At 42.8% G+C, this 72089-nt stretch overlaps 1 pseudogene across 1 annotated transcript; it reads right to left on the bottom strand.

Moving 5' to 3' along the window:
• Nucleotides 1-13891: 13891 nt before the first annotated feature.
• On the bottom strand, nucleotides 13892-69750 carry LOC310648220 (charged multivesicular body protein 2a-like; annotated as a pseudogene). The gene is made up of 8 exons: nucleotides 69719-69750; nucleotides 68839-69136; nucleotides 65182-65391; nucleotides 59900-60047; nucleotides 59629-59808; nucleotides 56790-56920; nucleotides 56475-56572; nucleotides 13892-14012 (listed from the first exon to the last, which is right to left on the bottom strand). The product of its transcript is annotated as a charged multivesicular body protein 2a-like (transcript).
• Nucleotides 69751-72089: the final 2339 nt, after the last annotated feature.

Raw genomic sequence — 72089 nt, 5'->3', positions numbered from 1 at the left:
TACTTTGTAGTCCCATATTTGTTCTCAATAAAATCAATCCATCTTTTCCATTCCACTATATATCTCTGTTGCGAATGATCTTTCACATATGTCGAGATTTTAGCCATTTCTGCCAAGTTCGAAACTTTCAAAGTCCATTCTTCAATAGTAGGCAGGTCCTCCTTCTTCCAGTATTGCGCTACCAAAAGTCTTGCAGCTGTTATTAAATTCAGCATCAATTTGGTTTCTATAGCAGTACAATCAGTGATAATACCCAACAAAAACAATTGTGGTAAAAATCTTATCTTTTTCTTAAAAATCTTCTGCATATTCCACCAAATTTTAATCCAAAAAGCTTTAACATTTTTACAAGTCCACCATACGTGATAATACGTTGCATCATCACAACCACATCTCCAACATTTTGGCTGACAATTTGGATACATACATGCTAATTTTTTGGGATCTAAATGCCATCTATAAAACATTTTGTAAAAATTCTCCCTTAAATTTTGTGCCTGTGTGAATTTGACATTCCTTACCCATATTTTCTCCCAAGTGTCCATTATAATTGGTTCTTGAAAGTTCTGGGCCCATTTTATCATACAATCCTTAACCAATTCCGCTTCTGAATCAATTTCTATCAATGCATTACAGTATATATCCTTCTTATATGCGCTCGACTTTAATCTCTAATTTGCTTTACCAAATTCCCATCTGATATTGAAATACCAATTTTCTGATCTTCTTTCCATCTAGCCTGTAACTGCCCATACTGAAACCAAGTTTGTACTATTTTTTCTTCTTTTAAAATATTAAAAGACTTCAGTTGCCATTCATTCTTTTCCAATCTAAGAATTTCTTTATATGTTATCACATCATGTTTAAATCCCACATTTATATTTTCTATTGCATGTTTAGGTATTGCCCAAATAGGAATTTTATAATTCAACTTGTATTGATATTTTTTCCAAACTCTCAACAAGGCAGACCTTAATATATGTGTTTTAAAAACTTTATCCACTTTTGTATCATACAATAAATAAGCATGCCACCCATATAACAAATCACACCCTTCAATATTCAATAAACTCCTTTGTGTTAAATTAAACCAATCACTAATTGAGGATAATGCTGCCGCCTCATAATATAATTTAAGATTGGGCACTATGAGACCACCTCTTTCACGTACATCTTCCATTATCTTAAATTTAACTCTCGGTCTCTTCCCTGCCCAGATAAATGTATTAATACCTTTCTGCCATTCCTCCAAATTTGAATCTTTTTTAAGTATAGGTATCATTTGAAATAAAAATAAAAATTTTGGTAAAACATTCATTTTCACAGCTGCAATTCTTCCCAATAAAGACAGTTGTAATTTTCTCCAACTATCAAGCTCTTTTTGTATTTTTGACCATAAAAATTCATAATTATTCTTGTATAATTTAGTATTTGAAGCTGAAAGATATACCCCCAAATATTTAACCTTTTTAACTATTTCAAATCCCGTTAGTTTTTCTAAAGCTACCTTTTGTTCTATAGTCATATTTTAGACAATATCTTAGTTTTTTTGTCTACACCTTGACTTTTATCCCTTGCATACAACTTCAAATAAAATTCAACAAAGGCCTTTTTAATAAGATTTTGCTGAAATACTTCTTTACCCCTATATTCTATCTTATCTATATGATGAGATCTTTTTTTCCTTAATAAATAAGCTAACCACCTGCCAGGTTTATTTGCATTGTTAAAAATATGATGTTTAGCATATCTTAAATTAGTTGCCACCTGGTCCGCCATTAGCATATCAAACTGACTTCTTAACAAATTAATTGATTCTTTTAGCCTCTTATCAGATGGATCCATAGTAAAGGCTTTCTCTTTCCTCTTTATTTTCTCCTCTATTTCTTTACGCTTAAGTTCCATTCTACGTCTATATTTATTATTCAGATATATCAAGACACCTCTCATGTAAGCTTTACTTGCATCCCATACCATTTCAATAGAGGTGCCTTTGTGCATATTCATAATAAAAAATTCTTTCATCTGTTTTTTACATTCTTCCACATTTTCTACATATCTAAATAAATTTTCATTTAATCTCCATGATCTTCTCTCACCGTTACCCTTATCCAATTCCATCCAAACTGGACTATGGTCCGATAAAGTTCTTGGACATATCTTGATCTTCTTAATCCTAGAAAAAAATCATTAGTAATCAATATAAAATCAATCCTCAAAAAAGGTTGATGTCTGTCAGAAAAAAAAGTAAAATCCTTTTCATCCGCGTTTCTCTCCAAATGTCTCTCAATTCCAAATCATCTTTCAAATCAAAAAAAGATCTAGGCAATCTAGCATGATTAGGAGTATTTTAAAAAAAAACCTTTCTTATCCTTCTGCGTGTCCATCACACCATTCCAGTCTCCCATTAAAATACAAGACTTGTAGTCCCATTGAATTATTTTGTTATGTAGCAATTTATAAAATTCTTCTTGTTGTTGATTAGGAGCATATATTCCAATTAAAAGTATTTAATTCCCTTCAATCAAAAGTTCAATAATAATATATCTTCCTTGTATATCTGCTTCTATTGATTTGGCTATCAAACCCTTCTTCACATATATTACTACACCATTTTTCTTCTCTGGAGCGGATGCAATAAATTGTGTACCCAGTCTCAGATTTATCAAATATTTCTGATCAGATACGCGAATATGCGTCTCTTGCAAACATACAACATCATTTTTAAAATGTTTCAAATACTGAAATATTTTCTTCCTCTTTTGTGGTGAATTCAAGCCATTAACATTCCAGGACAGGAATTTTGTCGCCATCCTTTGCGACTTGAAGCTTCCGGAGCGCCGCCTGAAGATCTTCAGAAATCTGCCTCTTCAGCCTCGCTCCTCCCACTGCTTCACTTGATTCTTGAGTTGTAATCATCAAACATTGATCCTGTTGCCATTGTTGTTGTTGTGCCTTACGTCTAGATGCAGCCCGTGTTATTCTTTGAGTCGAAGTTTCTTCTGCTAAAGCCAAGGGTTGCACAATTTCTGAAGATTGCTGTTTTTCTTGTAACTGTTGTACTCCTTCATCCTTTCCTTCTTTATCTTCTGTAGAGGGCGGTGAACCTGCTTTCAATACATTAGTATAAAAATCTCATGCCTTCAAAACTGTATTAAGACGATATCTTATTCCAGCAAAATTCACCACAATCTCCATTGGAATCTCCCATCTGAACTGAAGCTGTTGTTTTTTCAATTCTTCTGCCAAAAAAGCAAATTCTTTCCTTTTTCTCAAAACTTTTGGGGGAATCTCTTTCAGAATCAACACCTCTTGACCAGCAATTGTAAATCTCTTATTATAAAAAATTTGGATAATCTCATTTCTTATCCTCCTCTTCGTAAAATACTCCACCACATCTCTTGGCAATTTCCTCTGCCTGGCAATCCAAGAGTTAACTCTGAAGACTTTATCTATCTCCCCAAAGAATTCTTTGGGTTTAAACCCCAAAATAGGTGCCAAAGCATCCACCAACATCTCTTGCAAGTTCTCCTGAGAATTCTCTTTCAAACCTCTGATCCTTAGGGCAAACTCCATATCTCTATACTGTATCAACAGAACCTCTTCCTCCGTTTTATCCATTTTAAATTCAGCTTCACCCATTTTAGCCTCCAACAACAAATTATTTTGTTTCACTTCTTCCACCCGTTCATTCAAAGTCTCAATACATCCTGCCAGCCCCTGAAGTGCTAAGAGAATGTCCTCCCGCATTTCCTTGTTCTTCTCCTCAATAAGCTCAGCCACCTGTTCAGTTATTTTTTCAGTTATTTTTTCAGACTGAGTGGCTAAAGCCACTTTTAAGGCATCTTGCAGGTCCTTTAACATTACAGGTGGAGAAGCTGCAGGGGATGATGTCAAAGACTGCAGTCCAGATTGCTGAACAGGCGATGTCCCTGCACTTTTAGTAACAGGGATTCTAGGAGGCTTAGAAGCCATTTTAAAGGCACTTAACTCTTCGTTCACACTTTCACTTCTCTTCTCCTTTAAGAACTAAAACCACATCTTGTAATTTCAGGCAGAGCAAATTTAAAGTCCAATTCCTCCTCAATCTCCCAGCAAACACTTTCACTATAAAAAAAAAGTGAGAGAGGGAAAAAAAAGGGAAAAACCCCTTCACCTCTTATAAAAAAGGAAAAAAAGTTCTTCCCCTCTCTCCTCCCTATTCACTCAGATGCCATTTTCCCTTTCTTTTCCAAATAGTAAGCAGGACGAAAAAAGAATTGTTTTTCGAGGGTTAAAGCCTTGTACTTGCTGTTTATATGACTCCTGTCTCTGTTCTGCTGCAACAATGTTTCTAGATGTCAATCAAATCCGGCAGGAGTGGATTCAGCGTCTTGTTCTGCTAACAGCAGAAGAGTCCTCCGCTCCGGAGACTCCCAGGCTTTGGGGGGGCCCTCACCCTTCAAGCCCCAGAACAAACACTCTGGGGCTCTAAGGGGGCTCTACCCCTACCTGGGAACTCCCCCTCCCCTCTTCACCCGAGGAGTGGGGTTTTCACACCGTGGAGCAGCTGATTGTCGGCTGCTCAGCAGTTTAAACAGAAACGAAGGGCCAGCGGTCGATTCCAACCGTCCGCGACGCTGGAGAGCCACCTGGAAGTCCCGTTGTATCTTCTTTTTTATTTTCTTTAAAAAAAGAACTCCATTTCTTTTGATGCTAGTTCTATACATTCTTTTTCTTTTAATATGGATTGGTTAAAGGTCCATCTTGGGTTTTTTTGTATTCCTTTCCATATCATTTTTAAGGGTTATGGTCTGCCCATGTGCCTAATTCTATCTCAATCTCCTGCATATTGGTCCTTAATTCAGGCGTCATCCAAATCATATCAATTCTGGACCAAGATTTATGACTATTCGAATAGAATGTGTATTGTAGTTTTTCTGAATTAGTTTCTCTCCAAATATATTGTACTCCAATTTCCTCTATCATTTAAAAAAAAGTCTTAGGTAATATTTTTCTTCCACTTTTTCCTGTTTTGCTACTTTTACTATAGTCTAATGTCCCATCTACTATTGTGCTAAAATCTCCTACTAGGCAAATAAATATTTTGATACTCCATTTCTACTATTTTTCTATGAAGATTTTGATAAAATTCTTCTTGCTTATTATTTGGTGCATATATTACTACCAAAAGGGTTTGTTTTTGATGTAAAAATATTTATACCATCACAATTCTTCCTTCTTCATCTGAATAAATCATTTTAGAATCTATTGTCTCTTTGACGTATACAGCTACTCCTTTTTTTTCGGTTGTGCTGATGCATAATACAGTTTCCCAATTTTTGGGTATTCCAAAAGTTTGTAGTATTGTTTTTTATATGTGTCTCTTGCAAACAAATTATATCAATATTTAATTTCTGTAATTTTTAAAAGATTTTGTTTCTTTTTGATGGGAAGTTCAGTCCATTTATGTTCACTGAAAAACATTCGGGTTTTTTTCTCCATTTTGTTTACTTATATTTAGGTCTTGTCGATCTCATGGTCCTATGTTCTCTTGCCATTCCCTCACCCTCTTAGTCTGTCTTCTCTTTCTCTCCTTCTATTTGTATAGTTGTTTCCTCTGTTTTTTGTTCTGTCTGCTTCCGGTCTTTTCTATCCTCTTGTTAATGTTGTACTCTTTCATCCAGGAATGCTCTGTTTCTTTCATCAAAGTCTTCTGCTTTCCAAACTGAATCCAATCAATATCTTGTATTGTTCCAATTGATTAAGATCCCTTCTGGCATTAACCATCTAAAGTTTACTCCTTTGTCGATTAACTTTGTAGTCAAGAAGTGATAACAAGCCAGAGATATACAGATGTTGTGTTTGTTATTTTCCATAAATGGCATCATCTTCCCAGATTTTTGGGATCTCCACCTTTGCCATATTTGCTTTGTGCAGTAGCACTTAAGGAAAAATAAATATACAAAAGAGCTTTACATCAAACAGGCTACCGAACCCATCCCATGACCAGGCATCCTTCAGTACCACCATTTCCACCATCCCTGGGACACCCTAGATACTGTGCTGATACAACTCAGAGCTCAGATGAGATTCCACCTTGGATCCTGGGGACCAGAAGCATCCCTCCTCCAAAAATAGTAATTAAAAATAAAGACAAGGAAAAAGAAAATCAACCTCCTTGGATCATTTGCACAGAGTCAGTAGACACCAGATGGACAAAAACAGAGGAGAACCCAGAAAAATAATTCCTCCAACTAATTTACTTTCTACAATGAAGCTAGGTTGCGGCTGTCTTTATACCCCAAGGAACATTTGATTTATTCAGCAGGCCTCACAAATTTCCTTCATCTTCTGGAGCTCTTCAACTCAGCTCCAACTCCATCTGAACAATTCCCTGGCACAATTGTACATACCCTCTTTTGGATTCTAGTATCACAAAAGCATTCCTGCTGGATCAGCCAAATAGCCTCTCATCCAGCATCCTGGTTCCACAGGAGGCACTCAGTTTCCCATGGGACACCCACAGGCTGCACTCAAGGGAAACATTCCTCTCTTTCAGTCCTTTTCTGCCCCTAATATCTCCACACAGCTATCAGGATTGCTGGATTTAAAAGCCAGTTTTATAAAGGACAGGTGAATTCCCTTGCAACTAAGATCAAAGCTATCACTTTAGCCTACTGAATCTCACAGCTTATAGTGGACCATATAGTGGTCATAGTGGCCATATAGTGTATGTATAGTCTAGGGCAGGGGTCGGCAACCTTAAACACTCAAAGAGCCACTTGGACCCATTTCTCACAGAAAATAAAACATTGGGAGCCACAAATCCCTTTTGACATCTAAAATGAAGATAACACTGTATATATACTTTTTTACCTTTATGTTATGTATAAAAAATATAGCGTGTTGCATTTATGAAATCAATGAACTGCTACAAAGAAAACAAATTTTTATTCCACAGAAAGAGGGGGAAAAAACTTTCTCCTTCATTCCAACAGGTGAAAACAATTTTAGTAGCTTATCTACCATCTTTAAATACAGCATAATTATCCCCATACCTCATCTCTTCATTTAAAAAAAATCAAAATATTTCATTAAACGTTCTTTACTAAAAGTCCAGTAAGGACAACATATATTCTCTCTCTCTCTCTCTCTCTCTCTCTCTCTCTCTCTCTCTCTCTCTCTCTCTCTCTCTCTCTCTCTCTCTCTCTCTCTCTCTCTCTCTCTCTCTCTCTCTCTCTGTTTCCTCTGTCTCTCTGTCTCTCTGTCTCTCTCTCTCTCTCTCTCTCTCTCTTTCTTTCCTCTCCCTCTCTGTCTCTCTTTCTCTCTGTCTCTCTTTCTCTCTCTTTCTCTTTCTCTATCTCTCTCTCTTTCTTCTTCCCCTCTCTCTTTCTCTCTCTTTCCTCTCCCTCCCTCTCTCTCTCTTTCTTTCTCTCTCTCTCTTTCCTCTCCCTCTCTCTCTTTCTCTCTCTCATGCTGTTCTCTGACAAGCTGACACACATTCTTATTGGGCTGGCTCTCTCCTGCCCTTGGTCTGTCAGTCCTCTTCCCCCACTAAGTAAGTAAAAGTGTATGTGTGTGTGTGACACAGAGAGAGAGAGAGAGAGAGAGAGAGAGAGAGAGAGAGCTGCTGCTTTCTGCTGCTTCCTGATGAGATGCAGCAAGGGTAGGGAGCCCGCCCAATAAGCTTGTCAGCTTGTCAGAGAACAGTGTGAGGCCAACTGGCCAGGTGAGCAGAAGATCAGAGAGAGAGAGAGAGAAGGGAAGCACAAGTGCCTCTCTCTGTCTCTGTCTCTGCAAATGGTGGAGGAGGACTGGGAGCCACAGTAGAAGGCTGAAAGAGCCACATGCGGCTCCAGAGCCGCGGGTTGCCGACCCATGGTCTAGGGTATGTATAATCCTTGTGACAATATAATGCTCATCGTGGTCATAGTGGACAAGCAAAATGCAGTGTACATAGTATACTTGGATTTCAGTAAGGCATTTGACAAAGTAGACCACAACCTACTTCTTCGTAAGCTAAAAAAAATGTAGGATAGACAGAATCACCACCAGATGGATTTGTAACTGGCTGACAGACCACATTCAACATGTAGTCCTTAATAGAACTACATCTACATAGAGGGAAGTAAGCAGTGGGGAGCCCAAAGGTACTGTTTTAGGCCACGTACTCTTCAACAACTTCATAAACAATTTAGACGAGGGAATAGAAGGGGAACTCATCAAATTTGTGGATGACACTAAACTGGCAGGAATAGCTAACACCCGAGAAAGTAGGCACGAAATCCATATGGATCTTGATAGACTTGGACACTGGGCCCTATCAAACAAAATGAAATTCAAGGTAGAAAAAAGTAAGGTTTTACACTTAGGCAAGAAAAACCAAATGTACAGGTACAGGCTAAGTGAAACTTAGCTCAACAGCAGTAACTGTGAGTGGGATCTTGGAGTCCTAGTGGACAATCACTTAAATATGAGCCAGCACTGTCCAGCAACAGCTAAAAAAGCCAACACAATCCTAGGTTGCATTAACAGAGGGATAGAATCAAGATCACATGAAGTATTAGTACCTCTTTATAAAGCCTTAGTAAGACCACACTTAGAATACTGCATCCAGTTTTGGTCACCATATTATAGACTCTGGAAAGAGTGCAGAAAAAAGCAACAAAGATGATTAGGGGGCTGGAGGATAAAACATATGAAGAACGGTTGGTGGAATTGGATATGTCTAGTCTAGTGAAAAGAAGGACTGGGGTGACATGATAACACTGTTCCGATATTTGAGGGGCTGTCACAAAGAGGTGGTCAACCTATTTTCCAAAGCACCAGAAGGCAAGGCAAGAAACAATGGATAGAAAATAATCAAGGAGACAAGCAACCTGGAATTAAGGAGAAATTTCCTAACAGTGAGGACAATTAACCAGTGGAACAGCTTGTCACCAGAAGTTGTGAGTGCTCCATCACTGGAGGATTTTATGAAGAGACTTGACAGCCACTTGTCTGGAATGGTATATGTTGTGTAGTGGGTTCTGGAGAGTAGGAAGGACGCTAGGCTGATGAATACAGCATAACAGCTCTTAATTAGGTGGAAGTGACCGTACTGGGGAATAGGGGCTACCTGCACTCTTTATATACCTGGCCAGTACCTTTATATACCTGGCCAGTAAATTGAGCCCCATTATCTGATACCACAATGTCAGGCAGACCATGTGTGGCAAAAAGTCTCCTGAGCACTTGGATTGTTCTGGCCGTGGTCATATTTGGGACTGGCACTACCTCCAGCCATTTTGAGTGGCTATCTACTACTATTAGGAAAAGCTGTCCTTGGAATGGACCAGAGTAGTCTATATGGACCCTGGACCAAGGTGTATGTGTTGCCTCCCATTTGTGGACAGGCGCTTGGGGCATCTCAGGTCTGGACCTTTGACAAGTGTAGCATCCATGTACCTGCTCTTCCACTGTCTTATCTAACCCTGGCCACCAAAGGTAGCTCCTTGCTAAAGCCTTCATGCGAACTATGCCAGGGTGCCCTTCATGTAGAGACTGCAGAACTCTCTCTCTCAGTGTTGATGGTATAATAACCCTATAATAACAGGCATCCTTTATGTGCAGACAATTCATGCCTCCTTACAAAATACGCTTGGAATTCCGAGTCTGGACTTTTATCCTGCCACCCTGTGAATACCCAAGACTGAACTCTGCTCAGGATTGTGTCTGAGGCTGTCTCAGCTGCAACGTCCCTTGCATGGAGAGGGCATTCCGGTAGCTCTTGGATTGCCAGTATCTGTGCAGCGAGCGCCAGATCTGGTTCTATGTTAGGGGTAGCCTACTTTATCCATCTGCATGGCCCATTTCTTTCCCTGGCTTATGAATCAGTTTAAAATTGTAAGCCGATAAGAATATGGACCATCTGAGCATCCTAGGGGAGAGTATTTGTGGGGTTTGTTTGTCAGTGGTGAATAAGCCTAATAGAGGCTTATGCTCCGTAAACACTGTGAATTCCCTACCATACAGATAGTCGTGGAATTTTTTTGACCCCAGCCACTATTGCCAGGGCTTCCTTGTCTATCTGTGCATAGTTCCTCTCTGCCCCTGACAAGGTTCTAGAGTAGTAGGCTATGGGAACCTGTGTACCATTTTCCTCCAGATGGCTTAGCACTGCTCCCACTCCATAAGGTGAAGCATCGTAAGCAATGCAGATAGGCTTTGTTTCAATGAAATGGGTGACTGTGGACTTGTTGGACAGTAGAGCCTTTAGGTCCTGGAATCTTTTGTCATGGACATTGGTCCATTTCCATGCAGCTTTTTATCAAGGAGCCTATGCAGGGGTTCAGCTATGGCTGCTTTGTGGGGTAGGACTGAATGGTAAAAGTTTAATAATCCCAGAAAGGCTTGCAGTTCTGCCTTGTTTTTGGGAGTTGGGGCCATCTTAATTGCCTTCACTTTTGATTCTGTGGGGTGAATCCCCTTGGCATCAATTCTGAACCCCAAAAATTCTGTGGATGCAACCCCTATGCTGCATTTGTCTCTTTTTAGCTTGAGACCTGCAGAGCGAAGCCTCTTTAAAACTGCCCTAAGTCTGTCTCCTAACACTTCCTCTGTTTCTCCAGCAATTAGGACATCATCAAAATAAGGGCATACACCTTGGATGCCCTTAAGTGTTCGCTCCATTACCTCCTGAAAAATTCCTGGCGCTACACTTACTCCAAACTTCAGGCGGTTAACTCTGAAGGCTCCCTTATGAGTTACAATTGTTTGTGCTGCTGCTGTCTCCGTGGTGACTGGCAGCTGCTGGTACGCCTGCGCGAGGTCTAGTTTAGCAAAGATGGTGCCGCCTTGGAGGGAAGCGAGAACGTGGCTGGTTTAGGGCCCTATTTAGTGTGCATTTATAATCGGCACAGATAAGGATCTCCCCGTTAGCTTTGAGGGGGGTGACTATCGGGGTCTCCCACTCTCCCCCGTCTGCCAGCTGCAGGACCCCCTGTTCTACTAGTTTGTCTAGCTCTTTTTCAATTTTGTGCTTGAGTGCGAAGGGGACTCTCCTGGGTTTAATTCTAATGGGTAAGACACTGGGGTTTAATTTAAATGAAATGGGGGGCCCTGTGTATGTTCCCAGCTTACTATCGAATACGTCTGCAAACTCTTTGCAGACAGATTCAATGTTGTTTCCCTGCAACCTGTGTATGCCAGATATTACAATGCCCAATGCCTCAAACCAGTCCAACCTGACTAAACTGGTTCTATGGCCTTCGACTACGATAACATCCAAGTGCCCCTGAAACCTCTTAAACCACACGGAAAGGGTGGCCTCCCCCTTAACTTTTACTGGGGCATTTTGGAAATCGATTAACATGATACTGGAGGACCTCAATTTAACCCACCGCTTGCTCTGGCCGCAAACAAGTTTAAATGTCTGTTCGGAAATAATTGAGACTGCAGAGCCGGAGTCTAGCTCCATTTTACAAGGAATGCCTTGTAAATGGACTTCCAATTTTAGTTTGGGTTTAAGCGGCCGGTGGGCCCCGGTTCGGCAGATGGCCCTGCGGCTTTTGAAAAACCCCATGCTTGTCGAGCTCTGGGCCCCCGTACCTTTCCACGACGAGTTCTCCGACTGTCGCTTGGGTAGGCCCTCTCGGAAATGGCTACGGCAGACTGCTGTGATGTGGCCCAATTTTCCACAGGCCCGACACGGGGCCAACCGGAACTTGCAGTTCACCCATGGGTGGTTGCCTCCGCAGCCTCTGCATTTCGGGGAGGGAGCTGCCTTCTGCTGGCTCTCCCTGTGCTCGCGTCGTCAATCCCGTTCCGTTTTTCACTGTATCTGGTCTATGTCGGTTTCTTCCTCGTCTGTGTGCTCGCCATACGTAGTGCCTTCATAGTGTATTGCTTCCTTTGGGCTGCTGGGCAGGGGAGTCTGTACCGCTTGCACCGCGCCTCCGGCCGCCTCATCGGCCAAGATCTCATCTTGAGCATCTTGGAGAGTTATATCGAGCCTTGCGAAAAGCCTCTGTTGCAGTCGCTTGTCTCTTAGGCCGCACACAAGCCTGTCCCGTAGTCTCTCGTCCAGGTTAGAAAACTTGCAGAGGCGGGCGGCCTGTCGCAATGCCACGATGAACTCCGACGCAGATTCACCCAGCTGTTGTACCCTCTGTTCAAAATGGAACCGCCAGGCCAGCTCGGACATTCGGGGCTTGAAATGCCCATTCAACTTTTGCGTGAGGTCTCTGTATGAGACGGTTTTGATCGGCGTCGGTGCAAATAGGCTTTCGGCCAAATCGAATGTGGCAGGCCCACTTATGCAAAGCAAGGTCCCCGCTTTTAGGCCATCCTCGGCGATTTGGTTCGCCCAGAGGTAGTTCTCGACTTGCCCCAGGTGTGATGGCCACCGTTCGGGATGGCGGATGTCGAATTCTCTGGGCTGGCCGACTTTTGGCATCTTCTTCCTCTTGTCTCGGATCCTGCTCCGCCGACTCAGATGGTTGGTTCTGAGTATGTGTGGCCGCTAGCGTGGTGACTAGCCGGCCATAGAAGGGGGGGGGAAAGATGCCTCTTTCCTCCAGCACATGAATCCCCTCGTGAATTCAGCTCTTTAAGGCAAAGCAGAATCTCACCTTCATCGCCACTGTTGTGTAGTGGGTTCTGGAGAGTAGGAAGGACGCCAGGCTGATGAGTACAGCATAACAGCTCTTAATTAGGTGGAAGTGACCATACTGGGGAATAGGGGCTACCTGCACTCTTTATATACCTGGCCAGTACCTGGCCAGTTGCACTGCCAACCAATCGGATTGAACCTCTGTTTCCCGCCGAAACTGCTTCCCGCCAAACAGTTACAGTTCAACGCCTCCTGGTGGTGACTTTTATACAAAGCTTTAGGTGTTCCTAAAAAGCCTAATACATAACAGTATAGAATCTCCTGCTTGAGCAGGGGATTGGACTAGAAGACCTCCAATATCCCATCCAACTCTGCTTAATTCTGCTTAATTTTGCACTGTATAAGTAGGTACTTCCTCAGTGCTCTCTGCTCTAAACCAAATTTGTAGGAGTCTTCTCTTTGCTTTAACCCCCTCCCCCATCTTGTCTACAACTCACTGATTCCATATTTTCAAACATGGTATATGTAGAGAGTAAGAAGACACTTAACAATGGTTTTCAAATCCTACCAGACTCAAAAGGAAAATGTTTAGAACTAAGGCAATCTGTCCACATTTCTAGCATAAAATGTGTCCCACTCCAAAGGTCACCATCTGCACTAAAAAGAGAAACAAAGGTGCAATGCTGGGTTCCTTAGGACCACAGACAGTGGTCAGGGGCCATTTTCAATACGTCATTTCAGGGGCAACAGTGGATGCCAGAGGAACTCTCAATACAAATCTACAGCATTTATTACAAGAGATAAACAGATGCAATGGGGAGGCCTGCCTGCCTGCAGGGGCAGGGCTTTATATAAAGCTTTACCGAGAAAGAGTCAGAAAGTCCTTGGCCACTTCTGAACCGCAGGGATATCAGCCAAGGTACCACCTGTTCTTCCCCTGGCTCACCCTCCTCCATGATGACATCATCAGAAGAACATGGGGTAGTAGGGAATGTCACCCACTCCTACCCTCCACCCCTTCAGAAGGAAACTTCCTTTAGATCCCAAGCTATCCAGTCTTGTGGAAATGAGGCATTTTCATGGTAGGAAAAAAAACATTTTGCTCCATAATTTTGCCATGTGAGGCTGAAAGTTCTTTTAAATCAAAGGGGTATATAAGAGCACCACATGGCTTGGTTTAACCCTTCTTTCCCCCACTTATACCACCCACAGTCAACCTCACACAAGCTTACAAAGCTAGGACTCCCTACCACAGCAGAGTTGTAATCCTAACACCAGAAGTGGCTGAAGAGGGGAAGGGAACTGGGCACTGCTCTTCTAGTCTTGCCGTAGGTTTTTAACCACTTCCCCAAATTGGCATCTGCATCAACGAGGGCTGCTGAGGGTTCAGTTTTCTTTCCTCGTGCCATGCTCAGAGAACCACCAGTGGAAAGCATATACAGTATCCAAGGAAGGGAGTAAAGTTTGCAACAACCCAGTAAGACCATTCTCCCTTCCATTCCCAGTTCTCTCTGCCCGTGTGTGGCATCAAGATTATTGTACATGTGGGGTTTATGTATCATACTTACCATGGTTAGGTTAACTATGGCTTGTTGTCATCAAAATGGGCAAAGTTTCACATATCACATTATGTCATTAACCATCGCGTTGATCACACTTATGACCTCTGGAAGGAAAAGAATGGAGATGGTGCATCTTTGATCTCCTTAGCTCTCAGCAGCCTTTGATATTGATTATGGAAGTCTTCTGGTGCTGAGGGTTGGGAGAAGGGGCATGGTGTTGTGCTGGCTTTTCTTCCTCTGAGGCCAATTCCATAGGATTGGAGTACCCCAAACACAACTGGTGAGAAATCAGGGTATCCTCTTGGATTCACAGCTCCAGTTCAAGGAACAGGTGGCAGCCATGGCCATGAAAGCTTTTGTACAACTTCATTTTATGCACCACTTGCACCCTTTCCTGAACCAGGAGGTTCTCTCACAGTCACACATGCCTTGGTCATCTCCCAAATACATTAAAACAATGCAGTCTACATGCGGCTGCTCTTGAAGAGCATTTGGAAGCTGGTTCAGAAAGTGGCAGTGCAAGCAGTTATTTGTGCACCTTGGTCCACTCATGTTGTACCTCTGCTCCACCAGCTGCAATGGTTTCCAGGATGCTTCCAGATGCAAGTCAAGGTGCCGATTGCCACCTATACACCCTTCATGACATGGGGCCAGATTCTTTGGGGACCAACTCTGCCTGACTGTTTCAACCTGACCCATTACAGTAGAATTGGCATAAGAGTCACTCTGTCAAGCTATGAACCCGGCTGCCTTTAGGACCACTGCTTGCCTTTAGCTTGCCTACAAAGTGGGGAGGGGAGATGGGGAGAGAGTGGAATCCACAAGTGGTTTATCATTGTGAAAAAGCTAGAGAAGTGAAAGTTCTGGTGAACAGAGAATGCTTCTGATAACAATTATTGTGAATTCTATTGGACAATGCGGAGAGCTGTAGAAGCTGAGTTCCGATCACATCGTCCTCAACCTGAATGGGAAGGAGGAGTTGAATGGTGGAAGCAGAGGGCTGCTGAGGGAATGGGAAAGACAGGTCGATACTTGTTGTGGTGTGGCAGCCAGTCATTGGAACAGCTGAGGCAGAAGTTCAGCAGACTGGACATCTGGGGGGGAGGGGGGAGAGAACCGACCATACCCCTAGACTTCAGGCCATGACTGGGATCAACCCCTAGCCTGACATTGGTGCCGATCCTCATGCACCAGTATCCAATTGGGGCTGCGGCTACAGCGATGAAAGGAGGAGTGGATCAGCCATCTGTATTGACACCCCTGCTGAGTCTTAGCCCAAACCAACCACTTTACCACATGCCAACTGCTCCTGCTCCCCAGCTGGGGTGATTTAGCTGGCAGCCACCACTGCCAGCATTGGGCCTTTACCTTGGGATGCTGGGGGGACAGCTGCAGCCAGGACCCCAGCCTGGGGCTCAGATGGGGTGGTACCAAGCTGATGAAAGGGGATTACAGGCACCTCAGCTGGCACCAGCACCCTGACTACTTCAGCCACCCACCCTTAAGAGTGATATTTGACGGAAGCCCTGAGAAGTTGGCATTCTTCCTGAACCATGTCTGGGCCCACCTTGATTGTTATGGGAATGACTACCCAGACAAGACAGCCCAAGTAGATGTCATCATGGCTAATCTTGAAGCAGAAGCAGCAGAATGGGTGACCATCCTCCATGTTGACGATGCTCCCAAACTAGCAACACCAGATGCTCTACTGGGGGGTCTTCAGGCGCGTTTTGGAGACCCCGCACAGAATCAACAGGCAGAAATGGAAGTCAGGAGAATTAGACAAGGGGCCAGGCCAGTGATCGAGTACATCCGTGACTTCTGAAGAATTGCAGGGAGGCTGAGGCACTGGCCAGAACAGCTTCTAACTCAATTCTTTTGTGAGGGGTTGAGTCGCGATCTATTCCAACTGTGCCTGGCCAGAGGCATCCCAAATCGGCTTGACGACTGGTACCAGTTAGTCACCACAGTGGAATTGGATTTAACTCTGTGCAATTATGGTGAGAGCACCAGGTTCCCCAGGAGAGATGGTCTCTGGGAAGAAAGCCACCAGCAGCCACGGCCGGTGCACCTGCGAGGAAACCTATCCTGTGCTTCTGCTGCGGTCAGGAGCACCACCAACCTGCGATGTGCCCGGCGCCAGCACCCTGCAAAACCCCTGCAGCACCAGCTCCTGCAAAGCTGAAGAAGCCGCCTAAGAAGGGAAAAGAAAAATCATGTGTGGCAATCAGGGTCATTGAGGACTCCTCTCCAGGTAGTGGAGGGGATCGAACTCCAACAGAAAAGGAGCCTCAAATGGTCCTGTATGACAGTGAGAGTGAGGGAGAGGATGATCAGATGGTGAGTGGACCCATAAATCACCTTAAATTCAAAGTAAGCATCATGGCTCTCTGGTCGGGGGCGGAGGGAGTAGTGAAAGCGCTCATAGACTCAGGTTGCTCTTGTTGCCTAATAAAACAGTAGTGCAAAGGTTGGGGCTATGTGTAAGGAAGTTAAAGAGGCCTGTCAGGTTCGAGCATGTAAATAGTTCACTGATCAAGGGAGGGGCTGCCTCTCTCCTGACCGAGCCAGTGCAGCTGGAGATGGGGGAGTACCAGGAAACTATTCATTTTGTGGTTCCTCTGAAAATGCCTGAAGATATGATCCTAGGCTTGGACTGGCTAGCTTAGTGGGGTCCAAGGATCTATTGGGAGAAAGCCATAGAGTGAATGATCATGAAAAAATGGTCTCAGGAGCACCCCAGAGAGGAAGGGAAACAGCCCAAGAAAGTAGAACTGGTGAGAAAACCAGCTGAGTGTAGCAAGAGAACATTGGTGTCATGGTTCTGATAGATGAAACCCTTCAAAAGAAGTTCAAGGCATTGTTTACCTTAAAGAATCTTTTTATTCGGGAAACAAAGTACCGGCACTACATAGTTGAACCCAAAAACTAAATTCCCTTCCCCCTGATACAAAGTAACAAAGTGCAATTCCCACTCCCAATAAACTGTCATAAATCACATTCCCCAATTAGCTTAAAGCATGGGCTTTCCCCTTAGCTCTACAGCTCGCTAAAATGTTATCAGCTTGTCCTTGGGTTCCCACTCCCCTTATGAAGGACATGTTAACTAACCTAGTTAAGAGGAAGATCTTCACTAAGCTAAATCTACGGGAAGCTTACTACCAAGTAAGAATTAAGGAGGGAGATGAATGGAAAACTGCCTTTAATTGCCCGTTGGGGAGTTTCCAATTCAAAGTGATGCCCTTTGTTCTCCAGGGGACTCCTGCTGTGTTTATGCAGCTGATAAATGAAGTGTTACCTTGACGCCATCCTCATCTTTACAGAAACAATGGAAGAGCATGTCAAGCTGGTTCACGAAGCACTCAAATAATCATTAATGCAAACCTTTACATCAAGCTATCAAAATGTGAGTTCCATCAGAAATGCCTTGACTAACTAGGGTACCAAATCTCAAACGAAAGGGTGGAGATGGACCCAGAAAAAGTCAAGGCTGTTCTTGAATGGCAACCCCCTTGGACTTGTAAGCAACTACAGAGCTTTCTGGGGTTTGCTATTTTTTACCGGCAATTCATTCCCTCCTTCGCTAAAATAGCTCTACCAATTACTGAACTTTTGAAAACAGGTAAATGGGGGGGACCCCATCCCGGCCAGCCTTTAAAATGGACTATAGAATGCCAAGCAGCTTTTGAACAGCTTAAAAGGTTGTTCGTGGGAGAACCAGTCCTCAAACATCCTAACCCTGAGGAGCAGTTCATCATCCAAGTGGATGCCAGCGATGTTGCAGTGGGGGCAGTCCTTCTTCAGAAAAACAACAAGGGGGACCTGCAACCATGCACTTACACCTCCAGGAAACTCACTGACACAGAGCGGCGATGGGCTGTATGGGAGAAGGAGGCATTTGCTGTGCAATGGGCATTGCTAACCTGGCACCATTTCCTAGAGGGAAGTAAGATACCATTTGAAGTGTGGACTGACCATAAGAACTTTGAGGCACTTAGAACCCTGCAGAAGTTATCCCCCAAACAGGGTTGATGGGCGCAATATTTAAATTGTTTTAACTTCTCTCTAAGGTACATTTCTGGAGGGAAGAACTTCCTAGCTGACGCCTTGTCTAGAATGCCACACTATAAAAGCCATCATGAGGAAGTGGTCAATGCTATCATCCCCTCTCCACAGAAAGCCTCTCAAGTCACCACTAGTCATTGAGTGCAAAAACAATCCCCTGACCTCAACAGCAGCTTGACCCAGAAACTCAGAACCAAACTGAAATCCGACCCCTGGTTCAGAGACAACAGGCAATTCTTAACCTATAGAGATGAATTAGCATGGAAAGGTTCCAAATTGTACCTTCCTAGCACTCTCAGGGTCCAACCCCTACAACGAAGCCATGATGCCAAGCAAGCTGGTCACTTTGGGTTTCTAAAGACTTTACACTTAGTAAGACGGCAGTTCTGGTGGCCAGAAATGAAAAAAGACATTGAAAGCTATGTAAAGAGCTGTGCAATTTGTGCTGCCATGAAGAAAAGACCAGGAAACCCCCTGGACTATTACAGCATGTTGCAGAACCATCCCAGCCCTGGGAGGAAATCGCAATGGACTTCATCGTAGAACTCCCTGAAAATAGCAGAAATACTGTAATATGGACTGTTATTGACCTTTTCTCAAAGCAGGCTCACTTTATACCCTGCCCTGGTCTTCTCTCCACCCAGAAACTGCCAAAGCTGTTTTTAAAACACATCTACCAATTCCATGGAGCACCAAGAAGAATTATACCAGAGCAAGGGGTCCAATTCACAGCAAAATTCTGGCGGGAGTTCATGAAGCTGATTGGCTCCACCCAGGGGCTCAGCTCGGCTTTTCATCCAAATACGAATGGAGCTGCTTAACAAGCGAATGCAATGGTGGAACAATACCTGAGATGCTATGTTAACTATCAGCAAACTAGTTGGGCAAATCTCCTGCCTTTTGCTGAAGTGGCATACAACAACACTGTGTACAGCAGTACCAGACTTACTCCATTCAAAGTGGCTACAGTCAGCGAGTTCGTTCCCATGCCTGAATATCCTCAAGAGCCCCCCTCCTCACAAACACTGAGTGGGTAGATTCACTGCAGAGTGCTTGGACAACCGTCAAACATGCCTTAGCCAAAGCCACAAAGATTCAAAAAGAGCAAGCAGATAAGAAGTGATTCCCCAGAAACCGTTTCATATAGGGGAGAAAGTCTGTCTCTCAACCAAATACTAAGATTAAAGCTACCCTGTAAAAAGCTAGGACCTAAATTTATTGGACCCATCCCTATTGTAAGAATCATAAACCTTCAAGCTCCCACGACTCTTGAGGGAAATACTGTTGCGGAACAATTAACATTCCAACCAGAGGAGGATGGACCGTGGTTCATTTGCATGGTGAATATCAAAGAAAAGAAATCCAAGGCATGTTCTATTGTAAAACCTTTAATGAGAAAACAAAAGACCTAAACTGACTACATTCTCTCATCAGGCAGAAGAGAAAACTAAAGTAGTAACTGTGAGAAATTTTTTCTAGGCATGCGCACAAAACAGTCTGAAACCATAACATAGCTGGACATAGCTGGATTCACTATGGTTACATGATAAGATAATAACACAAGTGCAGAGAGCAGGGGAAAATGTACAGATAGAAATGAGCGAAGCTGGCAAAACTAAAAAAACACGCAGTGACATCCCCTTCTTTTGTCAGCAAAGCAGAAAATCAGATAAGGCACATCTTCTTGCGCAGGTACTCGTGTTGGGCTGTAGGAAGTGGTTTGTTCAGCATATCAGCAATTTGGTCATGTGTAGACACATACTGCAATTTGACAAAACCTTGTTTAACTGCTTGTCTTATGTTTTGGTAACGGATGTCAATGTGTCTAGACCTGGAACCTGTAAAGTGATTATCAGAGATATAAACCACAGATTCGTTGTCTTCCATCACAGTGATTGGTCGAATCGGAGGTGTCCAGATATCTGTGACTAAGGCATCAAACCACATTAGAGAATTACATACACCTGAAACACAAGCATATTCAGCTTCAGTAGAAGAACAAGAAACAAAATTCTGTTTACACACATGCCAGTAAACAGGACATCCATTTAAAAACATCAAAGAACCTGAAGTGCTTTTACGTGATTTCTTATCACTTGCCCAATCTGAATCTGCATAACAACATAACTCTGCATAGTCAGTATGTGTGGGTTCTAAGAATAACTTCATGTCTTTGGTGTGTTTTAGATATCTCAATAATTTCTTAACACATGTCCAATGAAACTGTTTTGCCTTGCCTACGTGTCGTGATAGGAGATTAACACTAAGTGCAATGTCAGGTCTAGTCCAACTACTAATATATAGCAGTGACCCAATGACTGAGCGATAAAGTGTTTGATCCTCGAACTCAGGACTTGGTTCATGTGTCAAGTTGTGAAAGTCGGTTTGCATGGGTATACTCACTGGTTTAGCGTCCTTCATGTTGCAGTGATGCAATAGTTGTTCAATCTTATCTTCCTGTGTAAGACTGAACCCCTTCTGAGTTTTGGTAACTTGAACACCTAAATAAGTGTTAATATGTCCTAAAGACCTCAATGTGAAAAATTGTTGTAAAGCTTTAGCAAAACATTCACTCATCTGCTTATTTGGACCAATATAAACTATATCATCAACATAAACAAGAATTATCTCATACCTATTATCAGATCTTTTTGTAAACACGCATTCATCTGTTTCGGACTTAATAAAGTCCATGGAATTTAGTTTGTCAGAAAGACATAAGTACCACATTAAACCAGACTGTTTCAGACCATAAAGACTTTTGTGTAGAAACCAAGTATCCCCTTCTTGCTGTCGGAAACCTGGAGGACCTTTGACATAAATTTCTTCATCAAGATCAGCGTGTAGATAAGCCGTTTCAATGTCAAACTGGAAAGCTTCTAGGCCAAGGATAGTTGCAGTGGCTAAGGCAATTTTCACACTCTCAGTCCGCACTGTGGGTGAATAGGTATTTGTACAGTCCTCAGGATAACGTTGAACGAAACCCTGGGCTACAAGTCTGGCCTTGTACAACGACTCACCCTTTGGCTTCTTTTTAATTCTGTAGACCCAACGAGTGCCAATAACTTTCTTGTTTGCTGGAGGACTTGCAGGTGTAAACACATGAAGTTTCTTTAGACTGTCCATTTCAGCCTGCATTGCCTCAAACCATTTATCTTGCTCTGACCCACTATGTCGGTGTGTACCAAATCAAAAATGCATGTTGACAGGCGTGTAGCGCGTTTTGGAATTGCTGCTGCTTTAGATTTGGCTTTCTTGCAGACAGCACAGTCCAAGAACACCTTACACCCCTTTAGATCCAAACCTCTTGCGAACTCTGGCATCTTCTTCAGAACACAGAAACTGGCATGACCCAATCTTCTATGCCACTTATGGATACACCTAGAATGCAAAAGTTTACCTGTTAGTGAATTCTCAACATTAGCATGTTTATTAGGAACCTCAGGCTTGCTGTGAGCAACCTGTGTCTTATTTGTCTTCTTGTTGGCTTTAGGAGCCTTTGGAGTAGCAACAGGATCTCTCTCTGGGACATCTCTCACTGGGCCTGTGCTCTCCCTTTTTGGAACTGGTATACTTGCCTGCTCTTGCAGCTTAGACTTTGGCTTTATGTAATAAACACCACCAATCAACATTGTTTCAGCAACAATATCTCCATCTTTAACTACATAACTTGCTTTTTTGAGATGATGGACCTGGAATTTTGACACCCTAGACAAGTGACTCTGACTAAGCAAACTACTATTAGCTGATGGTACATAGTAAACATCAGGAATGAATGCACCGAGCTCTTCAATATAAACAGTTCCTTTTCCCATGACCTGAACAGGATGATTTGAAAAAGAGTAAAGTTCACGAAGTTCAGGTTCAGGCTCATGCATCTCTGTGTAAAGCTCTTTTCTGTAGGTAACATGTAATGCTGCTCCACTGTCCAAAGTCCAAAGTAGGCATCTGTCGTACTCTGGTTGAGGCTGTGGATCATTGGTTAAAGCCAATGATCCAATGACTTGTGTGGAGCTTGCAGATCATGCCTGGGACCATGACCACGACCTTGTCATCCGCCTCTACCTCTGCCTCCTCTGGAATCTGTTCCTCTGGGCTGGTACATGGCGGGCGCTGGAAATCGTTGGGGACAATCCCGGGTGGCATGTCCCACACGATTGCAGGTGTAGCATCTTGGCATCCTTGGAACATAGGCTCTTCCACGGAAGGGATGCCTCACAGGAGCACTTGATGCAGGTGGTTCCCTTAAATGTGGCGCAGCTTGCATAAGTGCCTCTTCTTCAGTTAAAATTCTGCATACATGATCCACTGTGCGTTGAGCAATAGGCACTTGATTAATCTTAGAAATAGCATCTTTCCAGTCATAAATCAAAGAGTTAATGATAATGCTGATCATTTGAAAGTCATCAATAGGATAGCCATTTTCACACAGTTCTTTTCTTTTTTAAAAAAAATTTCTTTATTAAATTTATTATTTAAAACATTGGACACGGTACAAACGGACTGACATACCTTCTTGTCTACAATATTCATATATATATATATGTACACATAAAATACACTTAAGATACAAATCAATTAAATATAATACAATACTTAGAACAATCAACCAATCTATAAGTTCTAATAGAGACCTTCCTTTTGTTCCCGCCAAAGATAAAATTTATTTCAAATTTTGTAGTAACCTGATTGGTCTTTATTTTTAATTTCCAACGTTAATTTATCCATTTCTGCGCATTCCCAAATTTTCCTTATTACTTCGTTTTGTACTGGAATTTCACTCCTTTTCCAATTCTGGGCAAATGACATTCTTGCTGCTGTAATAATGTGAATCATCAGATACAACTCGTCTTTAGGGTATTTCTCTTTTGTTATGCCCAATAGGAAAAATTCTGGACTGAACTCAACTTCATGTCTTAATATTTCTTTTAGCCATGCCCAAATCATTTGCCAAAATCTTTGTGAGTTGCTACAGGACCACCACGTATGAAAGTATGTACCTAGTTCTTCGGAGCACTTCCAACATTTGGGAGATACTGTCTTATACATTTTGGCTAAACGTGCTGGAGGAAGATGCCATCGATAGAACATTTTGAATAGGTTTTCTTTGTAAGATGAAGCCAATGCTATTCTTTTATTTCTGTCCCAGAGTGTTTGCCATGTATCAAGATCAATGCCATGTCCCAGATTTTTAGCCCAAGTCAACATAGGGTCCTTCACTTGTTCCTTGAACAACTTGTATCCCAGAAGCAAATTATATAATTTCTTTATCTGTTTATTATCTGGGCCCAATAATATTTTGTCCAAGGCCGTTTCCTGGGTATTTATCCCCCATTCTTTTTTATCCTTTCCGAATCTTGATTGAATCTGTAAATAGGCCCACCAATCTAGTTTTATTCCTTGTAAATCTAATTCATTTCTAGACTTCAATTCCCCCTCATCATTCATGATATCCTTATATGAAATTATGTTGCCCAAATCAAATAGATTTGGGTAAACAATCGCTTCGAGAGTGGATAGCCAGACTGGTATTTTAGTATAATTGTGAGTTCTAATTTTGTTCCAGATGTTAAATAATGCTTGCCTAATCCAATGTTTTTGAAAGTGTGAAGATAATCCTTGTTTCTCAGTCCATAAAAAGGCATGCCAACCAAATTGTAAATCATGGCCTTCTAAAGTCAGTAATCTTCTATTTTTCAAAATTATCCATTTTCTAATCCAATTTAACGCCGCAGCATGATAATATAACTCCCAGTCTGGCAATCCAAAACCCCCGTTTTCCTTTGTATCCTGCAAGTATTTCATTTTGATTCTTGGTTTTTTCCCTTGCCAAACAAAATTTAGTGATAGTTTGTTCAGATTTCGAAAGAATTTAGAGTCAAGTTGTATTGGAATATTTTGGAACAAGAACAAGATTTTGGGCAGGACATTCTTCTTGATAACCGCAATTCTCCCCAATAATGAAAGTTTCAGGTTTCCCCATCTTTCCAAATCATCTTTTATTTGTTTTACTATTTTATCATAGTTATCTTCTTTAAGTGAGGTGCATCTAGCCGTGATATTAATTCCTAGGTATTTTATTTTTTTGACTATTTCTATGTCCATAATTCCAGCCAATTTTTCTTTTTGTTTGTTAGTCATATTTTTAACAATCATCTTAGTCTTATGTCTATTTATTCTCAATCCAGCAACTTCACCATATTTAATTAATTCTTCCAGTAATTTTGGTCCCGTGTGGTATGGGTCCTCCATGATGAAGACCAGATCATCCGCAAATGCTTGGAGTTTAAAAGTTTCCTTTTTAATAGCTAATCCTTTTATCTGTGGGTCATTTCTAATTATTCTCGTTAGGACTTCTAGTGTCAGTATGAACAGCAGTGGAGATAAAGGGCAACCTTGCCGTGTTCCCTTTTGGATTTGAAATTTCCTAGATGTTTCCCCATTAATAATGACTTTTGCTTCCTGGTTAGTATAGATTGCCCTAATTATGTTTATAAATTTTTCACCCATATCCATAAAATTGAGTTGTTGATATAAAAATGACCATTTCACATTATCAAAAGCCTTCTGGGCATCTAGAAATAGTAACGCCATCTGTTGTCCGCTGTGTAGTTCGTAATACTCTAACGTATCCAGTATTACTCTAATATTATGTTTAGTTTGCCTCTTAGCAAGGAAGCCATTCATGTATAAAGTCATTCAGGAATCGTTTAAGTCGTTCAGCTATGATTGATGTAAATATCTTATAATCCGAATTGAGTAGCGATATAGGTCTATAATTTTGAATTGATGTATGATCAGTATTGTCTTTCGGGATGAGAACTATATTTGCCTCAGACCAAGATTTAGGCGTTCTTGCATCTTCTAATATCGCATTAAACACCTCCAGTAAGGGTTGTGCTAAAATATTTTGTTGTTCCTTATAGATTTCTATCGGGAGACCGTCAGGACCCGATGCTTTATTGTTTTTTTGTTCGTTAATGGCTTTTATCACCTCAGACAACCTAATTTCTTTGTTCAGCATATTTCTAATATCCTCTGTAACCTTAGGTAGTTTAGCTTTTTGGAAACATTCCTCCACTTTCTCCACGATTATCTGACTATCTTCTTTGTATAATCGCTCATAAAATTCCTGGGCTATAGTTTTTTTCTCCTCTTCCTGATAGTGTATTCTCCCTTTGTCATCACATAATTTACTAATCCAGCTTTTCTCTTTTTGTTTTTTCAATTTATATGTGAGCCATCGGCCCGGTTTGTTTGCATTTTCAAAAAAGTTTTGTTTTATGCCTCTCATTTGTTGTGCTAGTTTGTCTTTATCTAGAATATTAAGCTTATGTTTAATCAAATCCATTGATTGTCTGATATTCTTTTTTTGTGGGTCTTGTTGGAGTATTGTTTCTAAACTTTTATATTCCCCTTCTAACCTTTTCCGTTGTTGTTGTTTCCCCTTGTTCTTATTTATCATATATGCCATTGCTACTCCTCTCATTATTGCCTTGGCTGTGTCCCAGTTATTTTGTACAGAGGTGTCTTCAACTTTATTTTCCTTGAAGAAGAGATCTAATTCTCTCTCCATCTTTGATTTAAAATCATTTTCTTTTAAGATTGATCTTTGTAAGGTCCATCTAGATATTTTTTTTGAACCTTTCCAGCTAAATTTCATGGGGTTATGGTCTGCCCAAGTGCCTGTCTCAATACACACCTCTTCAACTTCGGAGTTGATTTCTTTTGTCATCCATACCATATCAATTCTAGACCATGAATTTTGCCGATTAGAGTAATATGTATATTGTCTTGCCTTGTGGTTTCTCTCCCTCAAAACATCCTGAATGTTTAAGTCTCTAGCCAAATTAAAAAAAGATCTCGGTAAAGTTCTTCTTTTCTTTTTCCTAATCATCTTGCCCATATAGTCCAGATTCGTATCTAAAATAGCATTAAAGTCTCCTAGCAAGCAGATCTCATCATAATCTATGCTACATATCTTATTATGTAGTGTCTTGAAAAACTGTTCTTGATTGCGATTTGGGGCATATATCTCTACCATCATCACCTTCCTATGGTTTATTTCAACCTCAACTATCAATATTCTACCCTCTTTGTCATTATAAATTTGTTTGGCTGCCAATTTCTGATTTACATATAATGCCACCCCTCTCTTTTTCTTTTGTCGGTCTAATGAAATGAATAAGTTCCCTAATTTTGGTTGGGCTAGTAAATGTTTTTGTTGTTCCTTTATATGGACTTCCTGGATTGCAACGATATCTAATTGTTGGCTAATGAGCTTATTAAAAAGTTTCCGCCTTTTCACTGGCGAGTTTAATCCGTTGACAAAATTCTACACTCATCTCCCTTTGTTTTACTTATTTCTAGTTTTTGTAGATCTCGTAATTCGGGGCTCTCTCGCATCCTTATCTCTGACTCCATGTAACTCTGTGGACTCTCCAGGTTTATTCCTTCTATCCTCTGTTCCTAAAGCTTTCCCTTCCAAAACTATCCGTCTTGTGTCTCTTTCTCTTACGTCCCTTCCGTCTTGATCTTCTACTTCTACTTCATCCTGGCTATTAAAGTGGAGTTTATAAAAATCTTCTGCCTTCTCTATCGAATCCAATCTGTACCTTCTATCCTGCCACGTAACTAAAATACCTTCTAGAGTTAGCCATCTGAAGTTCACATTTTCACTAATCAGTTTCGTTGTTAAAAATTGATAGCCGCGTCTCAAATCCCTCATCCTTCTAGGTATCTGTTTAAGAATAGTTATTTGTTGTCCTCGAAATTCTAATGGCTCCTCTCTTGATCTATGCAGAAGTTCATCCCGGGTTGATTTTTTAACCAGTCTTACATGTACTTCTTTAGGGAGGTTGTGTCTCCTCGCATAGTTAGTTTGAACCCTGTATGTTTCGTCAATTTCCGCCAACATTTCCTCTTTCCCTAAACCAAGTGCCTTTGCCATTAATTCTGCCATCATATCCAGCAAATCTTCCCCTCTTTTTTCTTGAACATTTTGGAAACGTAGGTAATGAGCAGCCTTTTCCGCTTCCAGAAAAATAACTGTTGTCTCTAACTCCTTATTTGCCTGAAGTAGTGTTTCATTTAGATCCTCAACTCTCTTCTCCTCTTTTTCCATTCTAGCTTCCATATCTTGTAACCTTTGTTCATTTTTAATTAATTGTTGTTGAATCCCTTCAAATTTATCATCTATCGCTTGGATTTTCCCCTTAAGTTCACCAGTATCGTTCCTTATTTGAGCTATTTCTTTCTTCATCTCCTCATGATTTCTGGTCATTGCCTCATGCATATTTTGTAAGAGGGCTTGTAAATCTTTAAAAGAATTTGAATTTGATCTTTCCCTTTGCAACATGTCCTCTATGGATTTCTGACTAGAAGGGCTTGAGGACATCCCTTGCCCCTGTGTTGCCGTCTTCTTACCTGCGCTAGACTTAGACTCGGAATACTTGTCATATTTAACCAGGTTGCTTCATCACAAACACGCTTTACAAGTATTTACTTCCTTTAGCCTTATATAAACCTTTTAACTATATAACGAAGGGTTATGTATAACAATTACAGCCAGATACTTATTACCAACTAAACAGGTTATATAATAAAATTATGTAATATATTTATCTAGATATGTTCAAAATCACGTTCCTATTTCATTTCCGGCTCTGAAATTGGCACCTTTTATGTCTTTCTCTGCCACCAAAGACCAGTAGGTGTCTCACTATCCAGACTTCAGTTACTAAGTTGCTATGTCACTTACTCCATCTTAAGTCCATTAACCACCCGTGGCAAATAGAGCAAAGTTTCAAAAGTTCAAAATTTACCAAGACAGTCCAAACAGTTCACTTTCCACGCCCGGTTTTTCAAAGGCTCACTCTCCGAGGCTCCGAGGCTCCAAAGGTAATCTTTGCCCTGTTGCTTTTCTGTCGTTTCGTCTGCATTCACGGCTAATTTACAGTTTACAGCAGTTTCCACAGCTAGTTTACAGTCTAATAACTTCCTGGCTTCCTCTTCTTGTCACTCTCGTCTAACGCCTTCTCTCAGTGCTTCTATCGCCGCTTGTTCCCTCTCCGTGAGGCACCCACTTCAAGCCAGAGTCTCTTTCCCAAGCGCTTTCTGATATTTTCGAATATATATATTCAGATATACTTTCCGTCAGCTCCGTTCTACCGTTGTACCGCTAGTTCCGTGCTGGCTCCGTCCCTCTGTCAGATCTTCATGTTGGCCATTAATGGCCTCCTTCTCCCCAGTTCGCTCGCATCAGGCTTTCTCCGGATCTCCGACACGAGCCGCCGCACATGTAGGTTCTCCGGGACGCCTGCAACTTCGGCTGTCCGTACAGGACCTCCTAGGGCTCCGAAAAGCCCCTGCGAACACTGGGTGAGAGGTTGTGTGTGACAGAGAAATCGGTTCACACAGCCACCTGCTCTGACAGCTGGCTCCGCCACCCAGTTCTTTTCTTATTCCTTTCATTTTAGTTAAGTGTTCTCCAATATGTTCACCAGGTTTTAATCTAGAACCATGGAACTCAGACAAAAGCAAGCATGTAGACTCAATGGACGTAGGCCGGTAACATGCTTCTAATTGAGCCCAAATTTGTTGGGCAGTTGCATCTTGTGAAAATGTGAGCTGCAATTCAGTGTCCATGGACATCAATAACGTTGTGCATGCTCTATTATTCAAGTCCCATATGTCAGGAGGCCATGGCTGGGCAGGAGGATTAAACACCATCACATGGGTACCTTCTCTACGAAGCAAAAGTCCAACTTCACTGACCCATGCCCTGTAATTCTGTCCTGACCGCTTCAATTTTGAATCACCAGCCAGTGGTACAATAGAGGGTGCCTGTTGAGGAACATGCAATTGGGGCACTGGCTGTGCAGGTTGTGCAAATGGGACTTGGCCTGCAGGAGGCGCTGGTTGTGCAGTCTGTGCCATCCGGACATAACCAGCAGGGGGCACCAGTGGCACCTGTGCCAGGGCCTGCGGCAGTTGCATTGAAGCTGCTACAGGTACTGGTGCTGTGGGTGGCTGTACTTGAGCTGCAATGCCACCCTGGCCAGCAGAAGGTGCTGGCGCTTGAGCTGCTACAGTAAGTTGGCCTGCAGTTAGCACTGGCCTTTGTATTTGAGGAACCAGTGGAGGCTGCACTTGGGGTGAAGGCTGCTCTGCTCCATCTGAGACAGGAACCTAAATAGTAGCAGTATTAATAGGCATTCTAGCTGAAGCTCCCAATGAATGAGGAGGCGTGGCAGCTTGGAGCAATGCCTGCTGAAGGGACATCTGTGAAAATGCATTCTGCATTCTTTGAAACGCATCTTGTAAAACAGATTCACCAGCAGATGGTGCTATAACATTAGATTCAGGCACCATTGTATCCTCACGTGTCATTTGACACAGAAGGCAGTCAGGCTCCCATTCGTCTGACACAAGATTCCACTGTGGGCGTGCCTCTGTCTTTGAGGAAGAAGGCAAAATGGCGATCCCTTGTGGGTGTGGCTTTGTTTGTGTAGAGGGAGGCAAAATGGCGAATTCTGAAAACTGAATGCCAGCAGAGGCTCTCCCATGCTTTTCATACCATGCTGCACACAACTTTGCGTTTAGCAGCTCCTGCTCAAAAACTTCAATTTGTTCATAATAACTTTGCAAAGCCTTCTCCTGCACAGTTCTCTCAGGGCTTGGAGGATAATACATCACTTCCTTCCCTAGTGAAGCCTTAGGTCTAGCACCAAATCTCTCATAATCAGCCTGATCCCCATGAGCAGAGGTTACAACTGGGGCATCAGCTTGAGAGTCTGTAAAAACAGAAAATGGTGAAACTGACCTTGGCTCAGAGGCTGCTTCTCCAAGACGTGTAGCCGATGCCAACGGAGTCTGTAAACGTGAAGGGAGATCTCTCTGTGAAACGGCTGCCTCATCCTCAGCAGAGAGATAACTGGCCTTCTTCTTTCTCCTTTTCCTCAGCATATTTTGCAGCAATTAATCACAGCCTCCTCAGTGCCGGACTAACTGCCTGGCTAAATGCCTATCAATAAATCTTGAAAATAAAAACAAACCATCCTCTGCTACCAAATGTTGCGGAACAATTAACATTCTGGCCAGAGGAGGATGGACCGTGGTTCAATATCAAAGAAAAGAAATCCAAGGCATGTTCTATTGTAAAACCTTTAATGAGAAAACAAAAGACCTAAACTGACTACATTCTCTCATCAGGCAGAAGAGAAAAGTAAAGTAGTAACTGTGAGAAACTTTTTCTAGGCATGCGCACAAAACAGTCTGAAACCATAACATAGCTGGACATAGCTGGATTCACTATGGTTACATGATAAGATAATAACACAGGTGCAGAGAGCTGGCAAAACTAAAAAAACACGCAGTGACAAATACATCCAGTTTTCCACTGCAGTTTATTGAAACCAGTTGTAGAATCAACATTGAGACCAGTACCTTGAACTGCGCCAGGTCCCATTATGGTAGAGCAGGGGTATCAAACTCAATTTCATTGAGGGCCGCATCAGCATTGCAGTTGCTCTCAGGGGGCCGGGTGGCTGTGGCCTGGGTGGGCGTGGCCTACTGGGTTGGCGTGGCTAAAGTGCGTATGGCCTACTGGGTGGGCATGGCCAGCTCTACATCGTTCGCATCAAGGGTGCCTATGGGGGCCTGGGCAGGAGTGGGACAGATCTGAGGGTCTCTGGCAGGAGGAGGGTCTCTGGGCCAGTGCCAAGGCAGTGGGGGCCGTTCCCTCACTGTTTCCAGGATGGCTTCGCGGGCCGCATGAAACCACTTCACGGGCTGGATCTGGCCCCCGGGCCTTGTGTTTGACATGTCTGTGGTAGAGGGTGACACCCATTATGAAATAAAACAAATTCTTGATTCTAGATTGTATAAGGGGAAATTACAGTACTTAGTTCAATGGAAAGGTTATCCTTTTTCCGAGGCTACATGAGTGAAGAGTAAAGTTGTAAAGCCAGATAGATTAATACAGAGGTTTCATGATAAACATCCCCAAAAACCTAGAGAACCTCCAGGCGATAGAATAGAGAATTAGTGAAATACTAATGTGTATCTGTACTTGTTATTTTCAGGAACTGCTTTCTCTTTAGGGGAGTCCGACTGTTGGAAATGGAATTAAAACACCAACAAAATTGGATTGGTAAGAAAAGAATTTATTCTGCAGAAAATAGAAAAGTGGTTTGTAAAGCGCGGTGGATCCGAGTCGAGACTTCATGCAGGAAGTTCCCAAGCAATGGACCACACGTGAGCCACGTTGTGTCACTGCACGTTTTTTTTTGTTCGTCAGAAAAGTTCATTTCTAACTGTACATTTCCCCTGTTCTCTGCACCTGTTGTGATAACTTATCTAGTAACCATAGTGAATCCCATATGACTAGCTATGTTATGGTTTCAGTCTGTTTAGTGCGCATGTCTAGAAGAAGTTCCCAGAGTTATTATCTGTATTGTTCTTTTTTCACTTTGCTGTTACTGACTGTTACGTTAGGATGAAGCTAGCTAGCTCTGTATAATATATATTTAGTTTTTATATTTTGTAAGTAAAAGGTATTTAGTAAGATTATGCGTCGTGTTTTTTCTTGCCTTCCTGCAAGTGTAACATGCATTCTCTGAAGCACGGTCCGTCGCCCTCTACAAAGGTGATTTTTACCTTGACATTTTGGTATCGAGGATGGTTTGATTTATGTTTTTGGAGATGCATGTTTCTGCGGCTGTTATCAGTTAGTTAGTGCTAGTGGGGCAGCGGTGATTAACTGCTGAAACATGTCAGGAAGGAAGCCACGGCTGGAAAGGAGTCTTTCTGTGGGGCAGCTCCCTTCGACCTTAAGAACTCCGATAGCTTCGGCCACACGCCTTGGAGAAGACGCACCTGCTCCTGTCCACGATGCAAGGTCAGTCACTCCTTTTTCTACTTTTCCAAGCTCCCTGGCAGCTGCTTTTGAAAATGTTCACACTCCAGGGGCTCAAGATGAATTTCAAAGGCTTGGAGCGAAACCTAAAGTTCAGCCGAAGAAAATTCCTTCTGCCCCTTCAAGCCCCAAGGAAACTATGCGAGATAGGGCTATGCAAGGCTACTGTGAACTAATTGGGGTTTTTGAAAGGCGTTTGCAGCAGGCAAAGAAATATGTGTCAATGGTTCAGCACTATGAGAGGAATTATGAGCATGAACCGGCCATATTGCCACACCCACAAGGAGAAGCCATATTGCCTCCTTCTTCCCCAAACCCAAAGTCACGCCCATCATTGAGTGTCATGCAAGACGATTGGGAACCGGAGGCTCCTATGTCACATGATTATGGGCTGTCCCAAAGGACATACAGAGCCACAGTGATGCCTGAAGCAAATGTTATAGCACCATCTACTGGTGAAGCTGCATTAAGACATGAATTGGAGCTCTTACTCTCGCAATTGTCTATGGAGGAGTCTTTGCTCAGAGATACAAGATTTCTGCCGTTATCTGAGGCTCCAGTCCCTGATGGTGCTAGGATTCCTGTTACTGTTGCTTCTCCTGTTAATATTGCTTCTATGCAAGCCCCTCTACCTGGCAGAGCACAGCCATATTTAGCCCACATGCAATTGCCACCGGGTTCTTATATGCGAAAGCCAGTGTCATCTGCAGGTTATGCTAATGCATCAGCCCCAGCGCCAGCGCCTCCTGCTGGCCAGGGTGGAATAGCAGCTCAAAGACAGTCACAGCCAGCACCAAGACTACCGGCAGCTTCCATGCAACTGCCGCATGTCCAGGCACAGACGCCACTGGTGCCCCCTGCAGGTTATGGTCGGATTGCACAACCTGCACAGCCAGTACCTCAATTGTATATTCCTCATCAAACACCTTCCATTGTACCACTGGCTGGTGATTCAAAATTAAAGAAGTCAGGACAGAATTACAGGGCATGGGTCAGTGAGGTTGGACTTTTGCTACGCAGAGAAGGTACTCACATGATGGTGTTTAATCCTCCTGCCCAGCCATGGACTCCTGACATATGGGACTTGGATAATAGAGCATGCACAACATTATTGATGTCAATGGACACTGAATTGCAGCTCACGTTTTCACATGATGCAACTGCCCAACAAATTTGGACTCAGTTAGAGGCATGTTATCGGCCTACATCAATTGAGTCTACATGTTTGCTTTTGTCTGAGTTCCATGGTTCCAGATTAAAACCTGGTGAACATATTGGAGCACATTTGACTAAAATGAAAGGTATTAGAAAAGAACTGGGTGAAAAAGGCTATCCTATTGATGATTTTCAAATGATCAGCATTATCATCAATTCTTTGAATCATGAGTGGAAAGATGCTATTTCCAAGATTAATCAAGTGCCTATTGCTCAACGCACAGTGGATCATGTATGCAGGATTTTAGCTGAAGAAGAGGCAGTTATGCAAGCTGCGTCACATTTAAGGGAACCACCTGCATCAAGAGCTTCAGCGAGGCGTGCCTTCCGTGGAAGGACCTACGTTCCAAGGATGCCAAGATGCTACATCTGCAATCGTGTGGGACATGCCACCCGGGATTGTCTCCAACGAGTTCCAGCGCCCGTCACATACCAGCCCAGAGGAACAGATTCCAGAGGAGGCAGAGGTAGAGGCGGACGACAAGGTCGTGGTCGTGGTTCCAGGCATGATCCACAAGCTCCACTTGTCACATTGGTTGTGACCAACGATCCACAGCCTCAACCAGAGTACGACAGACGACTTCTTTGGACTTTGGACAGTGGAGCAGCATTACATGTTACCTACAGAAAAGAGCTTTACACTGAGATGCACGAGCCTGAACCTGAACTTCGTGAACTTTACTCTTTTTCCAATCATCCTGTTCAGGTCATGGGAAAAGGAACTGTCTACATTGAAGAGCTCGGTGCTCTCATTCCAAACGTTTACTATGTTCCGTCTGCCAGTAGTAATTTGCTTAGTCAGAGTCATTTGTCTAGGTTTTCTCATTTTCAGGTCCACCATCTTGAAAAAGCAAGTTATATAGTCAAAGATGGAGATATTGTTGCTGAAACCATGGTGATTGGTGGTGTTTATTACTTAAAACCAAAGCCTAAGCAGCAAGAGCAGGCAAGTATACACGTTCCAAAGAGCACAGGCCCAGAGAGAGGCGTCTCAGAGAGAGATCCTGTTGCTACTCCAAAGGTTCCTAATAATGATAAAAATACAAAAAAGACACAGGTTGCTCACAGCAAGCCTGGGGTTCCTAATAAAAATGCTAAAGTTGAGAATTCACTAACAGGTAAACCTTTGCATTCCAGGTGTATCCATAAGTGGCACAGAAGATTGGGTCATGCCAGTTTCCGTGTTCTGAAGAAGATGCCAGAGTTCGCAAGAGGTTTGGATCTAAAGGGGTGTAAGGTGTTCTTGGACTGTGCTGTCTGCAAGAAAGCCAAATCCAAAGCAGCAGCAATTCCAAAACGCGCTACACGCCTGTCAACACGCATTTTTGATTTGGTACACACTGACATAGTTGGTCCTTTTGCACCAACACTTGGTGGTAAAAGATATTTCTTGACAATCGTTGACAATTATTCTAGATATGGATATGTATATCCTATGAAAGAAAAATCTGAGACCTTTCAGATCTTTAAAGACTTTGCTAGTCTTGTCTATACCCAATTCGAGGTCAACATTGCCAGAATCCAGAGTGATCGCGGTGCTGAATTCATGTCTCAGCGTTTCCAGGACTGGATGCGTAAGAATGGGATAGTACATCAGACATCTGCTCCTTATACTCCAGCTGAAAATGGGGTGGCAGAACGCAGAAATGGGGTTTTGCAAACCATGATGCGTTGCCTCCTTGAAGATGCTAACCTCAGTCTTCCATACTGGGGTGAAGCTATCAAATATGCTAACCATATCATCAACCGTATTTGGAGTAGTGCGATAAATCAGACCCCTTATTTCATGTTGTATGGACACAAGCCTGATCTCTCACATCTCCATATTTTTGGTTCCTATGCTATGGTGAATATTCCTTTAGCCCAAAGAAAGAAAGGGGGTCCTGCAGCAAAAAGGATGAGATTTATGGGCATTGATGATAATTCAAAATGGAGCAAATACATTGACTCTCATCATGTTATTGTGGTTTCACAATCTGCTACTTTTGAGGAAGATGCTGACTGGTCCAGGATTCATTCTAACGATCCTGGAGTTTATTTTCCTAGAGATGATGTTGCTGATGCCACGCAACCTGATCAAGAATCACAGGAGAATGTTCCTTCCACGAGTTCTTCTCAACCTACTGTTCCGTCTTCGCAAGCCGCTGATGTTGCTGCTGGCGACGATGATGAAGACGAGGACGACACGGAAGAAGAATGGACGGTTGGCCCGAGACGTTCCAAGAGGTCCACAAAGGGAATTCCTCCAAAACGGTATTCGTGGCAAGTAACAAAAACACCTGTACCTTTGATTTGTAATGTAACACTTCCACCTGAGAAGTTCACACAGATCAAACATCTTCCTGAATCAGAACAAGATAAATGGTTTGAGGCAATGCAGGCTGAAATGGACAGTCTAAAGAAACTCCAAGTGTTTACGCCTGCGAGCCCTCCAGCAAACAAGAAAGTTATTGGTACTCGATGGGTCTACAGGATCAAAAAGAAGCCGAATGGTGAGTCGTTGTACAAGGCCAGACTCGTAGCCCAGGGTTTTGCTCAACGTTATCCTGAGGACTATACAAATACATACTCACCCACAGTGCGGACTGAAAGTGTGAAAATTGCTTTAGCCACTGCAACTATCCTTGGCCTGGAAGTTTTTCAGTTCGATGTTGAAACGGCTTATCTTCACGCTGATCTTGATGAAGACATCTACGTCAAAGGTCCTCCAGGTTTCAGACAGCAAGAAGGGGATACCTGGTTTCTACACAAAAGTCTTTATGGTCTGAAACAGTCTGGTTTAATGTGGTACTTATGTCTTTCTGAGAAACTAAATTCAATGGGCTTTATTACGTCCGAAACAGATGAATGCGTGTTTACCAAAAGATCCGGTAATAGGTATGAGATAATTCTGGTTTATGTCGATGACATTGTTTATATTGGTCCAAATAAGCAGATGAGTGAGGTTTTTGCTAAAGCTTTACAAAAGTTTTTCACGTTGAAGTGTTTAGGATGTATTAACACTTATTTAGGTGTTCAAATTGCCAAAACTCAGAAGGGGTTTAGTCTCACACAAGGAGAGAAGATTGAACAACTGTTATATCACTGTAACATGGAGGACGCTAAGCCTGTGAGTATACCCATGCAAACTGATTTTCACATTTTGGCACATGAACCAAGTCCTGAGTTCGAAGATCAAACACTATATCGCTCAGTCATTGGGTCGCTGCTGTATATTAGTAGTTGGACTAGACCCGACATTGCACTTAGTGTTAATCTTTTATCACGACACGTAGGCAAGGCAAAACAGTTTCATTGGACATGTGTTAAAAAGTTATTGAGGTATCTAAAACACACTAAAGACATGAGGTTGTTGTTGGAACCCACACATACTGACTATGCAGAGTTATGTTGTTTTGCAGATTCAGATTGGGCGAGTGATAAGAAGTCACGAAAAAGTACTTCAGGTTACATGATGTTCTTAAATGGATGTCCTGTTTACTGGCATGTGCGTAAACAGAATTTTGTTTCTTGTTCCTCTACAGAAGCTGAGTATGCTTGTGTGTCTGATGCATGCAATTCTTTAACCTGGTTTGATGCTTTAGTCACAGAGATCTGGACACATCCGATTCGACCAATCACAGTAATGGAGGATAATGAATCTGTGGTTTATATTTCTAAAACACGTTTTACAGGTTCAAGGTCCAGACACATTGACATCCGATATCAAAACATAAGGCAACTGGTTAAACAAGGTTTTGTGACGTTACAGTATGTGCCTACACGTGATCAAATTGCTGACATGCTGAACAAACCACTTCCTACAGCCCAGCATGAGTATCTGCGTCAGAAGATGTGCCTTACCTGAGTCTTCACTTTGCTGACGAAAGAAGGGGAATGTCACTGCACGTTTTTTTTTGTTCGTCAGAAAAGTTCATTTCTAACTGTACATTTCCCCTGTTCTCTGCACCTGTTGTGATAACTTATCTAGTAACCATAGTGAATCCCATATGACTAGCTATGTTATGGTTTCAGTCTGTTTAGTGCGCATGTCTAGAAGAAGTTCCCAGAGTTATTATCTGTATTGTTCTTTTTTCACTTTGCTGTTACTGACTGTTACGTTAGGATGAAGCTAGCTAGCTCTGTATAATATATATTTAGTTTTTATATTTTGTAAGTAAAAGGTATTTAGTAAGATTATGCGTCGTGTTTTTTCTTGCCTTCCTGCAAGTGTAACATGCATTCTCTGAAGCACGGTCCGTCGCCCTCTACAAAGGTGATTTTTACCTTGATTTAGTTTTCAGGGAAAATAGTCAGACTTTCATTTTGCAGGCACTATCCTGATAAAGTTTTCCTTTTTAGGTTAATAGCTTCAATACTGTAAATGTGCAAACTGATTTTCACATTTTGGCACATGAACCAAGTCCTGAGTTCGAAGATCAAACACTATATCGCTCAGTCATTGGGTCGCTGCTGTATATTAGTAGTTGGACTAGACCCGACATTGCACTTAGTGTTAATCTTTTATCACGACACGTAGGCAAGGCAAAACAGTTTCATTGGACATGTGTTAAAAAGTTATTGAGGTATCTAAAACACACTAAAGACATGAGGTTGTTGTTGGAACCCACACATAACTCTGCATAGTCAGTATGTGTGGGTTCCAACAACAACCTCATGTCTTTAGTGTGTTTTAGATACCTCAATAACTTTTTAACACATGTCCAATGAAACTGTTTTGCCTTGCCTACGTGTCGTGATAAAAGATTAACACTAAGTGCAATGTCGGGTCTAGTCCAACTACTAATATACAGCAGCGACCCAATGACTGAGCGATATAGTGTTTGATCTTCGAACTCAGGACTTGGTTCATGTGCCAAAATGTGAAAATCAGTTTGCATGGGTATACTCACAGGCTTAGCGTCCTCCATGTTACAGTGATATAACAGTTGTTCAATCTTCTCTCCTTGTGTGAGACTAAACCCCTTCTGAGTTTTGGCAATTTGAACACCTAAATAAGTGTTAATACATCCTAAACACTTCAACGTGAAAAACTTTTGTAAAGCTTTAGCAGATGAGTGAGGTTTTTGCTAAAGCTTTACAAAAGTTTTTCACGTTGAAGTGTTTAGGATGTATTAACACTTATTTAGGTGTTTTTACCTTGGTTTGTAAAGCGCGGTGGATCCGAGTCGAGACTTCATGCAGTAAGTTCCCAAGCAATGGACCACACGTGAGCCACGTTGAGCAGTCATTTTTGTACATCCTATCGCCACGCCCCATTTCCCTCTCCTTTGGTCCCATTGGATAGGCCCGCAAAGGTTACAATCTATCAGAAGTGCCTAACTGGCATACATTATTTCTGCCTTTGTCTACTCAGGTTGCCTCAACAACCGACATGCTACCATATATGGGTATGTTTTGTTCCGGTAAAAATTCACAATTTGTCCTTTGGTTTTGGTGCACTTATCCTGTTTATTTTTAAAACATCCTTTTTCCTTGAACTGTTTCCCTCAAATTCCCTCCTTTTCTTTTTATGCCATTTTAAAAATAAAATTAAAGAAACTTTTGGAGATTGTTCCAAGATGGAGAAGCTCTATACAGGTGAAACTCAAAAAATAATAATAATAATAATAATAATAATAATAATAATAATAATAATAATAATAATAATAATAATAATAATAATAAGTTGGAAGGGACCTTGGAGGTCATCTAGTCCAACCCCCTGCTCAGGCAGGAAACCCTATACCATTTCAGACAAATGGCTGTCCAGTCTCTTCTTAAAAACCTCCAGTGTTGGAGCATTCACCACCTCTGGAGGCAGGTTGTTCCACTGGTTAATTGTTCTAACTGTCAGGAAGTTTCTCCTTAGTTCTAGGTTGCTTCTCTCCTTGACTAGTTTCCATCCGTTGCTTCTTGTCCTGCTTTCAGGTGCTTTGGAGAATAGCTTGACTCCCTCTTCTTTGTGGTAGCCCCTGAGATATTGGAAAACTGCTATCATGTCACCCCTCACCCTTCTCTTCATTAAACTACACATACCCAATTCCAGCAACCGTTCCCTCTATGTTTTAGCCTCCAGCCCCCTAATCATCTTTGTTGCTCTTCTCTGTACCCTTTCTAGAGTCTCAACATCTTTTTTACATCGTGGTGACAAAAACTGGATGCAGTATTCCAGGTGTGGCCTTACCAAAGCATTGTAAAGTGGTATTAGTACTTCACTTGATCTTGATTCTATCCCTCTGTTAATGCAGCCTAGCACTGTGTTGGCTTTTTTGGCAGCTGCAGCACACTGCTGGCTCATATTGAAGTGATTGTCTACTAAGACTCCGAGATCCCTCTCACAGTTACTACTATTGAGCAAGGTACCACCTATACTATACCTATGCATTTGATTTTTCCTGCCTAAATGTAGAACCTTCCTTTTTTCACCATTGAATTTCATTTTGTTACATAGTGCCCAGTGTTCGAGTCTGTCCAGATCCTTCTGTATCTTAAGCCTATCTTCTGGAGTATTGGCTATTCCTGCCAGCTTGGTGTTGTCTGCAAATTTGATGAGTTCCCCATCTATCCCCTCATCCAAATCATTAATGAAGATATTGAAGAGCACTGGGCCCAGAACAGAGCCCTGGGGCACCCCACTACACACTTCCTTCCATGTAGATGCGGTTCCATTGAGGACCACACGCTGAGTACGGCCTGTCAGCCAGCTACGAATCCATCTGGTGGTAATGCTATCTAACCCACATTTTTCTATCTTATCAAGTGTAGTAGGTTGTGATCTACTTTATCAAATGCCTTACTGAAGTCCAAGTAAATTATATCTACAGCATTCCACTGGTCCACTAGTTTTGTCACTTGGTCAAAGAATGTAATAAGATTTGTCTGGCATGATCTGTTTTTGACAAACCCATGTTGACTTTTAGTGATGACTTTGTTTGCATCAAGGTGTTCGCTGATTTGTTGTTTGATTATCTTTTCCAGAATCTTCCCAGGTATCGAGGTCAGGCTGATAGGTCTGTAGTTTCCTGGATCTATTTTTTTCCCTTTTTTGAAGATGGGAACTACATCAGCTCTTTTCCAGTCCTCTGGTAGTTCCCCAGTGCTCCAGGATCTTTGAAAAATATAGTTCAGTGGTTCTGAGATCACATCTGCCAGTTCCTTGAGAACCTTGGGGTGTAATCCATCTGGTCCTGGTGATTTGAACTCGTCTAGGCTGGACAGGTGCTCACTTACCATTTTCTTGCCTATCTTAACTTGTGTTTCTATTCTGTTTTTTATGGCACTGGTTTGGGTAGGTTGGACTGTTTTTTCCCTTTGTGTAAAGACAGATGCAAAAAACGAATTAAATTGTTCTGCTTTCTCCCTATTGCTTGTCACCTTCTTGCCACTTTCACCCACTAATGGACCAATCATTTCCTTAACTTTTTTCTTGTTTTTTATATGTTGAAAGAAGCATTTTTTGTTATTTTTGAGTTTGGTCGCAAGCCTTAGTTCATTTTGAGCCTTAGCTTTCCTCACTTTATCTTTGCAGGCACAGGCTATTTGCTGATATTCTGACTTAGTTATGTGCCCCTCTTTCCAATTCTTATACTTGTCCTTTTTATCTTTCAATTTATCAGAGAGTTCTTTATGCAGCCATGCTGGTTTCTTTTGAGAGCTGTTATTTTTCTTCTTTGTTGGTATTGTACTAGACTGGGCCTTTATTATCTCACTTTTCAAAATTTCCCAAGCTTCTTGAGTTGTTTTCCCCTTTAGGATTCTCATCCATGGAATTCTTCCCATGGTCTCTCTAAGTTTATTGAAATTAGCTCTTTTAAAGTCCAAGACTCTAGTTTGGCTGTGTTCTATTGCTTGTGCCTCCAGAATGTTGAATTCCAATATTGCATGATCACTTCCCCCCAAGGTTCCTGTGGTTTCGACACCTTCTATCATTTCATCTCTGTTTGTGAGAATTAAATCCAATATGGCTAATCCCCTAGTTCCCTTCTCTACTTTTTGGGAGAGAAAGTTGTCTGCTAGGTTTGACAGGAATCTGTTTGATCTTCCACTTGGTGCAGAGTTTGTCTCCCAGATGATATCAGGGTAATTAAAGTCCCCCATTACTATTGTGATGTGCTTCTTACATACCTTAGTTAGCTGAGTAGCAAAACGTTCATCTATTTCCTCTGCTTGGTTGGGCGACCTATAGTATACACCTATGGCAATGTCATTTTTCCCCCTTTTATATTGACCCAAATGCTTTCACGTTTACAGTTTTCATCATTGTTGTGCTCTATTTCTGTAGAGATAAAGTTATTTCTTATATATAGAGCAACTCCTCCTCCTCTTTTGTTTAGTCTGTTTCTTTTAAATAGTTTAAATCCCTCTAGCTGTGTGTTCCATTTGTAGGTTTCGTCCCACCATGTTTCCGTAATGGCAACAATATCATATCTGCCCTCATTTACATGAATATCGTGCAAAGGTTCATTTATTTCAGTAATGCAACTTAAAAGGGGAAACTAATATATGAGATAGACTCATTACATGCAAAGCAAGATAGTTCAATCCATGATTTGTCATAATTGTGATGATTATGGCTTACAGCTCATGAAAACCCCAAATCCACAATCTCAGAAAATTAGAATATTGTGAAAAGGTGCAATATTCTAGGCTCAAAGTGTCCCACTCTAATCAACTAATTAAGCCATAACACCTGCAAAGGGTTCCTGAGCCTTTAAATGGTCTCTCAGTCTGGTTCAGTAGGAATCACAATCATGGGGAAGACTGCTGACCTGACAGTTGTGCAGAAAACCATCATTGACACCCTCCATAAGGAGAAAAAGCTTCAAAAGGTAATTGCAAAAGAAGCTGGATGTTCCCGAAGTGCTGTATCAAAGCACATTAATAGAAAGTTATGTGGAAGGGAAAAGTGTGGAAGAAAAAGGTGCACAAGCAGCAGGGATGACCGCAGCCTGGAGAGGATTGTCAGGAAAAGGCCATTCAAAAGTGTTGGGGACTTTCACAAGGAGTGGACTGAGGCTGGAGTCAGTGTAACAAGAGCTACCACACACAGACGGATCCTGGACATGGGCTTCAAATGTCGTATTCCTCTTGTCAAGCCGCTCCTGAACAACAAACAACGTCAGAAGCGTCTTACCTGGGCTAAAGAAAAACAGACCTGGTCTGTTGCTCAGTGGTCCAAAGTCCTCTTTTCTGATGAGAGCAACTTTTGCATCTCATTTGGAAACCAAGGACCCAGAGTCTGGAGGAAGAATGGAGAGGCACACACTGCAAGATGCTTGAAGTCCAGTGTGAAGTTTCCACAGTCTATGTTGATTTGGAGAGCCATGTCATCTGCTGGTGTTGGTCCACTGTGCTTCATTAAGTCCAGGGTCAACGCAGCCGTCTACCAGGAGATTTTGGAGCACTTCATGCTTCCTTCCGCAGACAAGCTTTATGGGGATGCTGACTTCATTTTCCAGCAGGACTTGGCACCTGCCCACACTTCCAAAAGCACCAAAACCTGGTTCAATGACCGTGGGATTACTGTGCTTGATTGGCCAGCAAACTCGCCTGACCTGAACCCCATAGAGAATCTATGGGGCATTGCCAAGAGAAAGATGAGAGACATGAGACCAAACAATGCAGAAGAGCTGAAGGCCGCTATTGAAGCATCCTGGTCTTCCATAACACCTCAGCAGTGCCACAGGCTGATAGCTTCCATGCCAGGCCGCATTGAGGCAGTAATTGCTGCAAAAGGGGCCCAAACCAAGTACTGAGTACATATGCATGCTTATACGTTTCAGAGGTCCGATATTGTTCTATGTACACTCCTTGTTTTATTGATTGCATGTAATATTCTAATTTTCTGAGATTGTGGATTTGGGGTTTTCATGAGCTGTACACCATAATCATCACAATTGTTAGGCATATGGTGCTAGCCTACAATGTTGGGTTGAAAATATATTAACCATAATGCTATGGCTTTAAGATGTTAATTGGCCAATGGGTGTGTAAGTGTTCTCATGGCCATAAGAGGAAGCTAGGAACGTAGCTTCTCTCTCTCTCTCTGAATTCACTGATCTCTACTATTACTGTTTTTGCTCTGCTGTTGGTTTACTACTGTTGTAAACCTGAACTGTGTATTGACCTCTGGACCGGTAAGAAGACTTTGTATTTGGATTACTCCTTGGACTGTTGCTATTGTTTATGACCTGGACTGTTTATTTTTGACTGTGCATTTTTGTTTTTACACCACCTCAAAGTAAAATACTTTTTGCTTTTACAACTCAGTGTACTCTTACTGTGTGACTCTTGCTGCTCTCAGTACCCTTCCTTGTCTGTGCAACTCTTTGGTAGCACAAGGAGACCTCTGCACAACAAATTCCTTAACAACAATTATGACAAATCACGGCTTGAACTATCTTACTTTGCATGTAATGAGTCTATCTCATATATTAGTTTCCCCTTTTAAGTTGCATTACTGAAATAAATGAACTTTTGCACGATATTCTAATTTTTTGAGTTTCACCTGTACAGTCAGTAAAAACAAGACCAGGAGCTGACTGTGGCTCAGACCATGAGCTTCTTGTTGCAAAGTTTAGGCTTAAATTAAAGAAAGTAGGGAAAAGCACTAGGCCAGTCAGGTATGAATTAAATCATATCCCTGTTGAATATACAGTAGAGGTGACAAATAGATTTAAGGAATTAGATCTGATAGACAGAGTGCCTGAAGAACTATGGACAGAGGTTTGCAACATTGTACAACAGGTAGCAACCAAACCCATCCCAAAGAAAAAGAAATGCAAGAAAGCAAAATGGCTGTCTGAGGAAGCTTTGCAAATAGCTGAGGAAAGGAGGGAAGCGAAAGGCAAGGGAGACAAAGAAAGATACGCCCAATTGAATGCAGAATTCCAGAGAATAGCTAGAAGAGATAAGAATGCCTTCTTAAATGAACAGTGCAAAGAAATAGAAGAAAACAATAGAATAGGGAGGACCAGAGATCTTTTCAAGAAAATTGGAGAGATGTAGGGAACGTTTAATGCAAAAATGGGCATGATAAAGGACCAAAATGGCAGGGACCTAACAGAGGCAGAAGAGATTAAGAAGAGGTGGCAAAATTACACAGAAGAACTATACAAGAATAAGCTTAACGTCCCTGATAATCACAATGAGGTGGTCACTGACCTTGAGCCAGACATCCTAGAATGTGAAGTGAAGTGGGCCTTAGAAAAGCTGAGCAACAACAAAGCTAATGGAGGTGACAGTATTCCAGCTGAGCTATTCAAAATCTTAAAAGACAGTGCAGTAAAAGTGCTACACTCAATTTGCCAGCAAATTTGGAAAACTCAACAGTGGCCACAGGATTGGAAAAGATCAGTTTACATTCCAATTCCAAAGAAAGGCAGTGCCAAAGAATGTTCAAACTATTGCACCATTGCACTCATTTCTCATGCTAGTAAAGTCATGCTTAAAATCCTACAAGCTAGTCTTTATAGAGTGACCACATCACTTTGCATTTTAGATGTATTGGATTGTTATGATCATATATTGTGAGTCACCCAGAGTCAATTGAATATAAATAATGCTAACCTTTAACCATCTGGGATTTACAAGAATCATACAAGAGTAGTAATAGTGTATACCTTTTTTTAATGAAAATTATCAGCACTTTTGATCAGTGACATCATAAAAGTAAAGAAACCCACGTGGTGGTGATTACGTCAGCAGGTCATGGCCCTATGCGGAAGTAACCGCCCTATTTTCAGATAAGGCGAGCGGAAGTGACGTGTTGGGCTAAACCCATCAAGATAACCAAGAGTAACCTAGCAGACCTATTTTCAGATAAGACGTGTTGAACCTAACCCCCATCAAGAAGTCAAGGCAGTCAAGCCTTTGGGTACATGATTAGCTTAACCCTAAACTAATTCTATGGGCATTCAAAACAAACAGAATAAGCTAAATAAAGTAAATAATTAACAGAGGCCTGTGTTTTGGGGAAACAAGCCCTACTTTGAGGAGCTGTGAAATAAAAAAAATGCTTTTTATTTCTAAACATTCTAACCTAATGATGCTTTTAATTTTTGTGGAATTTTAAAAATCAGCGCCCCAAAAGCAGGGAAAAAAGGAGGCCCTAAAAGGCAGCCAGGGCTTGCATTTAACCCCCTTTTTTCTAAAAGGTATTTATTTCTAGGAGGTTTTAAAATCATTTTCTCGAATGCAGGGTGGGGAAAAAAAACTATTTAAAACCCGCAGCTGGTTTGTACCTTTGTAAAAATCTAAAGACACATATTTTGTCAATTGATCCCTCAAAGCCACATGTACATGTAACCGTACGAAGCACGGCCTTAATAAAATTTATTCTGTCCCCCCTACAGCAAAAAGACAAGGAATATTAACAGGAATTAAAATGCTCACAAGAGGCAACAAGCCAGGTTTCAAGTAGACTTGTTTAGGCATGTCAGGGCTGCGAATCCGGGACATGCGTGTTTGTGTCTGATAGTAAAAAAGGAGGTTAGGCCTTGTTCGGGACATGCCCGGGCATGTCATACCCGGTGATTCTGGACAGGCGCAAGGCTCAAGGACGTGACATTGGAAGCACAGGGGAGATTGTACAGGCAGGTCTGAACAGCTAGCGATTTAATTCCAGCAGTTTTTTTAAGATGGCAAATACTGATGGAGATTTGTTTGATGTAAATTTGACCCCCAAACCTCCCAAGCGTGGACATAGAATAAGAAAAGGACCTGAGCTATATGGCTTCATTGAAGACAACAAACTTATCAAGCCTTGTTGCAGATTCTGCAAAACATCAAATGGTAAGTAAATATAAAAATTAAGGAAACAGTATTTTGATTAGTTGAAACAGCTAGACTAATTCTACCTTATTTCCTGTTTTAGAAATGATGGAATCTCAAAATGTCAGAATGCCTCAGATTCTGAAAGCGTGTATCATTAAAATATTACGCCATTGTTTAATGGGGTGTCTACAATCAGATGAAGAACATGCGGATGGTACCAGTGAAACAGAGCTTATTAACAGCTTATGCTTTAGACTTTCTATGCCCCATGTTATCTGGGTCATCATCAGTATTTCTGACAAAGTGAATAACTTATATTTCACCCGGGATTCCCTTGGTGAGCTCAAGAGATTCATACACCATATAGAGAAGAACCGTAAACCACTGTCACTAATGTTAAAGATTGAAGCCGAATTGCCATTGTCTCTGAAGAGGTTCATATGTCTGAATGTAACAGAAATTGATTACAAGAAACTGTTAACGCTATGAAATTTATAATAAAATGTACTTTACAAATCACATGAAAGATGTATTATGTTTTTTCTTTTGCTGGCCCTCTGTTTAACCTTGTTAGGTGTTAAACACAGAGATACAATTTAATCAAAAGCTCATGTGATATTATCCAGTCAGGTTTTCTTGATGGGGGGGGCAGTTTTGCAAAAGGCGAGAAGAACTCACTAACTCTGATGGGATTAATTTGTGACATCAACAGCCTGTATAAAAGCCATGTCCGACTGCAAATTGGCGAAAGATACATTATTTATGATTTTGAATGCTGTCAAGAGACAGGCACCCATATACCTAATTATGTCTGAGCCAGGGATATGTTGAAGGATTGGTATGATAAAGATGTTGTGAGTTGGGATTGTTATGGTGTTAGATGCCTGGAACAGTTTGTAAAGGAGTTTATAAATCTTAAGTTTAAAGGATGTGCTTTTATCACTCACAACTCCAAAGGTTATGACGGGTACCTAGTACTGAGACAGCTGATCCGTGAAAAGGTTAGGGTTGAACTTATAAGTCGGGGGGAAAACTGCTGTGTATTACCCTTCCAGATTATAAGATTCGGTTTATTGATAGTCTTTCATTTTTACCCCTTAAATTAAGCAAATTACCCAAAGCTATGGGGTTTCAAGGCAGCAAAGGGTATTTTCCCCACTTGTTCAATACAATGGCCAATCAAGACTATGTGGGACCACTCCCTGAAGCAAAGTATTATAGCCCTGAAACCATGATTCCCGGGGAGAGAGAAGAATTCATGAAATGGCACACTGCTAATACAGGTACAGTGTTTAAACTAAAGAAGGCTCTGGCTTACTATTGCAGACAAGATGTAGATATATTAAGAGAGGCCTGTATTCGATTTAGGGAACAGGTGATGGAAATGACTGAGCTTGAGTTTCTCAAGAGGGGTGGGGGGGATATTGTTGAGGAGACAGAGATTCGATGCATTGACCCCTTCCAATATATCACATTGGCATCTGTCTGCATGGCACAGTACCGGTTCATGTATTTGAAGAGCGATACCATTGCATTAGCACCTTTGGACAGTTATCACAAGACACAGAAAAGGTATTCATCTCCAGCAATTCAGTGGTTGATGCATATAGAGCACACTGAGAATCTCAGTATTCAGCATGCTCTGAAGGGGGTGTGTGTGAAAAGCAAATAGGCAAATATTTTTTGGATGGTTTTGCTGTCATAAACAGAACTCCCACAGCTTTTGAATTTCACAGTTGTTTTTTTTCATGGGTGCCCTGTCTGCTACTCTGAAAAAGACTTCAACAAATTACTTGATTCAACATACTAGGATTTAAAAAGAGTACCTCAGGAGCCAGGGTTATGCTGTGCGCTGCATCTGGGAACACGAATGGAGGGCCTTGGTGGAGGCTGACACCTCTTTGAAGCAGTTCCTAGTTGAGAATAAGCTCCCAACTCCTTTGAATCCTCGAGATGCTTTTTTTGGTGGCAGAACAAATGCCACATGCCTGTACTACAAAACAAAACCTGGTGAACAAATCTTATACTACGATTTCACCAGTTTGCACCCTTTTGTGAATAAGACCAAGGAGTACCCAATCGGCCATGCACAAATCATCTACCAAAACTTTGGGGACATAAAGCAATATTTTGGGTTAGCCAAAGTCAAAGTGTACCTGCCAAGGAATCTCTATTTCCCTGTCCTACCCCACAAATCAGGGGGCAAATTAATGTTTAGTTTGTGCGGAATATGCACAGAAAAACTGCAAACCACCCCCTGTAAACACAGTGATGAGGAAAGAGCTCTGACTGGGACATGGTGTACTGTTGAATTGAATGTAGCTTTAGAAAAAGGTTACAGAATTGTTGAAATCTATGAGATCTGGCATTTTGAAAGAACATCAAATGGGCTACTTTCAGGTTATATGAACATGCATCTCAGACAGAAACAGGAAGCCAGTGGTTACCCTGACTGGTGCAAAACAGAACAGGATAAAGAGCAATATATTCAGGATTATGAAAAGATGGAAGGTGTCTGCTTACGACGTGACCACATTGAAGTAAATCCTGCTAAAAGGCAGATTGCCAAACTCTTCTTAAACTCGCTGTGGGGCAAGTTTGGGCAGAGCACCAATCACCTGTCCACATCCGTGGTAACAAACCCTGAGGAACTATTCAAATATCTTTTTGTACCCTATTACGATGTTTCTTCATGCGAGTTTGTAGATACGGAGACAGCCGTTGTGACATGGAAAACAGCCAAGAACTACCCCACCAAAAGCACATGCAATAATAATAATAATAATAATAATAATAATAATAATAATAATAATAATAATAATAATATAATAATAATAATAATAATAATAATAATAATAATAATAATAATAATAATAATAATAATAATAATAATAATAATAAGTTGGAAGGGACCTTGGAGGTCATCTAGTTCAACCCCCTGCTAAGGCAGGAAACCCTATACCATTTCAGACAAATGGCTGTCCAGTCTCTTCTTAAAAACTTCCAGTGTTGGAGCATTCACCACTTCTGGAGGCAGGTTGTTCCACTGGTTAGTTGTTCTAACTGTCAGGAAGTTTCTCCTTAGTTCTAGGTTGCTTCTCTCCTTGACTAGTTTCCATCCGTTGCTTCTTGTCCTGCTTTCAGGTGCTTTGGAGAATAGCTTGGCTCCCTCTTCTTTGTGGCAGCCCCTGAGATATTGGAACACTGCTATCATGTCACCCCTCACCCTTCTCTTCATTAAACTACACATACCCAATTCCAGCAACCGTTCCCTATATGTTTTAGCCTCCAGTCCCCCAATCATCTTTGTTGCTCTTCTCTGTACTCTTTCTAGTCTCGACATCTTTTTTACATCGTGGTGACCAAAACTGGATGCAGTATTCCAGGTGTGGCCTTACCAAGGCATTGTAAAGTGGTATTAGTACTTCATGTGATCTTGATTCTATTCCTCTGTTAATGCAGCCTAGCACTGTGTTGGCTTTTTTGGAAGCTGCAGCACTAATGTATTCATTGCCAGCTTTACAACAGCTTATGCACGGCTGGAATTATACAGGCTACTGGATGGGCTGGGCGATAGGTGCCTGTACCATGACACCAATTCAGTCATTTTTATAAGTAGAGAGGGGGCGTGGACACCTCCTTTGGGTGCCGGCGTCAACTTCCCTCCGCCCTGTGCGTTCCCACAGAGAGGGCCTCCTCAGGGTGCCACCGGTCAGAGAATGTAGATTGGTGGCCCCCAGGGGGAGATCTTTCTCTGTGGGCGCCCCGGAGCTATGGAACCAGTTACCGGTTGAGCTCCAGACGGCGCCCGATCTTCGCTCCTTTCGCCGCGATCTGAAAACATACCTGTTCGAACAAGCCGGCCTGGCCTGAGGGGGGATTGGTGGGGTTTTTACTATCATTTTATTGGGGTTTTATTAATGTACTTTGTTTTTTATGGGCATGTATTTAATTACTTTTTAATTTTTGTAGCTTTGTGTTTTATTCTTGCCCTGTACACCACCCTGAGTCCTTCGGGAGAAGGGCGGTATAGAAATATTAATAAATTAAATTAAATTAAATTAAATTATTTAGGTCAACTGACAAGTGAGATTCCGCCAAACACTACGATAACAGAGTTTGTTGCGGCCAGTCCCAAAACGTATGCTTATGCTTTGGTGAAGCGGTGCTAAAGGTGAAGGGAATCACACTAAACTGCGGTAATAGCAATAAGGTTAATTTTGACCTCTGTGTTGGGGTCTACAGCTGTTAAAGAGCAAATAGAAAAGTTGAAAGATTTTCTGGTTGTTAAGGATGAAACTGCTACTAGCCCCGACTCTGTTATGACAGCCCCTTTTGGGACTCAGAAGCCTCTGTTTACCAGTACCCCTTCTAGCCCTTGGACATTAAACCCTAGAAGTAGGTTCAATTTTGGTGACTGGCTCAATTTGTAAAATGAATAAAAATACAGTGAAACAAGTAAAAACGTTTAAGTCTTTTTCTTTATTTTACAGTAAGGCAAGCATGTCTGCATGCACTGGTGACGGTTACAGGTTCCAAGTCCCTTTCCCACCTTTATAGTTTTTACAAATAGCTTTACCATTTGATCATTTTTAATATCGACATTGGAGTACTTCTTTAAAATATTTTCATAGTCTACTCCTTTAGTCCGGTTCAGTAGAAAAAACGCACAGTGTTGCCCGCAGGTCACAGCGCTGGGGTATTGCAGTTGACGTTGGTGAAATGTGTACTTCTCAGCTTGTTGCTCTAAAAACATCACTATGGAGCTAGGAAATTCAGGGCTATCTGGCGGTCTTCCATAAGAATAAAAAAAATCGCCATATCCAGGAGATGGGAAGTAGAGGGCCAGCCAGTGTTCACCAGGCAGAGTGTGAGGGTGGGTATTTACAATTAATCCAAAAGGTCTTTTGGAGATTTGTCACTGGGGTAGCAGGTCACAAGGGTAGACCCCTAGAAAGTCTGTATTTCCAGAGAACAAGTGGCAGAGTTGCAGTGTGTCCATACTCACATATAATCAAAAAGCACATTCCTTGTGTGACTTATTTCAATAAGGTTTTCAAAGATTGCATAGAGAATCATGTTGACGGTGTTGGGGAGGGGTTGTGCAAATCTAATTTCAGCTCTGAGGTTACCGTTCCTGATCAAAGAATAGTGCTCAGAGCACCCCTGATCAGGACTCAAGTCAAAACAATACAAAGTATACCCTCGGTTAAACTCTTCCCGGCTGATTAACAGCGGCCTGTCTTTCATGCCTTTGCCTGTGGCCTGCACCATCTGCATGTACTCTCTCACAAAAAGACTGTGCTCATAATCAGGCTGAAGAGGCTTTGCGGGAATCTGCTCGCCATCACAATGCAAGGCGCAAAAATTGACATTGCAGTGTTGAAAATTGAACGGGTTTCTTTCATAATCCCCACTAAAAGATGTATTGTCCACAAACCCAATCACTAATTGTTTAGGTAGCTGCCCCAGAAATAGATTTTCCTGATTACACACAAGGCTACCTGCAGGAATAGTGTAAACCTTCATCCCCACTTGATCAATGGGGTATTTGGCATTGGAGGTGAGCAAAACTTCTGCATGACCAAGGCGCACTCCTGGGGCTACTTTTACATGTTTTACAAACAGAGAAGCCGCCAAGAGTTGCATTTTGTAATTCTCATTGCCATCCTTCTTCACGCAAAATTCATTTCTGCTTCTTGTGTTTGACTTTCACATCAACGCCGTTAATTAGCAGTCTGTCTTGAAAAAACAGATCGCTATGCAGAGGCCCTAGCAGGTCCCATTTACGACTACCAGACGTGTGTCTTGCTCTCGCTTTGAAACCGGAATTCCCAATGGCTGTCAGTAGAGTACTCTCCATGAGGTCCAACCCCAGCTGTAAATTGGGTACCCAGCGCATCACCACCAAAGTTTAGAATCAGTTTAATCACAGCCCAATAAGAATAGTAATGATGGCTCTGTGTAATGAGCCGATCTCCCAAGGTAACATCCAGCTGATTAAACAGTGATGCTGTGGGGTAGTTGGTCAGGGCCACCCTAGCCCCGTCATCAATATCCGACCCGTCAGCCTTTACAATCTTGTAACTCACATACAGCAGGGTGTTGTTTAAATCCGTGTAATGCTCACCATGACCCGTGATAAAAAAATTCTAGGGAAGCATTGGGTGTCAGCACTGATAAAGGAGGGATCTCGACATAGGCACTGTTTTCAATACTGGTCTGTGTAGGCGCCAGTTGAAAAAGATCCAGTTCTGATTTAATACATTCCTCTGAAGCAGAATGAATAAATGACATATTGTATTAGAATATGTCTTCCTTGTCACAGGGCTTCCTCTTCTGCACACGTCTCCTCTTGTTATGGCAGGGCTTTTTCACAAGTCTTCTCTTTTTAAACGGAATAGGCGGGCCCAATGCATAATTCTTCCTGGCTATGAACATCCCTGATCCATCCTGCCCCCTCTGAACAACACGGCATACAAGATGCCTCACAACATCTCTGGCAATGTTTTTGGCAACAGATTTCACATGCGGCTTAATGATTTCTAATCCTCGCCTCAAAAAAGGCATTGCTTTTTGAAAAAGCCCACGGAACAGACCCCCTAAACCTGTTCCGTACATAATGGGGGCTCCTCGGAAGCCTGGAAGGCCGCCACCAGCTTGTGCCCTGTAGTAAGCCACATAGTCTTGAGGGTTCCCGTGCTCCTTGATCACAACCATCCTTCACTTTTCCGAGGCCTAAAATGAAGCTTGACAATCACCTTCCTGTGATAAAAATGCACGTTTTTGTCCTGGTCAGTTTTGATTTCTATAGTAATGGTATCGATGTGATGTTTGCTCACTGGTACATAATGTGGAGGGTCAAAGGTCATTGTGACAAAATCATTGTCTTGCCCTCGCACAGGCACACAGCGCAGTAATGGCACATAGAAGTCGCCCACTATCTGGAGCTCTACAATGTCTGTGTAAACATATAAGGTGCTGAATCCAGGGAACATACATAACAGATGTCCAAGTTCTCCGCTAACTAGAATGGTGTGCGGTTCATCTCCTTTAAGATTAATTTTTCAACCCACTGAATCATAATGTAGGGTTGTCTTAGGTCCGTCCTTGACGTTTGATATAAGCTTGTTCATAGTTTCTAACAGATGTCAAATGCTGTTATAGTACCCACTTCTCAAAGAAAAATGCCATCTCTTTCTCTCGTTAGCAATTTCAAAATATCCAGGTGAAGTTAATGTGTGCCAACTATGCGGATACTGTATCTCTGCTAGCCCTACTTCCCACGATCCTGAAAGATCCAACGATCTCGCTAATTGAATAGTAAAATTAGAATTTTTGTTTTGGGGGGAAATTGCTGCTGATGCATTGCTGGGTAGGGTGATGTAAAACTCCTCCATATCAAAGATGTTGTACTTCAGTCTCCTTAACCCAAATGTTGAACTTCTCTGGCCAGCCAGTCCATTTGACTAGAAACTCTCTGTGTCTCCCCCACCCTCTTTTTTGGATAATTTTCTCTATTCTGTATATGCGCTGTTGGTCAGCAGGAACCTTTTGGAGCTCCTCAAAGTAAAAAGCCCCCTTTACAGGGTCACCCATGTAATCATTTAATCTATACACAACTCTTTCCCCCCTTGTCTCCAGTTCTTTGATGATGAATATCTCATCTGTATAGGTTTGCTGATAGCCCTTTTCAAACTTACCCCTCAGTCTGGATACTCTGACATGATCTCCCACCTTAAGACATTTTCCTTTCTTTTACTTTTTAAAGCTACCCCATAAAGCCTCATCCACACATCCCTTTCGTTAGACAAATTTACGGTATTAGGAGCAGTCCCGATGCTACGATGGTAAGTGCTATTGTACCCCTGAAGAGTATCTGCCAAAATGTCTACATACCGATGTGTATTTCTAGCTGTGAAATATCTCCAGAGTTTGTTTTTTAGGGTTCTATTAAACCTCTCTATAACGGCTGCTTTAGTTTCACTACGAGTGACAAAATGATGAATGCCATAACATTCTAAAAGTTTCTTCAGCGGGATAGTCAAGAACTCTTTACCTGTATCTGTCTGTATTTTTCGGGGTGCGCGTCCTGTTTCAAAGATATTCTGGAAGGCAGCTGTAACTTCCCTCCCTGTTTTATCAGATAAAGGGGAGGCTCAGGCATATTTAGATAACACATCGATAACTGTTAAGATGTATTTTTTCCATGGTTCTCCTTAGAAAACTTGGAGACATCTATGAGGTCAGCCTGTCATTGATGATCTAAGCCAGACACTACTGTTTTATTTCTAGGAAAATTAATTCTTGCAGGCTTATGAAGCGTATAAGCATCTTGCCCTGACAGCCACGTCTTGACTTGTTTCATGGTCAGGTTTTTATCATGTTTTCTAGCTTCCTGAAAAAGGCTATTCACACCTCCATAACTACCTACACATCCTGGTGTATAATAAATACGGCTTAGAAACTTTTCATGCATCATTATACTGAAAGAAAACTGACAAATGGTCAACCGTTGACATTAACATAGTCTTTTATTGGTTATACAGAATTCAGAGGGGTGGCATGGCTCCACCATCAGAAAAATACCCCTCATCACCACTATCAGAATCAGAAGATAAACCCCCATAACACACTATTTTACAATACGTTGACCTGCCTGTACCCCCCAATCCATGTCCGCAGTCGCAAGCAAGCCACTCTTTACACAAATTGCAGCTTTTTAACTCACAGGGTTGATAGCGTGGTCTCCGGGATAGCTCAGAACCCCAGTTATAGTCTAGATCAGAAAAATCTGCAGAAGCTTTGTGACCACAGCGATTACCACAGGAATATAAAATCAGTGGTGTCTTGAAGTGTTTGCTGTCTAGGTGTTATTAATTCGGAGTCTGCAAAATATAAAGCACATCCTGCTAGTGTGATATCAGCGCCAGCAGCATTTACATTAACATAAATAAAACCATATTTTATTTACCATTGCAAAGAGATAATGTAGCATCATTCATCATTTCACAGGCTGTCCGGTAAGTACTCTGCACCTCATCGTTAAAGTTACAAGAAACCATGCTACAGCCAGGCAAAACAGGCCTGAATTAAAAAAATTCTTTATCATAACCCCTGCAACAGATTTTGTTGCATTCTGCCAGCTGGGGCCTTGTGTCAGACCATGTGATGGTAGCTTTTGCAGTTGTTTTAAAATCAGCTTTGGAACCAGAGGTTGCCATCTTAAAAAAACTGCTGGAATTAAATCGCTAGCTGTTCAGACCTGCCTGTACAATCTCCCCTGCACTTCCAATGAAATGTCCTTGAGCCTTGCGCCTGTCCAGAAACACGGGGTATGACATGCCCGGGCATGTCCCGAACAAGGCCTAACCTCCTTTTTTACTATCAGACACAAACACGCATGCCCCGGATTCGCAGCCCTGACATGCCTAAACAAGTCTACTTGCCACCTGGCTGGTTGCCTCTTGTGAGCATTTTAATTCCTGTTAATATTCCTTGTCTTTTTGCTGTAGGGGGGCAGAATAAATTTGATTAAGGCTGTGCTTCATACGTTTACATGTACATGTGGCTTTGAGGGATCAATTGACAAAATATGTGTCTTTAGATTTTTACAAAGGTAAAAATCAGCTGCGGGTTTTAAATGGTTTTTTTTTTCCCACCCTGCATTCGAGAAAATGATTTTAAAACCTCCTAGAAATAAATACCTTTTAGAAAAAAGGGGGTTAAATGCAAGCCCTGGCTGCCTTTTAGGGCCTCCTTTTTTCCCTGCTTTTGAGGCACCGATTTCTAAAACTCCACAAAAATTAAAAGCATCATTAGGCTAGAATGATTAGAAATAAAAAAAGCATTTTTTTAGTTCACAGCTCCTCAAAGTAGGGCTTGTTTCCCAAAAACACAGGCCTCTGTTAATTATTTACTTTATTTAGCTTATTCTGTTTGTTTTGAATGCCCATAGAATTAGTCTAGGGTTAAACTAATCATGTACCCAGAGGCTTGATTGCCTTGACTTCTTGATGGGGGTTAGGTTAAACACGCCTTATCTGCAAATAGGTCTGCTAGGTTACTCTTGCTTATCTTGATGGGCTTAAGCCAACACGTCACTTCTGCTCGCCTTATCTGAAAATAGGGCGGTTACTTCCGCATAGGGCCATGACCTGCTGACGTAATCACCACCACGTGGATTTGTTTACTTTGATGACATCACTGATCAAAAGTGGTAATAATTTTCATTAAAAAAGGTATACACTATTACTACTTACGAGCTGTGGTCTCTTATTTATTTATTCAGTCATTTAATTTCTAAGGCTGCCAAATCACAAAGTGGTTCAGGTGTCTCTTTCCTTGCCATACTTGTTTCCTAATTTTCATTTCATGCAAATACTCAACAGCTCATCTGTCACTGTCAGACCTAGCTCATCTAACACCTGGGAGACAACAGTATCACCGTGAATGGAAAGCAAGAACATGAAATACACTTGTCTGCATGGCTAATCCACCACTTCCCTTAATTAATTTTCAGATCCTGTCTCAACGTCAGGTTGAATTAACATGCTTGGCTTTACTGTGCACAGATCTGGGTTTCAGGGAGGGATTTGAAGGTTGAAAACCTATCACTTCCTACCAATCAGTCAGATGCCAGCCTTTTTCTCCAATATGCAACCCTTATCAATATAGCTTTTCCTGTCCAAAATGCTACCTTTCCTCCTCATCCTCTACATCTTCCATTGCATCAACAATACCATCACTCATAATCTCTTCCTTCATTTCTATTATCTCTGACTGCTTTTCAAACTCCATCATGATCTTCTGGATCTGAGGCAACTTGAGCTAAAAGAAGGCAAGAAGGCACACTGTTACAAAATCTCAGAAAAAGGAATAAACCATCACTTGCCTTTCACCTTTTTGAAAGGAATGAAAGGGAATATTTTATTTATTTAGCAAATTTATATCACTGCTAATCTCACAAAAAGTGACTCTGGACAGCTTACAAGCCGAACAATTAAAACAGTATTGCAATTTTTTTAAAAAGATATAAATAACAAAAATAAAACATAAAAGACCTCCAAGATAGCAGGAGGACAACCATCATTTAGCCTCATTCATCACTTTGCAGGCTCACTATGGGACCTCCAGGTTTGATGGAAGAAGCACCTTTTCAACATTTTCTGGAAGGCTAACAGAGATGAGGCTAACCTCACCTCATGGGGAATGATGTTACAGAGGTTGGGAGCTGCACCAAAAGGCATGTCTCCTGGGTCACGCCAGATGGACCTCCTTAGCAGATGAGACAAAGAGCATACCTCTTCTGCTGGACCTGATGGGATGAGTAGATGAAACTGGGAAGAAACAGCCACTCAACCTGATTCCATGCCATGTAGGCCTTTAAAGGTCAAAAACAGCACCCTGAATTGCACCCAGAACCAGACAGATTACACCTCTGTTATGTGAGCCATCCTAGAGGCCCACGTAAGTGTTCAGACAGCTGCATTCTGCACCTAATGAAGCTTCCAGATGCTCTTCATGTAGAGTGCATTACAGAAATCCTGTTCTGTTTCCCCCCCCCCCCCGGGTACAAACAGACAGACAAGCAGGCACGACTAGCAAGGGTTAATTCCTCAGGCTTTAGTAATTGCCTTCTGGTAAGGCCTTGGCAGCAAAATACAAACAGTCAGCCAAAATAGGCTCGTTACCTCAAGCGTCCGCTGGAATGAGATAACTTCCAAAAAATTACTCAAAATGAGTACAAGCAAACAGTCCAGAAACAGAAGTACAGAAGTGTTGTCAAGAATTCAGGCCAGGGTTTCAAACAGATAATAAATCCGACAGACTTCCGAAGATGTGACCAGAAGTTGATTTAAATTATTGTTCGTCACAAAGTCCTGACAGCAGCCACACCCCCTTTTGTACCTTGTGGGGTGTGGCTCAGTGACTCAGCTAATCCCTGACCCTCCTACTCTTCCTACGCTGCTGTAAACGCTTGGCTCTGCGCCATTCTCAGGGATCTAGCCATGATTCATCTCTGCTGCTCTCCATCTGCTGCAGCTGCTCTGGCTCACTCCCAGCCTGGCTAATCACAGGCTGCTGGAGATGGAGATGGAGGCCTTGCCAGAGGGGAGGGTCCCGGAGAGGGAGGCCTTGCCAGTTCCTCCCCATCATCCTCAGAGTCCTCTTCCTCGGGTAGGACAGGCTTGGGGGTCAGGGCCACAACAAATCCATTCTGGAGGTGACCAGGGCATGAGTAACAGTGGGTAGAATAACATCACTAGAGTAACAGATTACTGTTACTAAGAGATTGAATGTTAATTTTTTTTTAAAAAAGTATTAATTGAAGAAGTGATAGTGAGAATAGCTCAGGACACCTTACATCCAGTCTGGAGAATCCTGTAAGAAAAAACAAGTCAGCTGCTGAACTGAAAAAAGTATCTGTAAGGACCCACCTCAGCTAACCACCCAAGGAAGCAGAACTCTTGAAGCAGGCATTGTCTCAAAAGGAAACTTTTATTAGGGGTTAGTGACAGTAGGGAAGTCAAGGCGAGATCTGGGGACAATCCCACTGAAACGGTATAGTTAAACCATCAATATTCCTCCTCCCACCAGAGTCATAGTCTCCATTTGAATTCCAGCCAATCCACAGGTGGCAACGATGTGCGGGTAATTGGCATGGTTGGCTGCATTCTCCAGTTTTGTTTCTCTGTAACCGTCTCCCTGATAAGGGAGACACATTCCTTTCTCAAGTGAATAGAGGCAGGAGAGGAAAAATAGAAAGTGAAAGTTATCCCAAGCACAAGCAAATATCCCCCCTGCCCCCAGCAAAATGGCAGGCCCCAAAACAAAAGCACAAAAGGATATATGCAAGCAAAACAATAGGGATTTGGGGCCCTGACAGTATCTGTAAACTGTTATAATACTTTAAATGGCACATTCTCTGCACTAGTCAATTTAAAATACTACATTTTCCACCTAGCCACTCATAACCTATCACCATTGTTTAAATCTCTTTAAGCAATTCCAATTTCATCCTATTCTGAAAAACAGTTTTACAGGTAGTACTCATCTAGAAACCACAATTGGGACTGACAACTCAGTTGTTCAGTGAAGTGGTCACTAATAAAACCAAAACTATGTTTATGATCTCACTTTTGCTTTCCTTTGCTTTACAGACCTGCAAAGGTTGTAAATGCAAGGACTGATGGCAAAGTTACTTCATCAGTCTTAAATGCAAATGGTCGCTAAACAAGGCAGTCTCTAAACAAAGACTATGTGTAATATCAAAACAGCAATGCACACATACTATTACAAGAAAGAGCATTTAGAAAGCTGCCTTTTGCCAAGTCAAATTATTTGGACTCCTAGTTCCAGATGCCTAATCTACTGTACCTGGCATTGGGTCTCCAGGATTTTAGGCAAATCGCTGCTATCAGGGATTGAAAGTGTGACCTTCTGAATGCAATGCAGATGTTTGGCCAGTATGGTGTAGACTCAAATGGAGCAGTTTAAAAGACTTCTGCAGCTGAACTGGCATGGAGCTTACCCACCTGTCTGTTCATGGTAGCCATGGCTTTGGTGACACCTTTCATTGCCTGAGCCATGGAGTTGTTAGACTTAAGTGTCTGTAACTTAGGGGATGCTGCCTGGATGTTAGCCTGCATCATGATGAATTTCTTGACATACCACCTTGTTCGCACCAGATCTTTAGCCAAGTTTTTCACAGCATCCTAAGGTAGAAGAACCTGGTTAGAGGCAGATATATAGATTTTGTCCTGGTGGCTTTCAAAAACTGTATTTGTCCTTTCTTCCAAAACTCACCATCTGCCCTTGCTTGGCCATTTTCTTGATGTCAGTAATGATTTTTTCCTCCTGGGTCTCCAGCTTCTGCTGCTAATTCTCACTTGGCACAGTTCAGAGCCCGCTGATTTTGCTGTAGCATCTCCTCTGGATTTTTCTGGCACTCATCCTGACAAAAAATGAGTCAACCTACAACTTTTGAGAAAAAGGAAGACTTGGAAATATAAAACACATAGGAGCAAAGTATCTTTGGATAAAAATTAAAAGAATCTCTGGCCAATACATCAAGAAACTATAAAAGACAAAACATTCACTGTTCTGGGAGTCAAGTAAGAGTGTGTGTGTGTGTGTGTGTGTGTTTGTGTGTTTCAATTCTATCATTTGGTAGCAGGCTTAAACCAGAGTTTTTTGCTACAGTTTTTGTAGCAACTCTTTTTATTGTCTTAACTATGTATCAAAAATTCAACAGAACTACAAAAAAACTTCTGTTCACTCTTCAAAACCTTGCATTATATTGTTTTCATTTTATACTCTATGAATTGTTACATTATATTTTATTACATTGCTCTACATTATACACTCTTCAGTATATCTGATTTACTGTTCATAACCTATCTCACCTTTTTCTCTGTAGTTTGCTGCTTAGTGAACACAGTAGGACTGTTATAAACTGAGCAAATAAAAATGATCCAAATTAAGAAACATAATTTATATTTTAAGAAAGTAGGCAGAAGAACAAGAATGCAATTCCAGCTTGAGTTCCTGCCTAATTTCAACCAGCCTTATCCAGTTATCAAATATTTTAAAATCCATTGTTACCACTCTGAACATTTAGAGAACAACCTACACTTCTGAAGGAAGATCCCTCTATGGAGGCACAGATCTGCACATGTCTCACTGCATTGTACTGCATATACCACGTTGCTTAGTTTGTGTCTGGGTGTTTTATCCTTGGGGTGGACAAACTTCTGTCTTAGTATATTCTTGGGTTAAGTGTGCACATATGTTGTGTTGGCCGAAGATCCTCCTGAGCTTTTCAGATATTCCTGCAACGTATGGAATGACAACATTGCTTTGTTTATTGTTCTCTTCTGTTATGGTGGAGCTCCTGCTGGGTCTTTTTGGGGATTTGATGAATGCCCATTTGGGATAGCTACACGTTCTGAGGGCTTCCTTGATATATTTTAGTTCTTTTTCCTTCCCATCTCTGCTGGTAGGCAGGCCTTCAGGTCAGTGGTGTAGGGTTCTGATAACTCCCATTTTGTGCTCCAGTGGGTGGTGAGAATCAAAATGTAAATATTGATCTCTGTGTGAGGGTTTTCTGTAAACTATTGATATTAAGGCTTCTGTCTTCCTTAATGTGTATTGCACAGTCCAGGAAGGCTATTTTCCTTAACATCTTCCCATGTGAATTTGATATATGGGTCCATTGAGTTGATATGTTTGGTGAACGCTTCCAATTCCTGTGTTTTGATCTTGACCCAACATATGTGCACACTTTAAACCCAAGAATACACTAAGGCAGGGCTTTTTTTCTCATAGAACACTCAGAATGGCGTTCCGGCACCTTTTTTTTTGGAAAAAAAAAAAAGCTTTGGCACAAGCTGTGCTGCTATTGGCTTAAACCTATTGCAGGCTTTGCTCTTTTATGACTCATGGACTTCAACTCCCAGAATTCCTGAGTCAGCTATGCTATTGGCTTTTGGAAGCCAATAGGAATTGCTGCTGAGCTTGCCAAGAGACCCGGCAGGCAAACGTTGCACAGGCAAGTTGCAGTGAAGGCAGGAAGTTTGCACTCCTCTCTGCTCCTCAAGTACACCATCTCAACTAGGTAAGTAAGATATTATTTGCAGATAGGATATCCAAGTATGACTCAAGGAAATTTTCCCTGCATGGAGGGAGTAGTGGTTTGTTTCACTTTGTTTTACTTTTCAAATTGCTGTAGGGAAGAAATGATGATTAGAAAAAGGCAGGAAGTTATTTTTATTAGGAAGAATTCATTTATCCCATGCTAGATCTTTGGGAGCTTAGTACCACCAGCACAGAACATTTGCTTTTCTGAAACTTCATTCAAATTCAATTCCTAATAGGGGCATTTGAAAAAAAAGTTATTTATTAAATTTATATGCTGACTATCTCACCAGGATGACTCTGAAGTCAAGGAGAGGGCTTGCAACTTCTGTTTGTAGTTATCCACGTTTCTGCACACTGAGATAATCGGCCATTGTACAAATACAGAGTATATCATGCTTTTATATTTATATGGAACAGATACATTACCGAAATTTTTGGAATGTGTAAAAAATTTGAACCAGCCCAGAAACTCATTTCCCATTGTTTGTGTATATAGAAAGTAAACCCTGAAATAGATTTGGAAAGAGCAAGGACTTTGATTAAATGGAAATGTTGCTAAGCATAGAACTGTTGAGTTAATTTGCAGCTGTTTCTGCTGTTTTCTTTTTATGTGCTTATGATTTTACATCACATTTTAAAATCAGCCAAATTGAATAGGAAAAGATTGTGACTGAAAGAATACTAATTCTGAAATGTAGTAAATATCTTTAACAAGTAACGTTAAATTTAGCTTTAGTGTAATTTGCTTGTTTACTGTAGCTAAAACTGGAAATTATATTTCTAAAGCATTAGTTTGGATCATTGGAAAGAAAAAAGATTTAATATTTATGATTCAAAAATAAAAATATGTGAGAAACATGTTTTTAAAGACCTTTGCAGCTTGTTCTCATATATACCCTGCCACAAAAGAATAACTAAAATTATGAAATTTAGAATCTACCAAGCTTCCCTCCCATGGACAGAAGACAATCCATGGGAAATGTGAATCCATAATCCATAGCTATAGCAGCAATAATAAATCTAATTATGCTATGCATATTTAAGTTAGCCAAACCCTGGAGCAGTGGTAGCAAGCTTCTATCACAATAGCAAGCCCTTTAAGATTATATATTGTTAATCATATAAGTGAAGAAATGAGGAAAACTGTGGTTAAAGAAATTGTTTGATCCAATAATAAAATTTCATTGATAATTGATGAATCAACCACAATAAGCAAAAAAACTACCCTCATAGTATTTGTTCGATGCTGTATCGAAGGTATGGGAATAAATTCACTAGTAAATTTGGTTTTGGACTTGGTAGAACTTGAAAAAGTAACAGCAGAAGGAATATTTGATTCCTTACTCCAATGTCTTTACTCTTATGGGATGACAGAAGATTATTTGAAAAAAATATTTGATTTCTCTGGCATGTGATGGCGCTGCTGTGATGATGGGATGTAAAAGTGGAGTGAAAAAATTGCTGTCAGAATGTTTTCCTTCTATTATAGTTTGGCATTGTGCTAATCACAGACTAGAATTATCAGTAGGTGATGCTGCCAAGGAAACTTCAGGAATAAATAGATTCCAATCATTTATTGATAAACTGTATGTCATATACCATGCTTCACCAAAGAATAGCAGAGAGTCATGTGCAGAATTACTGGGGACTGAGCTGCTGAAAATTGGAAGAATTTTAAGTACCCAATGGGTGTCATCTAGTTTGCGTACAGTTTTGGCTTTATGGAATAATTTTGAATCCCTTGTGTATCATTTTGAACAAGCAATGCATGATCCTACAAGAGATAAAAATGATAAATGCACTTATGATGGCTTGAAAAGAAAAATAACATCTACAGAATTTTTATTGGACCTAGGATTGATGTGTGACGGTTTCCAAGAATTGTCAGACTTAAGTTTGGATCTACAGGACTGCAACATCGACTTGTATAAGGCAAATAAGAAAATAAAAATACTGGTACAAGTTTTTGAAGAAAGAAGACAGAACTTTGGGCCCTATTATAAATGTGCTGTTGTTGCTGTAAGTGATCTTCGCTTTCGTGGAGTTTTACTTCACAAGAGATTCAAAAAAGGATCCTCCCATTGACCCAAGTATATTTTATACAAAATTGAAAGAGTCAATTGAAAAAAGATTACTTGATAGCAAAGACGATGAGTTGGCGTATTGGTCTCACGTACTTGATCAAAAACATTGGCCTGAAGATGTTAATACTCAACTGACATTTGGAGAAGTGGAAATTAGAAACTTATCAATCAGACTGCAACTAAATGAAAGAGAAATGATTTGTGGATTCCGTGAATACATTCTCGAAAAGACATATCCAGAAAAACTGTTGCATCTGAATACCATTCCTAGATGTGAACGTGGGTTTTCACAGATGAATCTAATTGCCACCCCAACAAGAGCTTCGTTAAAGACTAAGACAGTTTCAGCACTTTTGTTCATCAAACTTGTCGGACCACCTCTGAGACTTTTCGATCCTTCAAAGTACGTTGATCTGTGGTTACTCAGAGGACATTTGGCCATAGATACTAAGAGCAAGGAAAGGAGTCAAGAAGATTTGCCAGACGAGAATTGGACAAAAGTTTGGAATTTTCTATGAACATTTGCCTTAAATATAATAAATTAAATGTATGTTAAGAATTGTTTATATAATTGTTTAATTATATAAATATATAAATAAAATTATATAAATAAAAGATTAACAAGATGAGAGTTCCGGCACCTTTTTTTTTTTTAGAAAAAAAGCCCTGCACTAAGGTAGAAGCTTGTCCACCCCAATGATAAAACACCCAGACACAAACTAAGCTATGTGGTATATGCAGTACAATGCAGTAAGCCATGTGCAGATCCGTACATTGGGGAAACAAAACAACCACTTTATAAACACATGGCACAACATAGAACAAACCCATCAGGAAAAGATTCAGCAGTCCATTTGCATTTAAAAGACAAAGGTCACTCTTTTGAAGACAGCAAAGTCCACATTTTGGACAGAGAGAACAGCTGGTTTGAAAGAGGGGCCATCTATCATGTTTCCCCGAAAATAGGACCCAACCAGAAAATAAGCCCTAGGATGAGTTTTATGTTTGCACCTAATATAAGCGAAGTGCACTGATGCCGCCGCCACGAGTTGAAGCAAAGTAGGTAAGGAGGTGGAGCTGCCCCACAAGCTCTGCACCCACTTATCTCAGGGCCCCCACAGCCAGGCCACTCCCCGCTCGGTGACCCTAACCACCACCCGTTCAATGACATGGCTGCCGGCCCGCCTCTTCCCTTTCACTCCCCTTCCAAGCCGGACTGCCACGCTACAGAACATGGGCGGGGGAGGCTTGGTCACCTTACCCGGTCCCCCTACAGTGTTTTGGAGCCAGGGGGGGAATGACGGCAAAAGGCCTCCAGAGCTGCACAACAGCATCATCCACCACTGTAGGGGCTTTCTTCCCTACCAGACCTGCCCCGCAGATTATCTGCCCATTGGTGGCCACCTCCTCTTCCTCTGCCTGCCGCTTGGGTCCTGTGTCACTGCGTTGCTCTGCCTGCTCCCTGTTTGCTGCCTGTATTGTATGGTTTGAATGGCGGCAGCTCTGGATGCCGGTGGTAGGCTCTGTGCATCGACCCTGGGATGGCGGATTCGGCCACCAGCTCCCTTCACAGATCTGCCCACACAGCCATGGGAGAGTTATACCAGGGCTGATGGGGGCACTCTGAAGACCGTGCTGCTGTGAGTCCAGCCACCAACTCTCCTGTATCTTGCACCATGACCAGGTGGTACAAGACTCCCCTGCTGCCTCCCTCTGCCTGCCACACACCCACTGAAGACACCCAGCTGCTCCCTCCCACCATCTGCTTGCCTGCAGCTTACAGGGCTTCCCAGGGCATTTTTGGTCATCAAGTTTTTGACACCTTACTAGGCGACTGGTGGTACTCGGATGTTGCCATATCCTAAAAGTGGCACAGTGGGTGAAAACGTTGAAAAGCCCTGTCTTAGGCAATAACAAATTGTAATACCATACTCGACCACAAGATGTCACGAACGCCGTTTAAAGCTTTTTAACTCCAAAATTTTTATGATAGTTTTTCAACTCTTACTTTTTTTAAAATAAAAACAAAGGTCTCCAGTAAGAAAAGGAACACTTTTAGTCCCCAAGTTTCAAAAGCATATACATCCAATTAGATTAAAATTTTTCTTATAGTTGCTCTGTTTGCCCTGGGTAGTTAGTCACCACTTTTCTTAGAGGCAGGGGTAGAAATACCCTTCCCTCTCTCCTCACGGGGAAAAATACTTTGGGCAGCTTTTACAGGAAATATACTTAAAGTCTTAAAGAGAGGGTCAGATCTCACCCAGTTTCAACCGCATTTCTTTAAAGGTGCTTGGTGGTGATTTTGACTTTGGCTGTCAGCAGCTTAGTGACAGGCCATATTGCTATGGCCGGTCTTTCCCCCGCTGGTTTGGAGGGCTTCCCCGGATCAAACGGAAGGGCTTTCCTTTGGGGTCCTCATTGGATCTCCATCCCTTTTCAGCAGAATTTCAACTTTCAGAGCTGCTGGGAAGTGCTCCGTGCTGTAAGTTTTGCAAGGGCTGCACCAAAAAAGGAGCTAGAGCCCTGATTGGTTTGCATTGTATTTGAACTGTATTTGGGGTCCTCATTGGATCTCCATCCCTTTTCAGCAGAATTTCAACTTTCAGAGCTGCTGGGAAGTGCTCCATGCTGTAAGTTTTGCAAGGGCTGCACCAAAAAAGGAGCTAGAGCCCTGATTGGTTTGCATTGTATTTGAACTGTATTTGGGGTCCTCGTTGGATCTCCATCCCTTTTCAGCAGAATTTCAACTTTCAGAGCTGCTGGGAAGTGCTCCATGCTGTAAGTTTTGCAAGGGCTGCACCAAAAAAGGAGCGGCCCACGCACCTAACGGCACGCGAATTATATAACTAAATATCAAAAACAGCAGTGGTACATTCAGGGCAAGTGCATCTGAGATTCGTTGTAACTCAGTATGTCTGGCTTAGTTCAGTGCAACACCTGTTTTGCAGCTGTCTTTCGCAGTACCCTTTTCAAACTTGGAAACTGTCCTATCTGTAAACAAATCACTAGTCTACAAGGACAGATTATTTATCTAGGCTCTGTAATCTGTGCTCTTCAGGCCGAAATTAGGTGTCCAGTTCAGCCCTTCTACCCTATTGAGCCTCCATGCTATCAGCCCCCTCTACCACAAAGATCCTGCAGGAGAAGGGCAGTGTGGACAACCGTGGGATCTGGCAGGGTGAGATCTGTGAACCATAAATTCAAAGCTTTCGCTGTGTCCCTGCACAACAGATACAGTGCTCTTTCTGACCTTAATAAGGACATTAAGGAAACAGGTCAAGGTAATTGTGATAACTCAAATAAGCAGGGGACCATGGTCCGAGATGAACTTGTTTCTGACAGGGAGAAGTGTGAATCAGGTATTACACATCAGTCATGCAAGAAAAGAAAGGTACCCAAAAAGAGAAGCCACCCTCTGGTTGGTGACTCAATTATAAGGGATGTAAATTTAGGAAAGGACACAGAGGTTTTGAAAGAGGTCAGGTGTCTTCCAGGTGCTACTGCCAGTAGGGACAAGAAGCGTATTTCTAAAATAATCAAGAATGCCAGCAAGGACTGTGATGTGGAGGCTATTGTACATCTTGGCACTAATGATCTGTCCCAAAAAGATGTACTCTCTGTGCAGAATGATTTCCAGAGCTTGGGGCAGGAACTTAGCAGAATAGGCTGTAGGCTTACTTTTTCAGAGGTTTTACCAGTGTATAAGGAGCAAAATGGAAAAGGCCAGTGTATAGCAGAATTTAATATGTGGCTAAAGGAGTGGTGTAAAGGAGAAGGCTTTGGTTATATTAGTCATGATGTCTGTAGCTGGTCCAATGAAAAAAATGTATAAAAGAGATGGTCTGCATCCATCCAAGAAAGGGACTGAGTTACTTGGCAATAAAATCACAGCTTTTTTGGAGGAACATTTAAACTAAATAATGGGGATAGTGAGTTAATTGATACAGAACATCACTGTCCCCGGCAATCTAAGAAAATAGGGGAAGCCAGGCACCACACAAGTTATGCAGCAGGTAAACACAGGGTCAGTCATAAAGGACTCAAATGTCTATACACCAATGCACAGAGTATGAACAGTAAGCAGGGTGAACTAGAAATTCAGGTAAATGAGGGCAGATATGATATTGTTGCCATTACGGAAACATGGTGGGACGAAACCTACAAATGGAACACACAGCTAGAGGGATTTAAACTATTTAAAAGAAACAGACTAAACAAAAGAGGAGGAGGAGTTGCTCTATATATAAGAAATAACTTTATCTCTACAGAAATAGAGCACAACAATGATGAAAACTGTAAACTTGAAAGCATTTGGGTCAATATAAAAGGGGGGAAAATGACATTGCCATAGGTGTATACTATAGGTCGCCCAACCAAGCAGAGGAAATAGATGAACGTTTTGCTACTCAGCTAACTAAGGTATGTAAGAAGCACATCACAATAGTAATGGGGGACTTTAATTACCCTGATATCATCTGGGAGACAAACTCTGCACCAAGTGGAAGATCAAACAGATTCCTGTCAAACCTAGCAGACAACTTTCTCTCCCAAAAAGTAGAGAAGGGAACTAGGGGATTAGCCATATTGGATTTAATTCTCACAAACAGAGATGAAATGATAGAAGGTGTCGAAACCACAGGAACCTTGGGGGGAAGTGATCATGCAATATTGGAATTCAACATTCTGGAGGCACAAGCAATAGAACACAGCCAAACTAGAGTCTTGGACTTTAAAAGAGCTAATTTCAATAAACTTAGAGAGACCATGGGAAGAATTCCATGGATGAGAATCCTAAAGGGGAAAACAACTCAAGAAGCTTGGGAAATTTTGAAAAGTGAGTCTAGTACAATACCAGGATCTGGACAGACTCGAACACTGGGCACTATCTAACAAAATGAAATTCAATGGTGAAAAAAGTAAGTGTCGGGCCTCGGGAGCCCGACACTCGAGGGGGGGGGTCCCTCCACCTCCCCGGCAACCCCCGCCTGCCGCCCGCTCGACCTGCCTGCCTCCCCGGCGGACTGCGAGGCTCCTGGGATCGTGCCGGTTGGGGCCGGCTCTGTAGCAGCCCGGGAGACTCCAGGGGCCGCGCCGCCGCTTCGACCGCCCTCGTCCGTCGCCGCACAACAGCTGACTGCGCCTGGCGGCGCGTCGGCGGCCCGGAAGGCTCGGGAGGTCGCGCCGCCGCTTCAGCCGTTCTCCTCCCCCGCCGCACAACAGCTGACTTTGCCTGGCGGCGCGGTGGCGGCCCAGAAGGCCCGGGAGGCTGCGCCGCCGCTTCAGCCGTCCTCCTTCCCCGCCGCACAACAGCTGACTTTGCCTGGCGGCGCGTCGGCGACCCGGAGAGCTCGGGAGGCCGCGCCGCCGCCCCGGTCGTCTTCTTCCGCACAGCTGACCGGCGGAGGTTCGGGCCCACTCACGGCAGACTGGGGGGGTTCAGGACCTACGGCGGGTTCGTTGGGAGACAAGCCCCTTCCCGCCGCGGTGCCTGGGTGGCTAGGAGCTGCGGGTGTGGATGACCACAGGGGGTTTCAGAGTTGGGCACGGCAGGGAGGTGGTGACGGGGTGGAGCACGGTGACGGCAACGCACGGGAGGAGGCTTACCTGGTTGGGCGACGGGCAAAGGGACTTGTAGGGGTGGGGTGGGGAAGTTATAGGGAATGGGAGGGCGTGGGCGTGTTTGGGTGGAGTATGGGTGGGGGTTTCAGGTGTGTATATAATAGCGTTGGCTGCGGATAGCGGCCAACGCTGGCTTTGTTTCTTGTTGCGGCTGTTGCTCTGAAGAATAAAGTGCTTCTAGACTGCAGCAGAAGTCTCTCGTTCCTGTGTTCGGCACCTGCCCTGCTTGTTGCAGGACGAGTTTTGACAGAAAGCCAGCGTTTTCTTAGCATTGCGGCCTTACTGCCTTTCTGCTGTGTTCCGTTTGTGCGCCATGGCAGAGGGTGTGCAAGGGGCCGCTTTGGAGACTGCATCGGAGGAGGCTGGCGTGGCTGGGGCGGAGGCGACAACCCCTGCGGAGAGGGACGTGGAGGACGTCCAGCCTGCTGTAAGGCCTAAAGTGCGGGAAGTGCCACCAACTGACCCTGCGGTGGAGTCCCAGGGTGCTAGTAGCCAGACCCAGGGGGGGGAGTGGTGGCTGAGCTCGATCCTGGGGCGCACGGGGCTCGAGCAAGGACGAACGGGCCGGCCCGGTGGGGCTCCACTGGGTTGGAGGGAGCGTCGGCTGACCGATGACGACGGCGAGGAATACAGCTATTCAACTGCACCCGGGAGCCAGACTATGGACGTGCTGCGCGACAGGTTCGGAGAAGTCGGGGCACGTGACGGCGGTTCCTGGGTGGCCATGGGCCCTGAAGAAGACACGGGACAGTGGTCTCTTGGGGGGGCACCCAGTCAGTCAGCAACGTCTCGTTTCCGACTGGCCAGCCCAAAGTTCAAGGTGCCTGGGGAGGGAGGCGTTCGGGGCCCATCCACACGAGCACAAGGAGGGCGTGATGCTTGGCCAACGCCTGACCTAGGCCCTGGACGTCCGGCACCCAGGTCAGTGGGGGTGTCCCAGGCTCAGACCCGTCCACCTGTTGGGCATTGGGGTCCGGGTGTGGTGTGGGGACCCCCACCGCTCACCACAACCTATGATGGGCATCCCGACCGCCTGGCCATGTTCCTAGGGCAGGTGATTAACCATCTGGACGGGTATGCCCATGCCTATCCATCACAGTGGGCGATGGTGGTGGCGGTCACCGCGTGCCTTCAGGGAGAGGCTGCAACCTGGGCAGCGGACCTCTACAGTGACCACGCCCGTGAGCTCGGGGATGTGGGGCTGTTCCTGGAAGCCCTGCGCGTCCGCTTCGAGGATGTATCCCGCTTACATTGTGCGGAAGCTGAAGTGTTAGCCATCAGGCAGCGAGGACGACCGGCAGAGGAGTATGTGCTCGAATTCCGAAGGGTTGCGGGCAGGTTACGCTCGTGGCCCGAGCGCTTGTTGGTGCACCACTTCCGGGCCGGTCTTGATGGAGCTCTCCGGCGGGCATGTGTGGTGCGGGGGGTTCCTGCACGGCTTCAGGATTGGTTCCGGGTGGCGGTGGAGCTAGACATTGGGTTGCAGGACACTCGGGGCAGGCCGGTAGTGGGCCCTGGAGCCTGGAGGACCCCGGAGGGGCCGAAGACCGAGAGCCGGAAGCCCGAGCCGGCGGCGACACAACCCGGCCCCCTACCGGCGCCCCGTCCAACAATCCGCTGCTTCCGCTGCGACCAACCGGGCCATCGGGCAGTGGACTGCCCGCTACCTCCGCCACGACCGGGGCCCAACCCTCCGGTGGCGCGGGTCCCGACCCCCAGGAGAGCTGCAGAACGCTCCAGAACAGCGTACCAGGTGGCCGACAAGACACCCCGAACATCGACACCGGTGCGTCCAGTGGGCCCGGCGGATGGACGGACTGACACATCCGATGGGTCCGAGGATCACGAGTACGAGGAGGACCCGATGGTAAGCGCTCCGGTGTGCCCTTTTGTGCTGCCTGTGGTATTGATAAGCCCACGAACAGGTGAGAGGACGGAGTGTAAGGCTTTGGTTGATACAGGCAGCACGCGCTGCCTTATTAGCCTGGTGATGGCAAGGGAGGCCGGTATCCCCCTTCAGCGGCTCCCCAAACCTATCCGATTTCAGCAGGTAGACGGGTCCCTTTTGGGCGGAGCACCCATTACGCATGTAACGGCACCGGTGAGAATGGAATTGGGTACACACTGGGAGACTCTCCGGTTTGTCGTGGTGCCGTCTATGACGGAGGCGGTCATTCTGGGGCTTACGTGGTTGGACAGGTGGGGCCCCACGGTTTGGTGGGAGGGGGGATGCCGACATCTCCGCCTCGGGACAGGGCCCCAGCCTCCTGAAAGGCATTCCTTCATGGGCCCGGAGGAGATTGGTGGGCCAGAGGGGGCCGCAGGGGTGGGTACTGGGCTTGAGACACAGGTGCCACGGGAGTACAGCGATCTCGCAGATGTCTTCGACGAGAAGGAGTGTGATGCCTTGCCACCCCACCGCCCCACGGACTGCGCTATTGAACTGGAGCCAGGGGCAAAACTGCCGAAACCCCGCATGTACGCAATGGCACCCCGGGAGATGCAGGAGCTTCGTCAATACATAGACAAGAACCTGCGGAGGGGGTTCATCCAGCCCGCTCGATCTAAGATGGCGGCCCCTGTCTTGTTCAGGGAGAAGAAAGACGGGACCCTAAGACTGTGCGTTGATTATCGAGGGGTTAACGCGGTATGTG

The sequence above is a fragment of the Vipera ursinii genome, assembly GCF_947247035.1.
Source record: "Vipera ursinii genome assembly, chromosome: W".
Taxonomy (NCBI): domain Eukaryota; kingdom Metazoa; phylum Chordata; class Lepidosauria; order Squamata; family Viperidae; genus Vipera; species Vipera ursinii.
The sequence above is the reverse complement of the archived record's forward strand: the minus strand, read 5'-3'. Positions and strand labels throughout refer to the sequence as shown.